Genomic DNA, 50,653 nt, shown 5'->3' on the forward strand with positions numbered 1-50,653 from the left:
GACAACTGCGTTAGAAGAGGGTATAAAGAGCACAACTTGTCATTCCAGTTCTGACAGATTTTAATAAACTGTGAGCTTTCACAGGCGCAGTTTCAGCAGCAGAAGAGGTGACACACAGGCTACACGCAGCCAACTACGACTCATTTTCTTGCTTCTTGTCCACAACTGATGGCTGCCGATGTAACCTCTTCTCAAGGCAAAGCTACCACTTTCCCGCAGTAACACACGCTACAAGGAAGTGGGGCACCGTGAGAGACGCAAAGTATCCCCACATCCACGACGAAGTAAGTCCTCGGAGCTGCTCCCCGAGTTGCAGAGACAGCCCAGCCCCTCAGGCATGGCCGCTGCAGGCGCCGTGATGGGGAAGGCTCCCTGGAGGCCTGAAGGGGCTGACCCAGAGCCGGACCCAGAGGAAGCCCCGCGGCTCCGAGGCCCGGGCCGGGCAGAAAGCAGGCCAGGGGAGCCCAGCTCCGGGCGTAGGGGGCTGGGCAGACCCGCCGGCCAGCGGCAGGTAACCGTGAGACGAGATCGTCCCGTCAGGGCCCGGGCTGTTACCGGGAGACCCTCCGGGAATGAAGGAGGGAGGGTCGTTGATGCTCTGCGCATGCGCCCCGGAGCCCGCCAGCACCTTCGGCGCCTGCGCGGTGCCTGGAGCGCGGAGCGGTGGAGCCGCGGCGGCGGGCGAGGCGGTAGGGGTGAGGGGGCGCATGCGCCCTGGCGGCTTCTGAGGCGGGGAGGAGGCGCAGGGAGGAGGGGTGGCGGCTTCCCCCCATTTAGCGGTGAGGGAGCGGGCGCGGCGCTTTCGGCTGCCAGCGCGGGAGAAGCCGGGCGGCCGCAGGGGACTGTCGGAGGGGGGTGGGGGGAGCCACTGTAGCTGCGGCCACCGCTCCCTGCTCCTCCTCCTCTGCGAAGCGCCCTCCACCCCGCCCTCTCCCCGCCCGGGACCGAGTCTGGTGGCCACAAAATGGCGGATGGGGAGCTGAACGTGGACAGCCTCATCACTCGGCTGCTGGAAGGTGAGCGAGGCGCCGGGCGGCCCCGCCTGCCTGCCGCCCCACGGGCACACCGCGGAGGGCGAGAGGGCGCCGTCGCCGCCCCGCGGGAGCCGGGGCTGCTGGCGGGGTGGGGGGGGAAGCGGGCGGGGCGGGCTCGTCCCGCGCTGCGGCCGGGAGAGCGCGGGGCTGCGCGTCCCCCCGCCTCGTCGGGCCCGGGGTGGCGGCTGGGAAGGGGCTCGGCGCGTCTCGGCGGTGTCCCGAGCGGCGGGCCCGGCCCTGCGGAGCCCCCCGGGGGGAGGAGGGGCGCGTTTAAGCGTCCTGTCCGCCCTGGTGTGCGCGGGGATCCGTCCTCCCTGTCTCGGTGAAGTGTCTGCCTTCCTTAAAAAAACAAAACAAAACAAAAAAAAAAAAAACCCACCCAAAACCAAACCAAAAACCCCGCTTTCCTTCTTCCCTCTTCCACCCCGCCGCAACTGCCTGGCTGAGGGGCGAGCTGGAGAAGCCTCGCTAGCTGAGCTATGGGCGGCCTTATCCCTTCCTCCGGTTGGGTTAGTCGCAGTCTTCCGTGTTTAAAATTATGTGTCCAAGCTGCGTTAGGTATGGAGTTGTATGTGCGTGAGCGTCAGTGGAAGCAGAGGGATTTAGTGAGCTGACATTCCTCTGCCTGCCTACGGGGCAGTCTCCAAAAGTGGCTCTTGTGGATGGCTAATAAAAGCGATGAGGGGTTTTGTGTGTATTAAATAATGAGCCTTTCCTTTAAGGGGGAAACATACTTACTCCCTGCTTTTGGAGAAGCTGAGGAATTATTGTTAGCGTTTTCTTTTTATTTCAGTTGTGTCTTGAATGTTCAGTCTTCTTAGGCCTCTTCTCCCATTAATCTTTCATTCCACATTCGGCAAATACCTGGTAGGCTGAAGATGAGAGTACGTGCATGGGTATGCGCTGTTAGCTTATTTGGTTGCTGTACTCGTTGGATAGCTGGATCACTTTGCAGAAGGCTTATAGAAGGGGATTTATGGAGTATGTACAGTTCTGGTAGTGAAACGAGTTTTGTTAAATCTGAAGGTTTTGTTCAGCTGAGTTACTACAAAGCAGAGTTTTTAGGGCTTTGAGGACTTTTTTAGTAGCGTCTATCTGCTCTTTTTAGAGGTGAAAATTATGAACAATAAAATCAATACTTTAAAATATATAAATACTTTGGGCAATTGTGCTTATGTTTGTGGTTTAAGGTATGCAGTATAGTACGGTGTGGAGAAACCTGCGGGTATCATCAGTCGTACTTTGTCTTTGATCACTAATACAGATAAACCTCCCTTTTTCTGGGTGTTGAAACCCAGATTACTAGGTAGGTTTTTAAGACAAACCAAACAGTAACCTAGTAAACATAGACTTCATAGTGCAGATTTTTTTGGGACGTATATGGGTGGCAATGGGTTTTTTGAGAGACACTTAAAAAAAAGTATTCGAAAGGTACTTTTTGCTCATCAGTGTAGTTACCTAAATATAGATTGCTTTAAGAGGAGGGGATTCTGCCTTGTTTTGGTATGCAACTTGTTGGATTGTTCTGCTTCCTATTGTCTTAAATACTACTTTGCTTATCTTTTTTTTTAAGTAAGACTTTTAAAATACGTGTTCTGTACCTTTTACGTACACCATAAATACTTGTGTTGCAACTTCCTAGCTTTTTGGGTTATGATTGGGTGCCTTGTGTCCAAGCAACCTAATCTGTGCTTTGTATTCCATAGCAGTTTAATCGTTAGGGATATGTACATGCAACTTCTGAACCAAGCTTTGCTTATAATTTTTCATCTCTATTTCTCAGTCTGTTTCTCCCTCTGAGCAGAGATTAGGAAGATTCATCAGGGAAGAGGGGTGGTTTTTCTCTGCTTGTCATCTACTGACAGTAGGAGTGCCTTGTACAACACCTTGTATCTGAAAAGAAATAGATTCTTGCAGGTTTTATTTAAAAAAAAAAACAAAACCAAACTATTAAAAGAATGCATTGTGTATGAATTATTTTTGCTTCCATTTTTTAACATCTTTTATTTGTCATAGTGCTAGCATATAATATTTTGAGCTGAGGTTCGAATAATAGTGTTTCACAATGAAGCTTTGTGTTTTGTACAATTGGCAGCTCACATTCTGGAGCTGATGCTGTTGCTTAGCTGACCTGTTCTGGTAAAGGGAGTGTGAATCCCTCTGTACTCTGCTTGCGCAGAAAAAATTTCTATTGACTCTTATCTCTGGAGCAATTAATTAGTTTAAAGCAAGTTTTTTGGCTCCATTACTCACACTTCAGCTTTAACTTAAAGGGTAAGGAAACGAGGCTTTTGAGCTGTAAAAATGCACATTGAAATAACAAAAAGACACTTCAGTGAAATGTTGTGCGGTACATATTTAGTCCTTTTGGCTACTTTAAGTGAAATTGATGGGTTTAAATTTGAAAAGCATCTACAATTGTCTCTTAGTGGCTGTTGCGCATAAATTTTAAAGGGTAGCAGATAGATATCAAAAGCCATGGCAACAGGAAACTTCCCTACTGTGGTTGGGTTGCTGGTTGGTGACACCTGTTTTAGGCTGTGATGTTAGCTGTCATGAGTTCTTGCTCTTACTTTAATTAGGTTACTCTGTTTTTGTCTGTGTTGTTCAAGACTACGTACCTTTTGGGTTATAGGACACATTAACTTGCCTTTTGATTGGAATTACCTACTTGAGTTGTCATACCCTCCATGTGCTGTGGTTGTGGGGTGTTTTTTTCTGGTTTTCTGAGATGTCGGTATGAGATGGCTTGTACCTGGGCCGCTTGGGACAATTCTTCAAGAGCATCTTCCCAACCCTCAACATCCGTGCATGCATCCTTATCTTGAATGTGTACTTATTTTAGAGATCTTTTGAGTGCTGAAAGCCAGATCAATGCTTGAGTTAAATTTGGGATAGTTTTAGAAAGACTCAGCTGAACCATAGTGTAATGCACGGTGATAAGTTTTCTAGGGCATTAGCTTTTATTTTCCATGTTCTTTTGCATATACCAACTTCTAATCCTCTTTATTCCTGGGTTAAGTGGTGAATAATGGTAAGAGCTGGTTTTGATTTACTTTCTCTTGCGATGTGTCCAGTACTTGGCTGCTAGTTAGTGATACCTTATAAATAACTTCTGTTTGGAGGAAAGTAAAACTAAAGTGTGTGCTGTGTGAATCAAGTCTGAACGCAGCAATGCTTCCTCTTATTTCTTCTACCTCCAGACTTAAATTCCTCTTTCTTTACTAGAAGAGTAAGGGAGATGCTAGTGCTCTTGAATATGTACCTGACTGATCTTAGAGATACTTTGAGCTTTATTGTAAGGTATTTGATAAAGAAATACCTTATAAGTGAATTTGCAAAGGTTTACAGGTCATGTAAACATGATAGCTTTGCTAAAACACTTTTGGACTGATAGGCAACCATCAAAGCAAATAGTATGTGACTGTGAAAGTGAGTAAGCCAAATTAGTCTTAACCTGTTTCCTCCTTGCACTGGTATTCAGAATTCTACTTATGGGTCAGGCTTGGCTGTGCTATGGTACGCAAAAAGATGATCAACTCATTTTTGCTTCAACGTGCGGACTTTTTTGTGTTGGGTTTTTTCTTCCTACCTTCCCAGCTATGCCATCTGGTGGATAGATTTTCCCAGTCCATTCTAGCTGTGGACAGCACAGGAGTATGCACGCACATGAGACTGTCACGAGTACAGCAGATGTGGAATACAGAATCCTAGAACAGTTTGGGTTGGCAGACACCTTTAAAGGCCATCTAGTCCAACCCCCCTGCAGTGAGCAGGGACATCTTTAGCTGGATTAGGTTGCTCAGAGCCCCGTCCAACCTGACCTTGAATGTTTCTGGGGATGGGGCATCTACCACCTCTCTGGGCGGCCTGTGCCAGTGTTTCATCACCCTCATAGTAAAAAAAAAAAAAAAGTCCTCCTTATATCTAGTCTGAATCTATCCTCTTTTAATTCAAAACCATTACTCCTTGTCCTATGGCAACAGACCCTGCTAAAAAGTCTGTCCCCACCTTTCTCATAGCCCCCCTTTAAGTACTGAAAGGCTGCAATAAGGTCTCCCCAGAGCCTTCTCCAGGGTGAACGGAGGTTTTCTTCTTGATTTCCACAGCTGAAATTCTGCTTACGTGTGTATTGTGGCCCGTGTAAGCACACCGTGTATGTCTCTGGAGTAAATGCCTTGAAATTTGCAAAAATGCTGAGCTAAATGGATACACCAGGCTTACATTTAAGCCAAGCTCTAAGCTAATTTAAACTTTGCTGTGTGGAAAAGCTACCTCTATACCAAAGCAAGGTTGCTGGAATAGGTATGACCTTACTTGTAAAGTGTGCTGTGGATGGTGTTAGAGACTGCCATATTTCTGTCTGGGTGTTGGGCTGCCTGCTTCTGTATGTCTCTTAAAATTTCTGGATATAAGGCAGCCCAGCTGGACTGCACTCTCTGCACTTTTGAATATATAGGTATCTGTCATGGTAAAGGCTAAAGAGTTTTTACTATATGGAAGAGAGGATGTACTTGGGGAAACCCAGGCATATAGTAGCCTTAGGTACAAGCTGGATTTCTGTGAAGAGTGTTTATTTTTATATAGCTGGACAAAAAAATTTACCTTGTCTAGGCAAGACCTCTTGCTTGCCTAATTCTAGCAAACCTATTTAAAATTAACAGTTTAAATTAATTTGATGGAGCTCTATGTGAATCTGCTCAAAAACAAAATTATTTTTGGTGAGGTTAGGAGGGCTACTGGTTCTGATACTACTGATCCACCAAGAAAGCTGGGAGATACTTGTCCAAGAAGAGAATTGTCAAACTTCCAGTAGATGTGGAGAACAGTTATTGCTTCAATGCTCAGCTCACAGTGTGATTTTTGATTGCCTTAATAAAAACTGGTTGCGTAGTGTTCTTACTGTGTCATGTCTTCTAAGAAAGCTGCAACCTTCATTTTCTTCTGATTTCAAAGGTCTTGCAGGTTGTGGTAAAGATAGAAGTTTGAATATTATACAGTTTTTCAAATGGAAGTTTAGTTTTCAATGCTTATGAAATAATTGAGATTTTCCTTATTAGTTTTAGTCCTACAGAGCTACTAGACTAACGTATTATGACCAATAATGTATTTCTTGTTTGGTTAGTGTCCTAACTGATTTATGTATCCAGCCAGCCTGGTGGTGGGGTATGATGCAGTAGTGGTGCTGGTGGTTCCACAGGCTCCGTACCTGATACTGAAAAAGAGGCAGTTAGAGAGAAGAAAAATAGACCTCAATGATCTGTTGCAGAGCAATACAAACCATGGAGGTGAACCTTGAATAAACTAGGGTTATTACCTGGTTTGGTGTGAAGTCACTGAATAATCTGCTATTAGAAAAATGAACAAGGAGAACTTAATAAGGAGTTTCTTGCAAAGGGTGTATTTTTGAAATAGTCTTTAGAGAGAAAGAAAATAGTTTCTAGGAGGGTAGGTATTGTGTTAAACAGGGAGAAGGGATAGAAAGAAGAATGACGTTTGTTTCTGCGTTTGCACAGCAGTGCAGCTATCGGCCAGTTCATCTTTAGCTTTATAAGTGCATGACGAATGGGATAGGTGGCTTGAGAAATTGTGCTCAAGGCCAAGAACCCAGTGTCAGGCAATGTGTGCTGGTGTTCCTTTGTTCTGTCTGGCTGTTTTGCCACTTGGAGGCTACATGATTCAGTAACTGTTTCGTTTAGGTATTCTGCAGCACAGTTTTCACTCGAGTCATTCAGTGTCTTGCTCACCGTACAGCTAAATCATAGTATAAAAGGAGAAAAACACTTTTTATTTAACGTCAATAAGAAGACTTTTAATACTTGACAGTTGCAATTAAATGCTCATTAGTGACAACCAAACGTAGGTACGTAACATTTTTAAAAGGGAAAAACGAAACCGCAATATATGGTTTAGCACTGTGAAGTCAAGCATACTGTGTTTGTCTGTTAGCAGGGTCAGGTGCTGTACTCAGGGGGTGTGTGTAGAGGGGAGCCTACTCTTAGCTACAACCTGGGGTGCCTCTGCTGCGACATGTATCTGGTTCATAATTTGGGCATAGAAATGAACCTGGCTACTGACACCTTACTCTTGTGTGATTTGTCTTAGTACGTAGGCTCGGTCATCTTAGTTTCACAGCACCATCTTCTGTGTATTTTGTGGCTTTTTTTTAATACCAAGCTTGATACAAAGCTTTTGTGTGTGTATCCCACATAACTGTATTAGTTAATTGCCTGAGAAATTGAGGAGGTGCAAAAGTTGTGTTAAACCCTAGCTTTTTGCATTACAATTTAAGTTGGTACTTCTCAGGAGTTGTAAAGTAACTTTGTAATTTGCCTCTGCCTTCTTTGAATTTTAGGAATTTCATTAGCACTGCTTTAGAGGAAAAGAAAGTCAAACTTTGAGAAACAAGCTGAAATTCTTTGTTTCATGAGATTTTTAGGCTAGGTTAGCCTTCCAAGTGATCTAGAACAGGAATTGCTATCGCTTTGTATAATACAGTGTAGTGAGAGGCTTCTAATGTATGCTTTGCTAGTTGCATGCATTTTAGGTTCAAGTGTAGTTAAGCAAACAGTAAATATAGACCAATAACAAACATTAGGGTTACACATTTTGCTTACAGAATGGAGTAACTGATAGGATCTTGTCCTTCAGCCTTGTATTCAGCCATTCTTGGAACAGTGCATGATGCAGAATGACCGAGACCATCGGTCAGTTTATGGAACCTCTGTGTAAGGAAGCAGGTGATCTGTGAAAAGCAAATAGAATGAGTGAAGGTTGGTCTAGGGACACTTGTGTGTTTTCATGGGCTTATTTGGGTGTCCCCTGAAGCACCTTTACATTCTAGATTCTAATGAAGCTCCTTCTCCTTGAGCGTTAATTCTGCTGGCTAGTATGTATTTTAAGAATGTAAATTCAAGTTTGGGTAGAACACCACCATTGTTTGGTTATTTTCCTGGTTGGGAAGGAAAGGCTTGGACAGTCTCTTACTCTTCAGTGATTTTCTGTTTGCTGTTGAGTTAAGTCCTGCTAAAACAAGTTCACAAGCAATCACTGTGTTCTTTGGCAAAATATGTAATACCAAGGGTATCAGTGAAGGCAAATTCATTAAGATTTTAAGATTACTTGGATATAAAAGCACAGTTCTTCAGGAAAAAGCTCCCTAGAAGGCTGATTCTTTTCATAGGAAGTCTGGGCGCTGTACCCTAGGAAATGTACAAGGGCTTTGCTGCTTACACCATGCAGAGGAGCGGTATATTCGGCAATATGCTTCTTACAGAATTGAGCCGAGCTCTGGCAGGGCTTCATTTCTATTACAGTGGTCCACCCGTGCAACACACGAGTGGAAGCCATTCTGAGCTTATTTCTGTTACAGCAATTCTGAAACTTTGAAAACTTGTGTTGCTGCCTTAACTCTCAGTGTTTTGCTGCAAGATAGGGAGTGGCTGCTTCTGGATGACAGCTGAACGATTTAAGTAACAGAACATATTTTGAGGGCGTAGAAGTTTTGCTTTCCAAAATGAAAGACGCTTTTAAAATCCAGTGTAGGATTCCTGACTTAAAACCATGAAAATATAGAAGTTGGATTTAAAAAAATGCTGAGAGCAGATAACTTCAGAACATGTTTCCAAAATCAGTGAAAGGACTGGTTTTTGGTATTTTTTTTCCAAGTCCTAGGTAATGCCACCTTTGGCTTTCATACCCATGCTGCTTCTACTGTTGAGAGGCTGTTCAGGATTCATCACATACTCCAAAGTACTTTGAAGTACAAGAAGTAAACAGTTAATGTCATAGTTGTTAATTGCCAATCGTTACATGTCCCACAGAATGTCAGGGGGGTGTAAGCTTGTGGGAATTGCTTGTGCCATTTGTAAAATTGCATGCTTGTAGTCTTGTGTTGTAGTTTGGGGTTCGGGTTTTTTTTTTTAGATATACTGTGGCAAAATAGATCTGTAAAGCCATAATTTCAGAAATAAGCTTGGCTGGAGCTACTGTGAAAAGCAGAACCAGCTGGTTATTCCTTCCCCAGCTCAGGTTCACAGTGGATGTATTCTCCAGCTTAGGGAACTATCTGGATTACATTTTTGTTTTGTGGTGTCTTTGCACTAGAAAGAAAAGCTCAATTCACTGATGCAGTTGACTATGTGGCCACATAAATGCATATGCCTGCAAAATAAGGAGAGTGCAGGGAAAGGAGGAGGCCGCTTCTTCGCAATAAGCCCAGTTTTTGATGAGACTTAGGAGAGGTCTGTCTGGGTTTTAATGTTGCGCTGAAACCGTGAGTGTTCTGTCCAGTGAACAGGACACGTGTGGTACTGTAGAGCACAGTGTAAGTGCTTAGGACAGCTGTGTGCACCACAGCTGACTTAGTAATTGAAGGCACTTGTGTCTGTGATGCCACAAAATGAGCAGCTTAGTTATTTAGAATGAGAGGCACACCAGAAACAGTGAGGCAGAATAGGTTAGATCTATTTTCTGCAGTTCATGAAAGAACGGGGCAAAAAATGATACTCTTGACCCACTTTCCTTAGTGTTACTGATTTTGTTCCTCTCTAGTATTCCTTCCATAATCTGCTACTCTGGCATGAATTTGGAGAGATCAAAAAAAAAAAAATTGCTGAAGTTTTTCTTTCTTGCCACTGTGCAACTCATGTTTTGGATTACTAATTGCAGTTAGTAAACTTGCTAAGGTTGCTTATCAAAAGTTGTGTAGATGCAGAGACCATTTTAATATTGATTAAAGCAGCTTTTGGAGTGCTATAGGATCTGTGGTGTTAAAATAATAGCCTGACAGTACAATGCATACAGTGGCTTTTAATTCTCTTTACTCCCTGCTCTATCACTCTTCTTTAAGCTCCTTGCAGCAGAGGCTTGTTCTGGCATAGCACTACACGTGGGATTGTGTATTACGACGGGAATTGTCCCCACCAACGACTTTTATGTAAATCGAAGCTGGTTTACAGCATCTGTGTCTTAGACTAAAGAGAATTAATTTACGTCTACTGTTGAGATGCTGTTTTTGCTCTGGGTAAATGACAGCCATTAACCAAATGATGGTTTTCCCAATGCTGTTAAAGGCTTTTTGTGAGCTACAGATTTTACGATGCATGCAACTATGACTTGCATGTTTTAAGAATGATTAGCTATAGTAGTTCCTAAATGAGTCTGAAAAACATCACTTATGGTCTTGATCTCATTCTTATAACTTCCTCTTAAATTTGTTCTCAGGGACTTGGCTTTTGAAAAACTAAACGTGGTGAGAGATGATCTCTTGTTTACAATCCATACAGTGCTCAGCTGAGTCAAGGAAACTTGAACAAAATTCTAGTTGCAGTGTAAGCTGGTGAAAGATGTGCTTAGTCTTGCTTGTGTGTTGTACCACAGCAGTGGCACAGCTGTTCAGGATGACTGTCTGGCAAACTTTTCAGTGCCTTTGTGAATCCAGTGAAGTGCTGAGGCATCCAGGGTCATAGTAGCTTCTGATTTTTTCAATATGTAGTGCCCTTGTTGATGATCAGGGGACTGTGGGAGAAAATTCTTTTCTCTTAACTATGTTACTGATGATTGTTTCTCATGAAGCCCCAGGTTTTGTATTTCTTCAAATGTGATGGAGCTTACATGTTTGCGTGGAGCTGCTGACTTGAGGTGGAGGGTGCCTTTGCAAAGGTGCGGCGGCCCAGATTTGTACCCTTCCCAAGGACTGGAAGTAACTGCAATCATTAGGTGTGCTTTGTCTCCTCTTCTGAGTGGCATACTTGCCATAGTTGTAGAAACTTATCTGGAGAGTCTGAAGTGTGGTAATAAGTCACTGACCTGTTTGTTGGTTTGTCTGTTAAGGACTTGCAACATCTAAGGCTCTGCTATAAGAAGTAAAGAACTAACATCAAGAACACTGGGTGCACCGACTATGGCAGGTAGTTAATTTTGAAGTTAGGAGCTGCATGTTCACTGTGTCTTCCAGTGCAAAACTCCAGCAGGATTTAAAGCCTCAGTCCTGTAAAGCACTTGTTCCAAGTTTAAACCTCTGTGTGAGTTTTCAAAGGGAGCTAAAGACTGGTGTTCTAAGAAATATTGATCGGATCAAAGTTATTCTTCTAAGTATTATGAGTGCCCTCCTTGAACTACTGCCTCAATTTTGGACTCTGTGCTTGGTCTGGTGCTACTTACAGTAACATTAATGTGTGCGTGGTGGGCTTTCCTGGGTTTGAGTTCCAAAACTAGAGTGGATGTGAAAAGTATGCAGTTACGGCACCTCTTGGTTTTAATCTACATGAAATTGCTTAATTCTGGTGTTGCAAAACATTATGAAAGTAGTTAAATGCAGAGGAGAGTTTAGTTAGTTATCAAAACAGGTTAAAAGAATGCACAGTTTGTAGAGGAAAAATGGGACTGAAAAACTGGTTGTGCTGTCTGTTTCTTTGGTGTGACCTTGATGTTATAAGCCATGGGTTTAAAATACAACAATTATTTCAATAAAATAATAGCCATTGTAATATTAAGACTCTGCTCTTTCAGGTGGGAGCTTTCTTAGGTATAGTGACAGTTTATTGTGCCTATGAAAGTGAATTTCTGGTCTCTGAAAGGGATCATGATAAACAACTGGAATGCAAGCCTTTGAAAAGGTGGAGATTATTGGAGCATTTTGGTGCCTCCAGAATTAGATAGTCCTGTGCAAAGCTGTCGAGCCTCAGATACTTTTTTTTTTTTTGCTAATAATCCCCATGGGGCCAAAGATGTATCTATAAGTGCATCACTTAATAGGCGTTTGAGATGTGATGAAATGGAAGCCTGTAGGCATTTACTGTTTTCTAGTCACCTTGATTGTGTCTAATGTCTGCCTTGGCATTCTTTTAATATGTAAGGCAACATATGAAGAAAAAAGTGTTGTGAAAAAGCTGTTTGCTTTCTCAAGTATAGTTGAAATCTTAATTAGTAAAAGGAATGTGATTTACCATATGGCAAATAATCACCTGGTACTGATTCAGTTTCACTGAAAAGTCCTGTATGCCACTGCCTTGGTTTTGTGGGATTTTAATGAGCAAAGTCTTTCTGGTGTATCCTCGCTGCAGATAGAGTAGCCCTCCTGCTACTTTGGTGCTCAAGCTGTCTGTCCCAGGGCCTAGTTTCACATCTCTTCCCTGCTTGAGAAAACTGCCTTCATTTCTGCCTTTTCACATGTTCCTGTGGCAGCTTCCTAACCTCAGTTTCACAACGGTGTCTGGTGTTGATAAAAAAAAAATAATCATAGCACAGTGTTAGAATGGTCAGACCTGTGGTTTGCACTGGGAGGTGTTGGAATGGTCGGACGTGCGGTTGCACCGGGAGGAGTAGCCAGAGGAGAGCTTTCTGAGCTTAACGCTTTGCACTGTAGTACAAGGTGACCTAGGACAAACTGTTTCCTCTCGCATCCTTTTTTTCCCCATTGCACAATGTAGGTAATAGTACTGATCTCCTGTAAAGTATATTTTCTAGGAGCTAAGCAGAAATAAAAGGAAAAGGGAGGTTATGCTAATTTAAAAAAATAATAGTTGCAAGCTTACTCTTCTGTTTTGGAGAGGGGAGGCAGGCAAGCCAGGAACTTTGTGTCTGAAGAACAAGTTTTTGCTATTCTGTTTGCAAATCTATCTTACTAGACTCCCTGAAGTTGCTGCTAAAATTTTTACTAAGTAATGTCTTACTATCTTTGCATTTGGAAGCATTGGGGTTTGAACTGCTGAAGTTTCATACCACCTTCTTGTGTGTGTACTACTGTGGTTTAATACTGATTCCATCTGAAGCAGAAGGCAGAACAGGGTGTTCGCCTGTTGTGGACACTGATCCATTCTGGCTTATTAGTTTGAACTCTGAAGTTTGGTTTATGCTGAGAAGAAAGGCTGAACTGGATCAGCCACAATGCAGACACATTTGTTCTATTTTGCTGCCTCATTAAAGACACATTAAAACCCTCTGACAGAGGAATCATACAGATATTTATGGAAAGAAGCAGCTGCAGATAAACTTCCCAGAGGATGTTGGTTGGAGTGCAGTGACACGTGAATGCTTTTGAAAACTTAGTGCTAAATATGGGTCTGAGTACCTGACTTACTGGAATTCAATTCCTAGGAATTCAATTTCAGTTTAATTAGAATGCCTTTGTTTGGAGGTAAAGGTTCCAGTAACTCAAGAGCCATTACATATGAATGAAGGTTTCATCAAACTTTCATAGTTTTTAGTGGGATGTTCCTAATATGGTAGTTTCAGCTGCCGAAAGTGTAAATGTGCCTGTGGCTTTTCTTTGTATTTAGCTGGTCCTGTTGAACTCAACAGTCCTGAAGAAGTTTATTTTATGCTAATGTGAATGTGTTTTCAGGATCTCGATTATTGGGATTTTTTTTGCCTCTTGTGAATACTCTAGCAAAATGGGATTGTTAATTTAAACACTTGAAGCTGTTTATTCAAATGTGGATGAAAGCAAGGCTTAAATTGTTCTTTTCTGAGAACCTGATTTAACAGGAATGCATACAGACCTTTAAACACAGGTTACCCCACTACCGGAGATTAATTTTAGAATTAGTTGAAATACATAATTCCAGCACATTTGGTAGATACGTTGGAGTGCGCTGCTGGCTTTTTGTCAAATACAGGTTTCAAATACAGCTCACTTGGCTATTGCTGTGTATCTGTGTGATAGTTACCGTCAATTGTTTAACGTCTCATTTCAGTACGAGGATGTCGTCCTGGGAAGATCGTTCAGATGACCGAAGCAGAAGTTCGGGGCTTGTGCATAAAATCACGAGAAATATTTCTTAGCCAGCCTATTCTCCTGGAACTAGAGGCACCTCTGAAAATTTGTGGTACGTCAACTTCATGTGTATGTGCTTTATGTAGATGTTTTAATCTAGCTGCATGCTAGGTGTGTTGGAAGGATAATGAGATAGGCAAGTGACCTTGACTCGGGTGATACGGATTAGAGTGAGGTCTTCACAATCTTAAATGTAATTTTCAATTTAGATTGGATTAAGTCGAGAAAAGGCAGCTAACAGTTGGTAGATTGCTGATGCTCTCAGTACTCTCTAGGAGCAAGTTCCGTTGGCAATAAGACCTGCTTGTGCCCTAGTCTCGTGCAAATTTTGCAACCTGTCCCTTGTACTTCCCTAGGGACTGTTTGCACAGAGCTCCTGCTACTCCTTTGATCGCTATTTCTGAAAGCAGTTAGCTGCTTTAAAAAAAAAAGGCAAATGTTTAGTGTTTTAGTTGCTCTCTTCAAAGCACAAGCAAAACAAAGATCTTTGCATGTTGTGAAATGGAACACTTCAAAAATAGCGTTGAAGAAAGTGTTGTTAGCCTTTCAATTGAAAAAGTGAAACTGGATGCAGACTTAAATTAGGCTTAGTTACCATGTAATAAATTACTTGAGCTTTACAGCAAGTTTTAGCAAACATTATTACTGTCAAGTATGGATAAAACTAAAATGTGTGTGATGATTGCCTCTCTAAGCCTTTATAAGATGCTAGACCTCTTCAAAGGTACCCTGTTGTTAATAGGTAGGCAAGCTTGTAAAAAATGTTACGGAAGTATTGTAAATACTGGCTTGTAGTCATCCTTGAAGTTGCTAACAGCAGACACACTCTTAGAAAGTGTAAAGTTTCTTGAATTAGGCTTCTTAAGTGTCACAGTATTAAAATTGAAGCAGTCTTTGAATTTATTATTATCAACATGCTCAAAGATAGATTAGCTTCTTTCTAGGCTTTCTTCTGGCAGACCTGATGCAGCAATGTTTCTTATGTTAAGAGAGGATATCACCAATTTAAAACCAAAAACAAAACAAGAAAACAAACCCCAAACTGCTAATGGCAAAATAATTTTTAAATTACTAATTTCTTGGTAGGGTGGGGAGAAAAAACCAGACCAGCTTCCCTAATGGCATAAAGTTGAAGGTAAAATCCAGCTTTACCACGTTCTGTTTATGCTATACTGAAAAGACTACAGTAGTCTCATGTTCAGAGATAAAGAAAAAATGAAAACTGAAATTAAATACTTAGATTGTACATAAGTCAAGGTCTGCAAAGTATAATTAGCCTCTTTCAAAGTTAGTTTCTCATTTGCTTAAATCGAGACAGTTGAAAGAACTGTTAGGTGCACAATAATAGGGTAGCAAATGCACGGTTAAGGCAGGCATTTGTTATTTTTAAATTGGATTCCAAACACAGTGATAGCACCAGGAAGTGTCAGGTGCATCTACATTTAATGTTAGAGCAGTTGTCAAAGATGTGTTTAGATAAAAGTGAGAGAAAGATGATCGTGTTCACCAAAAGCAAAATATGCAGCTGTGCTGCTTTGAACTACTGTTTTAGTGTGTTCAGGCGATGCCTGGGGAACCATTATAGAATTGTCTTGTCTTGTAATCAAGTCAGTTCAAAATAAGCTTTTACATCTTGAATGGCTGTGTTTTAATGTAAGATGAAAGATATTCTTATGTAAACGTCCATTTTAAAATAGGTGCAGTTTTCACTGCCAGGCTTTGTATCTGGTAGACTTCAATTCAGCTTGTGCCCATAGGAAGCTGTATTTTAAAATGCCAAGTGCGTTGAGTGGACTGGTAAATGCTTGGTCCCTTTACGAAATTGTTTCTATCAGATGTTCCTTTACACTTAAGTGCTTTGGTCCCTCATGTGTAACTGAAAATAGTTACACACCTAATAAAGACAATTGTACTACTCTTTCTGTGGTACGTTTACTTGGTAGTTAATTCTGGTGGGCACAAAGTCTGGGGAGCGTATTGACAGTGTAGTTCTGGAGTACTAGCTCAGCATAGCAATGACTTGTTGAGGAATCTTTCTTTGGGTGTGACCTGGAGATTTCTAAATATCAAGTAGAATAGGAATCGTTCTTGTTGCAACATATATGAAAATTATGTTAGCCAGTCAAACTTCAGCTTGTGTCTGGAGTTGGGTAGTGGATAGTGGCCTGTTACTGGAAGAAAGTTGGGGAGTGATTCCTCTCCCTGAGTTAGAAATAGTTATAGAAGAATGCTGCCTAAAGGAGGAAGTATTGCATTTCTCATGGGAAGAGCAAAGAGGACTATAGCTATATACTGTTCTTACCTATATGCTTTCAGAGTTGAACTGGACAGCATACAGGTTTTCTTTAAGACTATGGAAAACGTTGTGGAGATGTGTGTGTTGGGATTTTTGCCTTTTTAAGGCCATAGTAGCTAGCCCTCTGCAGGACAACAGCTGTAATGAGCAAAGTCATGATTTCGCCACTGAAGAAGCAGCAAAAGTGAAAACGCATTTATGGAATGCTTAGTGCAAGGGAGCAGGAGGTACTAAATTTAAACAGCATACAGCTTGTACTGAAGGCTTCTTGCATAGCTTGTCTGCATTCAGTGACTTTGTTAATGAATTCTACAGTCGGCTGGAAATACCTCGTGTGTATTCTACAGGTTACTGCAGAGCAGCTTTGGTATCTTCTTCGACCTTATGGGCAGCTCCGAGACAGCTTTGGCTAGTCTGATATGATAACACTGTGGTGTAACTGCAACACAGAGCTGTTTCATGGAAAGCCTGCTTAATTTTAAAGCTTGGCAGGATGACAAATAGCATGACAGTTATTTTTCCTAAGATATACTTGCAAGTTTGAATATCTTGTAAGGGATGTCAGTCTTTGACTCTCTGTGCTGTTTTTATACGAATAATTGCATCAAAGGAGGAGTTACCTTAAATGCTTTGAGATGGGGATCTCAGTACAGCAATGTTATGGGAGGACAAGCAGTTGACCTTTGAAGTAAGCATTCCCTGCCAGCACAATGTTCAGTTTCTCTCCAGTCTGTCTAGATTCTTTACTGATCTGTTTTTGCAGTAAATAATGTGACTTAATTTTTTTCTTAATACTTTGGCTTCCTCGCCACATAACTGTTCAATTAGGGGTTGTCTTTCTGACATTGCTTTTCATTTGAACAAAGTAGATATTGGTTAGAAAGCTGATGCTTAATTGTGAAGACTTCTGTAGCTTTTGGTTTTCAGATTGGCTTCATAACTGACATAGCATACGATGGGTTATTTATATTTAGCGAGTGCTTCAGTTTGTAATATTAACATGGTTCTCACCTATCTGATAGCTATTGCCTGTCTGGTTTTAGAGGAAATATTAATGCTTTTTTTAAGATCAATTAATAAAAAGCGATTAGCTGACTTAAGTTCTTGATTTGTGTACTCTTTATATTGTGCACTAATCCTTGGTATACGTTTTCTTATTCAGGTGATATTCATGGTCAGTATACAGATTTGCTTCGATTATTTGAATATGGAGGATTCCCACCAGAAGCTAATTATCTTTTCCTTGGAGATTATGTAGACAGAGGCAAACAGTCTCTGGAAACAATTTGCCTATTACTGGCATATAAAATCAAGTACCCGGAAAACTTCTTTCTCTTAAGAGGAAATCATGAGTGTGCTAGCATCAATCGGATCTATGGATTCTATGATGAATGTAAGCAGAACCTATTTCTTTTTAAAGACTGTAACAGAGTGATACTATGTTCTGGAGACACTTCTAGTAGTGACTTGTACTGCAAGGATTTCAACATTCTGTGAACCTGCTTTGAAACTTTCTAAAAGTACATTTCAAAACAAGGTTAAAGTCACTCTAGAGAATTATCATTTGCTCTTCTGCTGTCCTTGAAAGGCTGTTGCAGGAGATGGAAACCTAAGCCCTGGGAGGACAGTTTGCTAACGTTTTGGGTCAGGTTGTGATATGTATTCAGGTTGGCTTTAAGAAAACAGCCTTCTCTTGCTAATGTCACACACTGTTCTTGTAGGCAAGCGGAGATTTAACATTAAGCTGTGGAAGACCTTCACAGACTGTTTTAACTGTCTGCCTATTGCAGCCATTGTGGATGAGAAGATCTTCTGCTGTCATGGAGGTAAGCTGATGACTGCTTTTAAAGGCTGTGTCTAAACTGATCTTTGGATTACTGCTCTACCAAATTCAGTGTGGGTGTGCATACCTGATATTTAGCTGGAGATGTTAAACCTTGCGTTGTCTGTAAAGGTCACTGTTAGTGCCTTTTGCTTTCCTGTGCACCTGGCAGCAGACAGATGTCATTCTTGCCTCATACACATGGCCCTCTGTGCCTGAGGGGCAAGTGCATCTGTAAGTATTCCGCTGAGTATGTCCCTCTGAAGGATACTGAATGCTGGAATGCTTGCCTGATTCACCTCATGACTTGTTACCATCTATCACTGCAGCCTTAGCTAACATTGGCATCCCTAGCAGTGAAGTGAAAGAATAACTTTCACAGGTAACCCCAGCTCTGTAGTTGTGACCTCTTTAGCTGGTTTCATAAGATGTTGGTGGAAGGGACCTCTGAGGCCGCGTGGTCAAGGCTGCTGCTTGAGGACAGACATTTGGTAACACTAGAGCAGGTCAGCCATGGCTTGCTCTGACTCCATCATACTTCTGTTATTGGGAAATCTGTGTCCTGTGGGCACCTATCCCAGTGCTGTCCCGTTGTTGTAGTGAAAAAAAGTGTTTGGTATTGATCTGCCCAAGGCTTGTGACTTGTCTGAATATTGGAACTTAACTTGGATGCTCTTCTATGTAGAAGAGGATTCCCTGTGTTTTTACAGGCAATGATGCTTACAGGTTTTCAGGATCTTGCAGAGTCAAACAATTGACAACATTTTCAAGTTACTTGTAGTAAGTCATCCTGCCTTTTTGCAGCTGTTTTTGAGACTACCTCCATTAATAAGCAACTTGATGCCTTGCACTGAGTGACCCAGAGATGGTCTGGCTATCTCACCTGTGTTAGTGAGATAATTAGAGATCAGTGGAAGTGAGAGCACTGCAGAAACCTCTAGTTTGACCAAACAGCTCCATTTGGAATTGGAAATCAGAAAATTCCTGAGCATACTCTTCCAGACTTTATGAGGTTGTATTGATGGCTGCCATCCTGCCTTTAGTAATTACAAGTATCTCTGCAAGGGCTTTGTCTGTATGGAATGTGCTGTAAAAATGATCCTCGCTCTTCTTGCACCTTGTACTGAAAGCTTCTGCCTTCAGTGCCTGCTAGTATAAGCTATCAGAGTCTTATGCATAATATGCTCGGAGGCATTGCCGTGGCTCTGTAAATACAGAGTTAATGCAATGATAGACAGTTGAGTCTGCCAGTCTCTAGGTAGAATTGACATGTTAGAGAAAGTACTTGTTTGCTGACAGGTCATCTTTTCATCTTGTTCTCTATCAGTGTGGTGTGATATCTTTTCTTTTTTAAGAACTGGTACCTATTTTATGAACTAGATTTCATAATTAATTTTAAAAATGTGAGATACAAAAATCACTTCTCACTGAGGTAGCTAATTATCAGTGGCTGAAACCGTGCAATCCATTTGTTTCCAAAGAAGCTGCGAAGGAATTATTCTTTTACTATCATTACACTTTTTTTGAATTTTGTTTTGTTTGGGAAACAGTAGAGAATGAATGATGACAAAATACTGTGGTGTTTCAGGCCAACAAGCTTAGGTGGGTGGTAGAAGGTAATCAGGGAAGCTTAGCAGGTAGAGTAGAATGCTGTGTCCTGCGGCAAGACTTAGTGTTGTGTGTATATGCACTTGAGACCTGGGTTAGGAGCAAGAAGCTTAGAAAGCTATTTTTCAAGAAAAAAAAAATTAAGTTTTGTTATATATGTATTGGGGGGATTAACCTCTTGTTTAATCAAGTAGGAAAACTTTTTTGTGCGTAGTGTACTTTAAGGATGCTCTTATGAAAAGCGATATTTACTTTATTGAATGCTAACTGTCCCTTGAACTTGTACAGGCTTCGTCTGTAACTGAAAATAACTCACTCACAACTGATCTGCAGCTGTGAAATAAAAGTGAAAAGATTACTAAATGTGCTGTGTGCTCCGAATAAATGAGTGTAGACATTCAGCACGTAAATAAGTTTTGCCCTTTGTTCGCTCTTCTCCAATCCTATCCAAACTGCATTCCAGATCTCATGAAGTCATGGACTGTCAACGCCTTTTCATGATGTTACTACTATAATAAACACTGAGGCAGCAACACAAAACCATTCAACTCTGCTGGAGGTTGAAGCTAGCATGTAGATATAAGGTAGGTGCCTTTTTTACTATATTGCGCATTTTTGCATAGTTTATTTTAAAAATATTGTCCTCTGGGATATATAATAAAACTTTGCAAAACCGCATAACATAGTAAAACAAAGGCACCTAACTTACCCCAGTAGGCTATCTACAATAGCTTAAAATCCTGGGCTTTTCTGGGCATCTGGGCATTTTGAGTTCTCTGTCTCACAGTATAAATCAAACCTCTCTTGCCATCCCTGTCTCCAAATGTTCATGCTGCTGAAAGGATCTTTCATGGTATTCTTCCCATCATGTCCTCCTCTCTTCTCTGTCTTTCCACATTGCTCATACAAGTCATATTTTGCCCTTTTCTTAAGGCTGTCCAGACTTTCCTCTCGACTTTCTTCTGACTTTGCTCTTTATCTCGCTTCATTACAGCTTATTCCATAACCGTTCCCAACTTCTCCCCTTTGCTCTGCTTTGTATTCTATACAGTATTGTCCTCTTTTCTGTGACACCACACTCCAATTCTAATCTTTAGAGACCTTATGTGGTTGCTTTCAAGTTTCTGTAAGTGAAGTCTATGTTGTAGTGTCATGTTGGTCTTAGCACATTGAATTTAAGCTCTGAGATGGCAGTCATGTTTGTGTAGTAGAATACTGGATTTATATAGTATTTTCAAGCTCTAGAATTCTGTTTTTCCTGCAACATTAATGATAAATGTATGTTGAAGGTAAAGTCTGTTTGATAATCTTATGTAATGTCCAGAGACCTGATCTGATAAGCTTCCTGGACACTATAAAAATAAGTAACCATCGCTCTTTATCAATTTCACCTGACCGGGGAGTGGTTGAGATTTAGAGCCTGGATTTGATGAGTCTGCCAGGAGTAATGACAACTCATTTTCTGTTTCCCTTAGGGCAGGGGTGCTCTTACGCTTCAAGGAGATAGTATACTGAAAGATACTTTTCCTGTGCTTAGCTGTTATTGTGTGACAAGACAACTTAATTCAATCGTGTACTTCCCAGTTTTCTTTCAGTACACAGTAGGTTGCAACAATCACTGTGGTGGCAGCAGCTTGACAGTGAGCTCAAGTAGCCTGTGTTTGCATTGTGTTGTACATGATCAGCATGAAATGAAGGACAACTTTGGTCTGTAGATCTGACTTTGAGACATTAGCTATTTTGTTTTGTGCAGGCATAGTTAAGACGATATTTGGGACAAGACCACTTCTTGGGTGGTTACAAAGAGGTCTGCAAACATGCAGGCAGTTTTGTGGGCTTTTGCTGTTTTACGGTGGTGTAAAATAGCACCAAAATTAACAGCTGCAGGGTTGAGACCTGGTTTGTAATAACGTACTTTCTTTTAAAGAACAACGTTTGGGGTGCAGCCTGCAATGCTGAGAGCTGTAACCTCGTAGAAGGTCACAGACTGGTTGTTCTTTTTTCACTGAAATTGTCCATTACTATCTTGGGGTGTGGTGCTTGGTAGAATCAGAGTAAATCCACATACCTTTGTGCTAGTGTAATCTGCATGCAAGTGGTTCTGAGGAAGGGGGAAGTGGTAATTTGGTCAAAGTTTAAAAGCTGATTATCTACTTGAATTTCTATTACTATCCCTCTATTGTCATGTAAGTAGAATGGACTAAAACTCCTTTGACACGCTATTTAATGTAAGATTCCTGCCATCCTTCACAAACTCAAGGTAATATTGTGAAGACAGCTTTATCAAGCTGATGAGGATAGAAGGCTTTTATCATGAGACTGCTTCAACAAAAATAATCTAAAATCTTAATACTTGAAGAAAAGTTCCTCAAGTCTTTGTCAAATGCATTGTAGTCATTGTTCCTGTAACATGTACGTTGCCACTGTGCAAACTTACGTCAACTGAAATCATTCTATGCGGTGACTCCTTTCCAGTGACAGATTTTCTTTTATCATGTTCAAAGTTCTGGACTGAGTCAAATGGATATGGCTTGCTGATGTGAAACACGTTTCTTCACAAATGAGGTCTCTGTGCTCTATTTCCAAATTTGCACCTTTCTCAATTAGGTGATCTTGGCCTAAGTCGTTTAAGTCACCTTAGGACCCTTATTTAAGGACATGTTAGGATGCTAGAGCATCTAGTAGGCTCCCTTTCACACCTGCATGCCTCAAGTAGAAAAGCTCTGGAGGGTGTACTTAAACTGTTCAAAGGGTGGCTTTGAAATCCCATGCTTTGGCTGTAATTAGGTGTTGATATGGCAAAACTATACAAAATGAGCTGTGTCTTTGTGATAAATGAGGTTTTGAGTAATCAAGGTCCTGGGATTTTATCAATGACCGAGCGGCTGAGCTCAAGTAGCTGACCCGCTCTGTGCTCCTTATGAATACTAGGCTGTCCAACTGCAATACATGTACAGCACTCGGTGACTGCTGCTCGGCTGCTGTGTGGTAAAATAGTGAAATACGGATAAGTGACTTGTGATTGCAGTCACACCTGCAGGCTCCTTTGGCCTGTGGTCTTTTAAAGCTGGGTAGGGGGTTTTCCTTTAGCTTTTACAAAGTAAGGGTGTTGTAAAGAAGGTATTCTGCACCCAGTTTAATTGTTAGATAGTGGGAATGCTGGCCTTCACTGGTTCTCTCTAGTCAGCTGTTTAAGAGAACGTACTTAATTCTAGAGTTCTGCGCTGTGTGGCTAAAAGGATGGTGGGAAAGCTATTAAAACCCCTGTCTAATTTCACTTGCCTTATTCTCTGTTCAGATACTTAATTGTCTTATAGCAAACTGTCTTTTCTTTATATTACAGTGGAAACAATGGATGCTGTATGACTTTGAACCTCTAGTTGTGTATTCTCTGGAACCCTTTTTACAGGTAAAATGTGTAGATAAGTCACTTGTTTTCTTGTACTTACAGGACTGTCTCCAGATCTCCAGTCAATGGAGCAGATACGGAGAATTATGAGACCTACAGATGTTCCTGACACAGGTTAGTGACGTGAAATTTACTGTAAATAGGTTTTAATGATTAAACAGTACAATTTTTGTACAGGCAATGCAGTGACTTAGCACAACCTCTGTTCACAGTACAGTATCCCTAGACGTCTGTGTAGGGCATGAGTCTTGTTCCTCTTGATGGCCAAGTTACCTGGTATGCTAGAGGCTGTTGCCCATCTTGTTACTGCTTGTCATAATACGAGTAGGATATGTTATCCAACTTTGGATAAATTATCCACAGGTTTGCCTTGAAACAAACTTAGAAATCTAATGAAAGATCAAGTGAAACTAAACAGCTGGTTCTTTTTTCTTGCCTTGGTTAGGCACACCTAAACCTTTTAGTCTACCAAAGAACATAAGTGTTTAAAGCTTCATGAGTATTATTTGAAGTATTTGGGCTTCTATTTGGCGGCATGTGTCCTTCCTCTTTAAATTTGTGAAGTATAGCTCCCACTGCACTGCAGTTGGGATTTCAATTGCTTGTATCAATGTGCTAGTCCTGAAATGTTCTTCTACTAATATATTAATACCTTGTATATAGATATTGGATGAAAATTGCCAGTGCTTTCTCTGCAGTATTCTGAGTGGATTCATCATCTTTCCTCAGTGTCCCGTTTATTCCAAATTTTGTTACCAGTGGATTGAAAAGACTGTCAAGCAGTACAATAGGGTATCTTTTAAAGTGTTGATTTCCACAGTGGTCTGAAATTAACTTTCAGAGGAGATACCACATCTAAACCTTTTTTGAAACACAAATTGCAGTTACAGCTACACCTTGGAATAAAAGAATTCTACTTCCTGTAATGTTCCTCAGTGCTGATGCATAGGAGTAATTCAGGGACTAATACTAATATATCTACTGTCCCTGAAACAACAACATTTCTGTGCAAGCTGGTATATACGCACTTCATGCTGCAAAGCATTACTAGACTGGTGAATGAGTGTTTCTGTAGTATAAATTACTACATTGTTCTTCCATTTGTGCTACTTATTCACTCAATGCATAACCAAATAAATGTCAGTACAAACAAGTCAATCTTTACATTTATCAGAGCTCTCAGAAAAGGTAGTTCTATTCAACAGGCTGATAGTACTGCTTCAGCCACCCCCACTTCAGGAATGCCCTTGCAGAATGTACTGGTTTCCATGGACACTCCACTGAAATTGTATGTATTCTTAGGAACTCCTAAAAATAAGTATAGAAAGTTAAAAAAAAGCTTTTGATCTACAGAGTGGTTTGCAGTCTTAGTTTTGCTTTCAGAAGCAGCAGCCGGATGTTTAGCAGCAGAGATAAAATGAAATGTCCCATCAGAGGCACGTGTGCCTATGGTACAGACACACAGAAGGCCTTGGCCTTTTGGACCTACTTAAGGCAAGCAGTACAACAGAAGGAAGTAAATCTTGTGGAAAAACTTAAAAATAAACTGAAGTGGTCTCAAATCCTGAAAAGCTATGCCTTTGTGGAGGGATTTCATTTGATGAATATTTATGTTGGTACAGAAATTCTTGGTGGTTGTTCCTGTGGCTTGTGCTGAGGAGATTAGATCGTTTTGATCGTTTCTTCTAGCCTGATGAAAAAAAGCCTTTTCAACCTCCACTGCGAATTAAAGGCCTCGTATTTTGGTGGCATTTTTATGGTGGTTTGGAAGCTTTTTGCTCAAATCTGATTCTGTGTTCCAACTTAAATTGCTTGCCTTTGGTAAGAGTTAAAGTAATTTGCATTTTGTGAGGCCAAGGTATAAACTATGGGTTTCGGTCAGCATTGCAAACCATTTGCTTATTAGGAAACTGTAATTCTCTTTTCTGTAATCTCTAATGTCTCGTATCAGCTGTGTTATGGTGTGCTCCTGGTCAGCCAAGCTATTGCAGTGGTAGATGTTGCATGTTAAAGTATAAATGTACTTGGGCAGCCTGGTTTAGTTTAGACAAGCGTGTTGCAGGGTTCTGTTACACCACTGCTAAAGATTATAGAAGAGATTTGCGTATTGCTGTGTATAACTCTAGAGATTGTTTTATTTTGGGGAGAGAATAGAAGAGGAAGTGCTTCCTAAGCAGGTGAGGCAAGCAGCTTCTGTCACTTGTTGGAAATTCATTGTAAGAAACCGTTAGGAATTGCAGTGCAACTATTCTGTTTTGAAAAACTTGTTACTCAATTTAGAACTAAATTTCAGTAAGGTAACTTTGTCATATGCTATCTGTATTCAGTAGTTTGTTTCTAGGTAGATATTTTATCTAAAATGCCCTTGTACTTGCTCTATTCTTTGTCTTCTACAAGCAAATGAAGTCTTAGCCTCTGCTAGAGAGGAACTGTGACTGGTACCAAAGACCATTTGATAGCTGGATGTAAATGCAAAATGGTGTAGTTGCACAGTAGGTTTCAGACATTAGTTTTGCTTGATTACAACTTGAAGGGTCTGTTCTTTAAGAAATAGTCTTCAATATTTTGTTTAGTGCATAACCAGACATAATTGTAAATCAAACTTCTGCGTGCCAGATAAACGAGCCTGGCATCTCTTCGGAATGTGAAACAGTGCTCTTAAGTATCACAGGTAAAGAAAGTACAATTTCATGGAAAACTATGAAATATATGTTGAATGCTTTTTGGTTTGTGCTGTATCGAGTTGTCCTGGGTCTTTCTCATGTGAAAATGCTTTGGAAGGTCTGTGTAAAATGGCATTGCAGTTGTCCTAGAGAAATTTTTTTGGTACCCAGTTCTAACTCCAAAGTTAGCTGACCTTTGGTTGGCAGCAGAAAAAAAGATCTTGACCAGTGCTAAAACACCAGAGAGGTTTATTGTTCTGATTTGGATTCCAGACTGTTTGGCGTGAGGCTTTTTGAAAAGTCAGTGGTAGTCCAAGCAAACTGAAAGTGCTACCTGCCACAATATATCAGAATTCTGCCATGTTAAATTTTGGTTTAGGCATGTAAGGTTCTTCATGTATGGTAAGAAAGGTAAGAATCCAAGCTGTTCCATGTTCATAAACTTGTGGTACAAGTTTATTTGCTGTATTTATGGCTGGCCTTGCATAGGATTTTAAAATTTACTGCAGCTTTCAAGCTAGGCTTTCTTGGTGAGCTGTGAAATTGATGGTTGCCTTTTAAAACGCACCCACTGCAGTATTTTTAAACTCCTCAAATGCTCACTGTAAACATGCTGAACATTAGAATTAAATATTAGTTCAGGGAACTAGTTGGCTCTGACTTGTTTCATCCCAGGGTACTGTCAGTGGTGAGGGGGGGAAAGAATCTCCAGACTTATGCAGACTGTACCTTTTGTCTGAGCCGCAGTTTAAGTATTGCTGAATTTGTTGCTAAGGCTTATTTTCTTTAGGAGAGCTGCTTTGGTAATTACAATAACTGTTTTACATTACAGAAAGATAACCTCCTAAGACTAGCATCTTTACTTATATTATCTTTCAAAGGCTTGCTGTGTGACCTGCTGTGGTCTGATCCAGACAAAGATGTGCAAGGTTGGGGTGAAAATGATCGTGGGGTCTCTTTCACTTTCGGTGCTGATGTGGTCAGTAAATTTCTGAATCGTCACGATCTGGATTTGATCTGTCGAGCTCACCAGGTATGAATTATGCTGCTATTGCTCTTAAAGCCTCTCCTTCTAGACTTTGTGCCTCTTTGCCACTGCTTATCAGTAGGAGATGTTTGAAACTTACTTTGCGTTGTGTTCCTTTTAGGAAAAAAAGGGACTATAAGGCTGTGTTGTCCTCTTGGCTCATACTGAACACAGTATCTAATGTCAGTGAAATACATAACACTAGATTTCCCCACTGATCTCTTGTGTTGTCTGCTTACTGTTAGACTGCACATGAACATCAGAGGAAAAGTGTCTAGATTTAAAGTGGCAAAGTGATGTGAATTGAAGATTTACACTGAAGTTTCAGAGTTCTTCCCTTTCAGAAGTAATCAGCTCTGGTAGTTGTGGCTTACACTATTTCTGCTTCACTTTATGGCAGTGTTAAATGCATTTTGAATGTTTCTGCAAACAAGTCTGTATATAAAAGCTTTCACTGTTGCCTTCATTTTGGTTCAGTTATTTAGAGTGCTTCAGCATAGATTGATAGGCTTACTGAAAGGCGCAGAAAGTGAGGTTATTTTTGGCATCGTCAATCTCTAAGTACACCTTTTTTTGTGTTTTTTATTAAGTTACTTTAAGCAAGTGTCCTAGTTAGGCGGACATCAAGTTTCAATTTCCTCTATAAGGTTTCATTATTTAGTCATTTTGAAAAGCTCTCTCTTGCTGTGAAACAAAAATAGGCTTTTTATTCTGTGTCACTGTTAGGCTTGGGTATACTTAAATATTTCTCCTTGCAGTTTTAGTGCTAAAACATTAGAGAACATTAGTTGGTCTGTGGAATGGGTGTTAAGATTCTTTTAACTGTATTCACATAATCACTTCTTTATAAAAGAAGTATAACATCTTCTAAAAGACCATGGTGATTGGACCAAGGTGAGCAGTTGGTGCACTAGTTTCACGACATTATAATGTGAGGCTTCTATTTTGGGGAAGTGGAAACGTCCTTAGCTGATGCATCATAGTACTTGCACTATTTTAAAGGTGAATTATGCTCTTAGAGAAAATATGGTGGAATCACTTTGCATTTAGAGCATCAAAACTATATAAAAGCCTACACTTGAAGTTTGTGTCAACACCAGTGTAAGTGAAACTTAATGGCTACAGTTGCAATGAAGATGGTATCCAGACCTTGTGTGCTCTGAACTAATAGGGCAAACATCCCACATTCTGTGTATAAACCATAAAATGCTAGGAATCCTTAAACTGGCAGTGAATAGTCGGACTTCAAATATAAAAACATTGAACAAACTGATGCATATCTAACACTGGAAGCGTCAGACAGCTTAAGCTACCTGATTTGGCATTCGGTGTCCAGATAAAACATGACTGAACCTGTCCTGTCTGAAAGCCAAGACATAAAATACCTTCTTGATGAGTTTGTGTAATTTCCTTAGTATAAGTCTTGTTTGCCTCGAGACTGGCTTTTTTCTTCAGAATTTTTGTGTGACCCGTATTGATTTCTCTGGTATTGACAGGTGGTTGAAGATGGATATGAATTCTTTGCTAAACGGCAGTTGGTCACCCTATTCTCAGCTCCAAATTATTGTGGAGAGTTTGACAATGCAGGGGGCATGATGAGTGTGGATGAAACTCTGATGTGTTCCTTTCAGGTATGATATATTTGTCCATCAAGTATTGCATTAGGTATTGGGCTGTATGGACTTACTTAGTTCACTTCTTGACATGCTTATGGTTAGTCCAGGGTAATATACTTGAGCTACAGAAAGGGCTGCCCAGCAGGCTGGGGTTTGTGGACAATTAGAACTGCAAACCAGCTGCTCTCCAGAGAACTGCGTGGGATTTGCTGTTTTCCAAACTCTTCCATATTAAGTTATTCCCTCTAGTCAGAGGGTCATTTCCTTGTTTAATTGGATGTTTCTTTTTAGTCATACCTAGTGATCAGAGTACCTAATTGTTCAGACTAATAGACGATTGGGACCCTTTTAGTGTGCTCCTGATGGGCAGCAGGATGACCATGAGCCAGCAATGTGCCCTCATGGCCAAGAAGGCCAGTGGCATCCTGGGGTGTGTTAGAAGGGATGTGGTCAGTAGGGTCGATAGAGGTTCTCCTCCCCCTCTGCTCTGCCCTGGTGAGACCCCATCTGGAATAGTGTGCCGAGTTCTGGGCCCCTCAGGTCAAGAAGGACGAGGAACTGCTGGAAAGAGTCCAGCGCAGAGCCACAAAGGTGATGAAGGGGGTGGAACATCTCCCTTACGATGAAAGGCTGAGGGAGCTGGGTCTCTTGAGCTTGGAGGAGACTGAGGGGTGACCTCAATAATGTTTACAAATACATAAAGGGCGAGTGTCAGGAGGATGGAGCCGGGCTCTTCTCGGTGATGGCCGATGACAGGACAAGGGGCAACGGGTACAAGCTGGAGCACAGGAGGTTCCACATGAACATAAGGAAAAACTTTTTCCCTGTGAGGGTGACAGAGCCCTGGAACAGGCTGCCCAGAGAGGTTGTGGAGTCTCCTTCTCTGGAGACATTCAAAACCCGCCTGGACGCGTTCCTGTGTGACCCAGTCTAGGTGGTCCTGCTCTGGCAGGGGGGTTGGACTGGATGATCTTTCGAGGTCCCTTCAACCCCCTAACATTCTGTGATTCTGTGGTTACTCTGATCAGATTTTAATCCCTACTCAGTCCTGGATGTGTTTTCAGCCCCTTTTCTTTCCCCTTCCCACCCCAACATAGCGATAGAATTAGAAGGATTTGGAATTAGTATTATTGTTGTATGTAGGATTAAAAAATTTGTAGGATTGTGATGTAATTCTCCCCTGCCCTCACCCTTCTTGTTCCTGCTGAATGAGATTTCATGTTGGCTTAACAGTATTTGAAATGTTCTTGGTTGTCACTGACTCAAAAGAACTTCTTTATTTTCTCTAAGATATTGAAACCATCTGAAAAGAAAGCCAAGTACCAGTATGGTGGACTGAATTCTGGGCGTCCAGTCACTCCACCTCGCACAGCTAATCCACCGAAGAAGAGGTGAAGAAAGGAATAATGTAGAAACACCATCAGATCTGTCAAGGACAAAACTCCATATTACAGTATATAATAGGTGTGCACTGTAAAACCATCCAGCCATTTGACACCCTTTATGATGTCACACGTTTAACTTAAAGAGACGGGTAAAGGATCTTTATTAATTTTTTCTAGTAGAAAGATGTGCGACACTGTATTGTAACAAGTATAGCTCCAAGTTCTAATATCCAGCATAGAGTTAAAAAAAAAATATTAGGAAAAAACTATTGCAACTACATATTCACATTTACCACGGTTTTTAAAGTTGACCAACATCCCAGTTAAAACTTGATGTAATAGTTAAACCAGATGAGAGCATGATGTTCCATTTGTGTAATGTGGTCTTACTGTTGCTTGATTGCTTTTACTTTGGTTATTTTGTAGCTAGAATGATGCAAATATGGTATCTAGTCTTATTTCCCGGCTCTCTCTTTGAAATTGAAGTAAGGAAGGGGCTTTTTAGAACAGCCATTGATCTCTTATCCTCCCCCTAGCCCCCTGTTGTTCATAAATGCCGCCCAAATGTGTGCCCAATTATAATGCAAAATTTATAGGACGGTAGTGGTTAAAAGGCAAACTTAAGTCCAAAAGGCCCAGACTGGACAGCGTGACAGCCAATGTAAATTGAGACAGAGAAACCTGTCTTGACTTTTTAACTTCAACTGCCACTCAAGGAATTTGTGCACTACACTATTTTAAATTATTGACGTTACCCTGTGCTATGGCACTTCATTTAACTTAGGACAAAAATGGTATTGCCTATTAGTTGGTAACTTGATTATGTGGTACCTTGGCTTTAGTTTTATTAGCATGAAACACCTTTTGGCATGCTTAGCTTCCAGGTAATTCCCTACCTGCATCAAAATTCATCTTACATAGTTCCACAGAACATGAAGATCCTTGTTTGCTAAGCCTTTGAAAGCTGATGTTCTTTTTCATAAGTGGGTGTGTTTAAATGGATGTTCATCGACAGACAGGAGGCTAGCTGACGAGTGGTGAGCTGAACATGCTATGGGAATGTCCAACATGGTCCAACGTGATTATAAGGCTTATGTCACTAAAGATTCTATCCTTTGGATTTTCATGATCAAATTTCATATACTATTGTATAAACTTCTGCTTTGTAGTGTACTATAGTAGCAATAATTTCTGTACATGATCAAGAGTTATGCAGTATTTCTTTTCAGTTCTCTCCTTTCTTAGAGTTAAAATTGGCACATGGCAGGATACAGAGAAGATACAAAACTTACAATAGGATAAATGAAAGGCACAGATTTGTGATGCTTTAGGTTGCAATACTTATTGGATATAACTACAAAAGCTTTTATTGAATATTGTAAAATTTGTAAGATTCTTTGGGGGAAGGTTTCAGATTTATACCATTCTAAATGTGCATCAGTAGATGTAAAACTCTTGACTTCAGTATTGTCTTTGAAAATGTTAAATTGAAGACTCTGGTAACTTACATTTTATGAACTGGCACATTATATAATGCAAGAGATATATTGATTTCTGACACAGTGAGCAAGTTCTTTAAAATGGATTTAAGTCTCTTTTCTAATTCCATTTTGTTTTAAATGCATATTTTAAATGTAGGTTTTTTCATTTAGTAAAAGTTGTCTAATTCATTTGAATGAAGTCTGACTGGTTATTTTAATGTACCTTACTGTTACTCCAGAAGTATGGAGTTTGTTGGTTTTAAACAAAAAAAAACAAAACAAAACCAAAAAACCCCAAACCAAACAAGATGCCACAAAAACCATACAGCATGTACATGTTATTGATTTATATTGAAATGATCTGTGGTTTTGAACAGTGGTTTAATTTACCCCACCTTGAAGCAAGCACCAGAGTTTCAATACATAAAATAGAATGTAGATTTCTTCTGATACTGCTCAAAGACACTTGTTCTTGAAAGTCAGTGACGAGAGCTGTGTCAGTGAGAGTAGCTTCAGGTTGTGACAAGGTAATTGATGAAATCTGTTCTGTAAGCCTTGACAGGGTAACTTCCTGCTCTTAAGTCATTGCTTACTTCAGGTTTAGTTGTAGAAGTTTTGGGAACGCTGGGTTTTACCAAGTGCCAGCCTCTATTGTAAGAAGCATTGTGTTACCAAACATCTGGATTAACACTTTTCCATTTTTTCCTTAGTTTCTGGAACAATGTCTTCTGTATCATGAAATGTCCAGGTGTAAAGCTGTATGTTATGTGAGTACCTGACATGCTCGCTTGTATTCCAGATGCTATGTCAAAAGGAAAATAAAGTCTCCAGGCCTTCTTATGTGTCCTAAAGAAATAGGAAATCCTTAGTTTATTTTACGGCACTAGGGAGCTGGATCTGGTGGTGGTATTCTGAAGAATTGCTATTTTTGTATAGCAGCAATCACTTGCAAAGGATTTGAGTGCTGTTTTGACTTCTGGGGAGTTGGGACATCTGCTAACATCCCTCATCATCCTGTATTGCAGAAAAAAAAAATACATGATTCAATAAACTTACCCCTACGGGTGTGTTTTATATTCCATACTAAATGCAAGTCAGGAGCATCAGATGCGTAACAGAACTCACCATACTGCTTCAGTTTAAGTTTACAATGTTAGTGTAGATCTTTAGGATTTTTACTATTGTCTGTTCTGGAAAAGGTAGAAAATGAACACGAATCCAATTATGCTCAGATAAAACTAACTCTTTCGTGCATGGAAATTTCTAGCGGTCTAATTGCTAATAAAGTTTTTTCCACATAAACATCTTGTCCATACAAGGCTAAAATGCTGCTAAATAGCACGGTGTTGGTGCGCTGGGAAGTAACAGGAGGATTCTCAAACAAGCTGTTGTGGTGTATAAAATGTTACACCATTTGAGGGATATTTTTGTGTGTTCTCCCCCCCACCCCCTTTTATCTGACAGTAATACCCATTCCTGATTTCATAGTAGAGTACAGCATGGCACATAACCTCTTGTCTTGTTCCTTTGAGGTTGATAGGCATTTTGTCACTTCCAAAGACTAGAGAAATACCTGCTTTAATGTAATTTAAAATACCGCTGATCGGAGTGCTGCTTTGGTCTCTTTTGTGTTGATTGATACGAGATTCTTGTTTTACATCACTTGTTTTTTTGTGTGCTTCATAGTGGTCAGTGTTTTCTATGCACAGAATATTCGTAATTGTTTGCTGCTTTAAAGGAGGGAAAAAAAACCACAACAGTGTTTCGTATAGTTGTGGTTATTGTCCTGCTCCTAATAGCTTGAACACTGTCTGTTTGGGTAGAGTTGTTTGTGCTGCTCTGGTATCTTTCAAAAAAATGCTGACTTCCTGAAAACACTGTAACAGGGGGCTGTGTTGGGTGTGCTACGTTTGGACACATAGAAACACTTGTGGCCGCTGAAGTCCGAGTTGATCTCTTTGCTTCTATCTCTAGTGTGAGAACTGGCAGGGTACTGCTGCTAGGTGTCACCAAGCTTCACGATCCCGTAGCGAGGACAGTTTGCATTTGTACTGTGCCGTCAGAGAGGAGCGAATAGGTATGAGTGACACAGCTTGTAGCATCGCTGTGTGCTTCGCTGGGAAACTCCAGTGGAAATTCTTCAGATCTGTGGAAGGAAGTTGCTTTTATTGTTTATAGCCTACATCCCTGTTTTAAGGTTGCTTGAAGATGGAAGTCCTCTCTGCTGTGTTTCTGCCAAAACCATGATAGGAGTTGATGAGCAGCAAGGTATCTTTTGGTGAAGAAGCATTCCTGTCCGAGGTATCTTTTGATAAGTCCAAGAGGATACTGCCATCCTACCATGGAAGCTGTCAGATTAAATTACTGGAGCTGCACGTGGTTAGTTTGGGGTTGGCAAACACATTTTTTGCTCTGTAGTGATGGAAATATAAAAGACCCTACTGCTGTCAAATATGGTTGAACCAAAGGTGACCTGAGAGTAACTTTGTTCTGTACAGCTGGAATTTTCAGACTATGTAGATGACAAACACAAATATCCCATGCTTGGCCTTTGGTGTAAAGCTCAAAGGTGTAACAGAAAAGGGTACCTGCTTTGTAGAGGCGTATGTAGGTAATAGTTGTAAAAACGTAGCCTTTAACAGGGTGTTCAGTTTCTTCCTGGCAAACTGTCAATATTCTATCCATGGCTGGTGTTTCTGGAACTTTCCTTTCTGTCAGGCTTGTTGGAGATGAAGACACTGTATACAAACCTGACAGGTAACATTACAGCTTAGCAAAGAGCAGAGGCAAAGTGATACTGTCAATATTGTGTTGCTTTTGGACTTGTTTGAGTTGTAACTTGATTCATGATTAGCATCCTTCTGCTTTGTAGTGTACATGAGGATAAATGTGAATGTTTGGCTTCAAAGGAGCTGGTGAAAACGCAAAGGTGAGAGAATGTGTCCTTATGCTGGAGCAGAGATGCCTACAGCGTGGTGAGAAGTCTCTGAGTCCACATGGGCTAATGATACATTTTAAAGAGCAGTATTGGGTTTTTAAATACAAAACAGTTGTGATGAAGCTCATGCACATGGTTGTTCTTGTCAATAAAAAGGAACTTGGTGAATCTGTGGATCAATACTAGGCTTGGGATATTTAGGCTTAGTCCTGGGTATTTTTTTTCTCTGCTGTCATCTGTTTGCTTCTGCTAATTAGCAGTAGCAGCTGTCAAGCTTGCTCTCCGTGCAGGTGTATACTCTTTTCTCCTGGCTCGTACGTTGATTTTGATTGCTTTGTTCCAAAGGTTGATCAAGGTTTTGGTGACAGCATCTAACCAGGTGGCTGCATGCAACTCATGGGCTTGTAACCAGGCTTCCTTCTCACTGCATGTATCGGATGGTCAAAGCTGAAGGAACCTCAGGCCACGTTGGACTGAACACTGGAAAGCCATGTGACAGTAAGTCAGCCTTGGGACAGTAAATAAGTTACCGAGTTAAGACACAAGTTTGGGTACTTTTGTGTTGTTACAGGTTTTGCCAGGTTCTTGTCTTCCATGGATTTCTGGAACCGGTGGTGCCTGAGCATCTTCCTTGCAGATACCTCAAGTTGTTGGGAAACCAGCAAAGCTGTCTGGTTACTTGTTCTGTATCTTAGTGTGCCATGTTAAAATAAATAATAATGATCTTTAATAATGTTAATTGGTAATAAGGACAAAATTTCGTTCTGTTTCCCTGTGTCCTGTTTGAAATCATATTAATCTCTGCACCTGTTTGTCCCAAGAAATGAGAATTTAAGAACATAATTCAAAATAACCGTTGGCCCCAAGCCCTTGCCAATGCACAGTTACAGTAATCTTTCCAAGGAAATCCCTTGTTGCTGCCCGAAACAGTCCAAACAGTTGGAGCTTTAAACAGTGCGTGTGCACTGCATGTGGCCGAGCACAGCCCCTTCCTGGGCTCTGCTGCGTCGGGTAACAGACTCCCCAGCCCCAGCTTCTGTTCAGCCTGCTGCACTCAGAAGAAAGCAGGTCAGAAAGCAGGTGCTAACAAGATCCAGCTGCTAATAAAGATAACTTATAATAAAGCTATTCTGTATCTCCAGGTGGCAATGTAAGCTTCATGTTGAAGGTGAGAAAATCTTGCAGGCAGAGCTCTAGAAACAAGCACCGCTTGGAAAATCCTCTTGAAATAGGATAGGCATGCCCAGAAGGTATGTTTCAGTGTTTGGACTTAATCTGAGTTACTGTTAAGTGGAGGAAGTAAAGCAAATAGGCACGATTACAGTTTTTCTACTCTCTTACACATAGAATTATATTTCCAGAGAGCACAATAGTGAAATTACCGATTTTTTCCCCTTCGGTAAGGAGTTCTGCCTGCTCGTGTTGCTTTAAAGGTTTGAATCTTCGGGGTGCACAAGAGAATGCTGTCGATGGATCCAATTAATTATTGAAAAGGCTTAGCCAGAAAAAAGCGTTATCTTGTGGACAAAGTGGTGCAGCTCATGACGTGAAGCAGAGGAGCACATAACATCGATGAATGCAGAGGACAGCCTTGGCGAGTAAATATATTGCAATGTAGTGGTTTTCTCCATCGCTTTGAAGTCCCAACAACATACCGTAATGTGAAAAGTTACAAGTATTGCACCCTGTTCCTGCTGGCTGTACCCAAGCAGCATTTCTGTAGTGCCTCGTACGAGTCCCTCACTGTATTGTCGAATTTCTGGGCATGTATAAATCAGTAGTTTTCCACTAGCTACCTCAGAATATTTTACATTTACATTTCAGGTTGCTATTCCTGAGTGGCGTCTTGCACCTGCCACAAAGATAGAACTGTGAAATGCGGGGAGAGGGAATGTGTTATGAGAGTTACATTTTAGTGGACACCTTAATTGCATCTAGTTTCCAGGAAGCTGGTTTAAGAGAACGAGCTGTAAGACTTAAGGCCCCGTTCTGCTGAAGCAGCGATGGAGAACAAACACCTTATTTACTTCTTTCCTGCTCAAGGCTTTTACCTAAAGGTACAACCACAAACAACTGACTTGCTAGTCTTGGAGGCTTTTGCCTTGTTTTTACTACTAGAGTAAGACGACATATTCTTTTCCTTGACTGTCTTATTTATGCTAATGCTATACAAGAATTTAACAAAGCTACTTAATGAAGAAGACCCGATCCTGTTCACAGTAATTTTCTTCGTTACACTTGTTCTAGCATGCAGATGCCATCTAGTGGTCGAAGGCCAGCGGATGAAAAGCTGTTACTGCAGAACTGGCATTTTATTGCGTGTTTATTCTGTGCTTGTCTGATGTGGAAACCTTATCTCTTGATCGGTACTGAAATAGAACCGTAGCACATGGCTTCATGATAACTCTGATCTTGCTGCACTGGAACCAGACTTACCTCAGTTAGATGTGCAGATTTTTTTCCTTTGAATTTAGCGGGCTTTGTGAGGTCTCTTAAAATTATCTGAGGATTCTGAAAGTGAAAAAGAAACCAGAGCTGCTATGAAAAGCACAGAGAAGTTAGGCTTTGTCTTAGGCAAAGGTTTCCATGTTTCTTCCCCACTCTGGAATCTTCCCAAGTCTAACCAAGTAAGGTGGGATTCTTTGTGTAAATCTCCAGTGACTGAAGGAGGACTGGTGGAAAATATGTAAGAAAAAGTATGTTTAGGTCTGTATAAACCAATAGAGCTACATAGGAAGAAAAAATGAATTGGTTCCGACTTAGGTGTGGAGAGCTAATTGGGAGATGCTATCAGACATGGGCTGGTATTAAATTTCAATGCCTTATCTACCCAAATATTACATAATATGTGTTGCTTTTAATTAAGCAGTTCTTCCTCTGCTCCACCCATGGGTTTGGTATCACAGGCATACACTCTTGAAAAGAGATTTGTAGAGTTTAGACCTGATTTGAGGGGATCACTTGATACTTAGCCAGGTACCCCTAGTTGTCTACAATGAGTTGGAGTGAATCCTGCTGGTGCAGTCGACGTGCCTGAGGGATGGGATGCCATCCAGTGGGACGTGGACAGGCTGGAGAGGTGGGCCGAGGTGAACCTCATGAGGTTCAACAAAGCCAAATGCAGGGTCCTGCCCCAGGGCTGGAGCAACTGCCAGTATCAATAAGGCTGGGAGAAGCCATGCTAGAGAGCAGCCCTGTGGAAAAAGACTTGGGGCAACTGGTGCCTGAAAAGCTGGACATGAGCCACCAGTGCACAACTGCAGCCCAGAAGGCCAACCGCACCCTGGGCTGCATCAAAAGCAGTGTGGCCAGCAGGTCGAGGGAGAGGATTCTCCGCCTCCACTCTGCCCTGGTGAGGCCACACCTGGAGCACTGCATCCAGCTCTGGAGCCCCCAGCACAAGAAGGATGTCGACCTGTTGGAGTATGTCCAGAGGAGGGCCACAAAAACGGTCGAGGGCTGGAGCACCTCCCCTGTGAAGACAGGCTGAGAGAGTTGGGTTTGGTTCAGCCTGGAGAAGAAAAGGCTCCAGGAGGACCTTATAGCAACCTTCCAGTACCTGAAAGCGGCTTATAAGAAGGCAGGGGAAGAACTGTTCACAAGGGTTTGTAGCGGTTGGACGAGGGGTAATGGTTTTAAGCTAGAAAAAGGTAGATTTAGGTTGGACATCAGGAAAAAGTTCTTTAATATGAGGGTGGTGGATGACTGGAACAGTTTGCCCAGAGAGGTAGTGGAAGCCCCATCCCTGGAGACATTCAAGATCAGGCTTGATGGAGCTCTGGCAACCTGACCTAGTTAGAGATGGCCCTGCTTATTGTAGGGGGTTGGACTGGATGACCTTTAGAGGTCCCTTCCAGCCCAGTATGTTCTATGATTGTCCTTGTACTGGTTTGGATTGCAGAGCTTGCGCTGTTGTATGCAAATTAGATCTTTTGGTTTAGTTTCGTGCAAAAGAAATTTGTTCTGTGTGTGCCCACGGTGTCAACAATCCAAACTACTGTGTGGGCCATGCCACTGTGAAGCCCCCCAGCAAAGATGGGTGACACGTGGGTGCAATGATAGAATGAAATCAAAGTGTGAAGGGCCTATGTGATGCTCGAGTGCTTCCCATGCTGTGTAAAGTCAAACTGGCATCTGCACTTCTGACACTCTGTCAGGAGTCACACTGAAGTCTTACTCTGCTGTTCCACAATCTACCCAACATTTTCTTCGGTATCCTTTTCATTCTTTCTCTCATACTTTCTGTTGCTCTGATTTTTTTTTTTTATCGTCTCTCTTTTCTGACTGCTTTTCTACCCAATGGTGACAAGGTCTCTGTGGCTTCCCAGGTGTTCTGGTACGGTGGCACCTTAGGCTGCAAGGAAATACTAATTTTCAGTCTGTCATGAGAGGGCTGAAATGTGTACAGTTCAAGGAGGTGGAAGGAAGCTTCTTGAAGGCCGGGGCAACAAGCAGATTTTGAGCTGTCACAGTATGTGTCGTTACTACAATGATACTGCAGAGATTTCTTGGGAAGTGTACAACCTCCTGTGCTTGTAGCAACTGAGATTCAGCCCCGGTCAACGTACTGCTTTCCTGTACGTGGTGTTAGGGTGGAGCGGGAGGACAGGCATGCGAGGCTTCAGGCCTGACCTGGGCAGGGGTCCAAGGGTGTGCAGAGGCAGCGAGTCGCTAGTCTGAGTAGAAGGGCTGGTTTAGGCCTTTAAAGGCAATTCCGTATGGCTGGGAGCTGTAGGGGAAATCTACCGTGAAAAAATTTTGTCTCAAAGTGCTGATTTCCTGCCCTGTGAGGTCTGTCCAAAGAACTAAGCAAACTGCATACAAGGATAACGTGCTGTAACCGTCCTCAGCTTTGGGGCAATACAGCCTCTTCCCCTCCATAAATGCTGGAGGGTGTGAGCTAATGAGGCCACACACAGCCCTGTGAACAGTAGCGATGACAAATACTGGTTGAGGTGTCCGTGTACTTGGAATGGAAGGCGCTTACCTGCTGACATTGCAGTTAAAGTTTTTTCCTCTCAGTCTTCCAGGCCTGAAAGGTTTCGTGGCTGCCCTTCCTCAGTCAGGCCCTGGGAGCAGCAGCATTGAAGTTTGCCTTAGAGGAGATGCCTCATCCCACTGTGTGGTCACTTCAGGATCAGAGGGTGAGATGTCAGGTACAGAGCTGCTGTTTCAGTAGGCAGCCTGCAGCCGTGGATTGGTTGTGGGCCAAGTGCCCCCAGGGTGGCAGCAGAAAAGGGATGTGTTGTCCTGCTTGCTGGCATGAGTTTGTTCCAAATCTATAGCAGTCTGGTGGGAGGTAGACAAGCTTGTATCACAAGAATTTCAGGTGGTTGGTTACTAAGGGGAGGCCATGGTGGAAGGTGTGCGGTTCACAGCTGCGGTCTAAGGCAAAAGTGAGAAGGGAATAGAGACGGAAGAGCTTGGAGACTGCGATGGTCAGAGTTACCTAGAACTCGTAGCAGGCCTGACGGCAGTTCTTGGGCAGCCTGAATGCCACAGGTATTAAAGCTCAGGAGCAGGAGACTCTGGGAAGGTGGTGGAAGACCAATATCTTCAAGAGGTGTTTGATTTCTCTCCAGAGTTCCCATATCATGCTCTTTGGTGGTGAATCATGGGCCAGCTGCAGGAAGGAAGGAAGGTGAAGGTCAGCTTGATTATTCTAGCAGCTTTCATACAGCTGTGGTCATGAGATACACTTTCCACTCAGGTAGGTGAGCATGAGGTAATGTGGCATGGAAGCAGACTCTATACAGAGTGCTTACTGGTCCTCTAGCCTTCCTCAAGACTGGGGGTGTGATACTTGCCCCTTTGGCTAGGCCACATTGTTAAGTTTGAGCTATTAGTCCCTAGTGATCCATGTTGAACCGCTAGGAGAAGTTTGTATTGGCCCACTCATTCCTATCTCTTTCCCTGTCCCTGAAGTTCTAGGCCCCCCCTGGCTCCCTGTCTCTGCTCATCCACATAGGAATTATGGGCCACTTCTCAGGGAATATGATTTGGACACTTGCTGAGCCATCCCAGTTCAACTCGGGTGTTCTGACCACTCAGATTTTTGGGTTTCCACCTCCAATTAACCTGACTTCCTCACTTGTGGCTTCCTAGGGTACAGACTGAGCCCCATGTGTGAAGCTGGAAGGGTGTGATAACTGAAAAGCGTGCTTCAGCAAGGACTGGGCTCAGAATAAATGGATGCCTTCAGCCTCCTGCTGAATTACTGGCTCGAACATCTGCATGGGATGAGTAGCATGTATCAGTTTTGCTTATAAAATACACGTTCAGCTCTTATAGCAGCAACTGGTAGTTGAGAAAAAGTAATAGCTTATACCCTCAGGGCCCTGTGATGTTGACCTGAGGCTATGAAGCAGGCTGGGAGGACATGGAGAATCAATGAAGCTTGTGGCCAACTTGTGGAGATGGGATTGAGCATACCTCGTTGGGCACCTCTTGGAATCATGCGAGAGCTTGGCTATGTCATACTTATACTTGTCGGGTATGAGTTTGTTCCCATCCAGTGCTGCATATTCTTCTTTTAGTTGGTAAAAGAGAAATCTTAATGGCGCCGCGTGTTTTTGCACTCGAATGAACTGCTGTTTCTCCCTGTTAAAATAAATGAAATTCAGTGCTGGGTGAAGTTCGTGTCTGAGTTAGCAAAGTGGCCAGGAGGCGGCGTCAGTGCACCACAAATGAGCCTTTGAGCCTCAAAGTGGCATTTAAAGGATGCAAGTTCGCTGTGAACATTTTTTTTCAGTGCCTGCTTAGTCGCCCATGTCCGTACAAATATGCCTTGCTATGTAGGTGAAGTGCAGTATTTTTATGTAACTTATCTAAATCAAGAACTAATTATTTGCAGGCAGTTGTGGTAAGATACTTTGTAGGGTGATTGAACGGGGTAATTTTTGTACGCAATTATTCAAACTGCATTTGTGTGGTTACCAATTTATGCACATAGGGGTTTTTTTTTGACATGTCACTAGTTTTAGTGAAGAAAGCTTGGGTGGCTGAAGTTTATAACATTAATGCTGTATGAACAAGAAATGTTTGCTCTATGCTGCAAATACGGTGCATTCCTATCCCCCTTTCATAAAGTAGTCTATAATCCACAAGTATCCAAGCAATAAATCTGCCTCAGTCTTTTAAGGTAGATTAGTATGATGGCAGAAAACAAAAATATCAAAGGACTTTTGACAATAGAGTTCTTGTGAGAACTGAAGATGTGAGAGTTCCTGACACAGGCCTGCAGTCAGGGTTAGATTCCTACTTAAAGACAGTAATTATGTGTCCTGTGTACAATACTGGGGCTGCTGGCTGCCATTTCCTCATCAAGGGTTCTGGGGTTTTTTTTGCTTGGAACTCTTCCAAAACTTTGGCTCTTCCTCAGTCTTTGTTTTATCTTGATTTCTTTTTTGTCTTCCTTCATTTTAACCTTTTCAAAGAATGAACAATGAGGAGAAAAAAAAAAAAAAAACGTTCTCCACCCATGTCAGACACACTTTGTTCTTGTGTTTTTGCTGACCCGCAGATAACACTTCTAAGCAGAAGAAAACACTGTGACCCCTCCTTCGTAATGGTGTGTCTATTGATAGGAGCACTGACCTACTGCAGGGTTAATGTGCAATGTTCTAATTGCCCTAGATTGCTGGCTGCTCATCTTCCATCCCTGATTGCTACGAGACACTAACCTCTTCTGTTTGTACTTTGATCTGATGCCTGCCATTCTTCGAATCAGTTCAACAGAGGAAGCAGCAGTATCATTGTGAGACAAGAAAAGAATCATGATCCATGCTCAGCTTTATTACTAGCACATACCAGAGGATGACCTGTGCTATGCTGGGATGATTGTTTGGTATGCTGCAATGATCCTGCATGATAGATGATTTCTACAAAGATTGGGGATGAAAGCATCTGTCTGCATTCTTCTCGTTGGAGCCATTTGCTCGTATCCTGTGGCGGCTCAGAGCTGTGGAAGGTCCTATGTCCCAATACCAACCCCAGAGGAGCATCAGTCATCACTGCTCCCCACTCATTTATCAAGTCATTGACCACAACTCTTTGAGTGCGACCATCGAACCTATTCCTGATCCCCTGAGTGGTCCATCCATCAAATCCAGTCTCTTCAATTTAGAGACAAGGATGTCGTGTATGACAGTGTCAAACGCTTTGCACAAGTCCAGGTAGACGACAGCAGTTGCTGTTCCCTTATCCACCAGTGCTGTAAGCCCATCATAGAAGGCCACCAGATTTGTCAGCCATGATTTGCCCTTGGTGAAGCCATGTTGGCTGAGATCAATCATCTCCTTAATTTCTGTGTGCCCTAGCATAGTTTCTAGGAATATCCACTCCATGATCTTGCTGGACATAGAGTTAAGACTTGACTGGCCTGTAGTTCCACGGATCTTCCTTTTTTCCCTTTTTAGATGTGAGGGTTGTGTTTCCCCTTTTCCGGTTGGTGGGAACTTTGCTGGACTGCCACAGCTTCTTAAATATGGTGGATAGTGGCTTAGCCACTTCATCTGCAAGTTCCCTCAGGACCAAAAGATGCATCTCATCAGGTCCCATGGACTTGTGCACCTTCAGGTTCCTTAGATGGTCTCGAACCTAATCTTCTCCTACAGTGGGCAGTTCTTCATTCTCCCAGTCCCTGTCTTTGCCTTCTGCAACTTGGGCAGTGTGGCTGGAGCACTTGCTGATGAAGACTGAGGCAAAAAAAGTCGCTGAGTATCCCAGCCTTCTCTATATCCAGGGTAACCAGGTCTTCTGTCTCCTTCTGGAGAGGGCCCGCATTATCTCTAGTCTTCCTTTTGTCACTGATGTACCTATAGAAGTTTTTCTTGTTACCTTTCATGTCCATGGCAAGATTTAATTCTATCAGGTTTAATTCTGTCAACTTACAAGAGAAACTTACAAGCTTTAATTTACAGATTTAATTTATCAACTTAAAAGAGAAACAAGAACTTCAAAGTGGGGAGCTCTGGAATGATACACATGCTTCTCTGAAATAGGCATCTGAGCCTACTGCTAGCTATTACTGGAAACCACTCAAAGCTCCTCTCTGAAATAACATTTGAAAGTCAATTGTTTTTATGAATGTCCCTATAGGAAAAACAAAAGTTGTGTGCTGCAGTTGAGGCTTACCTCTTGTTTCAGTGAGACTTTCTTTGCAAGAAAATTGTCCACATATGACTTCAGCCAGCTTTAGTATTTCCATTCTGGGAGTACTCAGCATTGTAGGCCTGGTGGGAAATAAGCTGCTTGTGTAGTTCCTTACCCACTTATGGGGTCTTTTTTTTTTGGTTTTATGTATCCACTTTCTCCAGCCTGAATATCTGCCTTTATTTCTATTACCTCTGCTCCAGCTTTATTAGTTTGCGGCTTCTGCCGACATCCCTTCTTACAGGGAGGTGTGTGTACGTGTGTATATATATGTTTTCAGATGTATCTTCTGACTCCTTTCTTTGGAGTGGAAAATCAGGGTGGCCCGTTTGAGAGTTGGTCACCCCTGAATCCCACGAGACACCCAAGCTCATAAAAAACAAAGTTAAAAGAAGCAGTTTAGTTGCAGTAGCGTAAGGCAAAGGTAATTTCCCCTGCTGAGGTGTTTGCATGCTCTGTGCTGCTTTAGCAAGTGTTTTGCTGGTATCCAGGCTACCTGTTTTACAGCTGCTCAGCTGGAGGTGGTTATGGTTGGTAATGCTGTTTTATAAACAGTACAACTTGATGGGAACAACCCCAAGAACAAATACATCTTTGGAATGTGTGATGCTGCTGGCCAAAAGAGTAGACACAAAGTGGCCTTTCATACAAAGACCGAGAGATACGCCTTTACTCAAATTTGAGCTGCAATAATTTAGGAAAATAGTATACAGAAGTTTCTGTTGCTGCCTAAAAGTAATTGTTCAGTTGAGTTCTGTAATCTGTAGCAAAGATATTGATAGAATTTATATCAGGTCTTTCTCCATTCTCTACCAAGAAACACTTAATCTGGCAAAATGCCACTTATTAACAACTAGTATTTCCCAATAACTCAGTGTCCTTCAGAAACGGTCACTTGTACAAGAATGTCTGGAAACAGAAAAAACAAGGCTGTTTTCAGTGGCGGGTCACCTGTATATCAAACCCTCTTCTCTTCCTCCTACGGGGATAGCTCTGAAGAACTATGGACGTGCTGCAGGGAGAACAGAGGACTGAGCCGCCAGCCTGAACACCTAAGCAGTTCATCTATGTACGCTGAACCTTGCACAGTACTAAACCTCCTTGACTTCCTCCTCCAAAGAGTTGAACCTCTAAGGCATTGCCACCTCATGCTTCTATTGTAACAGTTCGCACCATATTTATGATTTGGGGTAATGCAAGACTTGGGGGGTTTTTTAAGAACCCTGAACTGTGATAGATTAGAATATTAGCTGCAGTCATGCACCATCTGTTGTTGCCTCTTGGGCATACAAGCATGGTCCTGAATATCCTGTGTCAATATCCCATGTATGATAGGTAGAGGGATTTAACTATTTGTTGACAAAGCACTAGTGTATTGTTTTTATTTTAAGCAAGTGCTATCTTGCATTAGAAGGTCATTTCCCTGTATCATGTGCTACTTTAACTCAAACCATTACTGTTGTAGCAGATTTGTAATTTGTCAGGCGTATTAAATGTTCATTGATTTCAAATTCATAAATCTTTCACGTAATTACAGAATATAGCTGTATCCACAACCAATATATTTCTGTAGTTACTGACTTTGTTTAAATGCTGTTTCACTAATAAACCCAAATGTTGGCCGATAAAAAGCGAGGGGCTTATGTTGATCCCTGTAATTACTTTTTAACTGGATGGAATGTACATGTCCAGCTCATTTCAGAAGCCCCAGGCACAGCAGTCTTGCAGTTACAAGGAATCAGTCTCACTTCCGTGAAAAGGAATGGCAGTAAATATAAGTTGTGAACTCTTCTTGATCCCTACCACACAGCAAGTGTACAGATGAAGGGACATGGGAAGCTTTGAAAAAGTAGCTAAATAGAAATGAATGCTGCACAAAGTGCCCTGGGCATTGAAAAATGCTCATTTTCAAAGTTAACCATTCCCAGCTTGAAGCTTTCAGTGCTGTCATGGTCATATTTTGAGGCAGGCCAGCCTAGTGAGTCAGCTTTCTGGCTGGAGTCCTGCATGGACCGTTAACAAGTAGTATCCAAAACAACAGGAGGGCAAAGGTTCCTTCTCACACTGTCCAAAAGCCATCTATTTGAGCTCAAGGTTTATCTACTACTGCATGGAATCAACCTTTTATTGAACATAAAAGTCTCATTTGAAGCTTGTCTGATGATTAAGATCTGCAAACTGTCTTTTGTTGGATCCCAACAAAAAGCCTGTCAGGTCATGTATTAATTGAAGCATAACAACGTTTTTTCTCATGGATGGTGGCGAAAAAGGAACAATATAAAGGACTACAGTTGCTTGTTTGGAAGGAAACTAAAAGATAGGATCTAGATTCCTTTCTTTTGGCTTGTGCTTTATCACTGGGATTTCTGAAAGCAGCTGGAACTTGTGCCGAAGAGAAACAGGGTCTAGCTGGCTTCAGCTGAGATATGTGTTGCACTGCCCGTGCCAGCTGAGCCCTCTATCCCAGAAGAAGAGTTCCGCCCCGTGGGAGGACACACAGTGGTAGTGCCTGCTGTCCTCCTCCCGGCTCTGCCAGAGCAAAACCCAGCTCTTGGTGGGAGTCCAGCAGATGATGCCCAGAACCTTTGCGCTCTTATTGCCCCGGCAACAGCATCTTCCTTTCTGAGCTGCTTCTCTGCCACGGGTACCGTTGCATACCCCGGGGCTGCAGCTCCCTCTGCTCTTCCCACCTTTCTGTCTAGATTTACACAGTTGCAAACCAGCCGTGGGTTAGGCATAACCTTGGTAGTGAAAAAGTCAGTGTCCTCTTCATATGTTCACCTCCCGTTGATTTTGGTGAGAAGGCATAACCTTACTAGTTGGTTCCTGTGATAGATATCCCTAGTACACAGTAAGTCTCTTCAGATCAAGCACTCGCCTCAGCCTCTTTCTGTTGTCTTAGATATTTTGTCAAGAATTCACAAAAGAATGTAGCAAGTCCAGAAAACAGAAATCCTCTGCCCTCTCACGCTTGGTATAACTTTTTGTGCAAGACCTTTCTTCTGCAGTGTGGCAAGGGTACATACAGATGTTGTCTGTAAATGGCTTTTTGGCAGGGGTGGGAGTGTGTCAAGGTTTGTACTAAAAATTTAGTAGTGCAGCAGCTGTATGATGGTGCTCATTCTCTGGCCCTCTCTAGTTTACTCACATGGACATGTGAGTCTTGCAAGACTAATAAATGCATCCAGAATGAAGGTGCATAATGTGACCTGTGCAACCTGTTTAGTCATAAATTGCCCTTAAGTTGCAACTTCGGTGAAGCCGGTGCCCAACAGCTCCTCTCGTTGTAGCCATCCTGTTCTGCACCTAGCGGCTGTGCAAGATGAGTTCTTGGAAAGTTGCCCCAGAGCCTACTCCTGTATTTATGGGGGAAAAAAAAAAGTGGCCTGGAAACCTCAGCAACGTGAAGTTTCATCTAGGTTTATCTCGAGGCTGTTACTAAGGAAGAGAACTGCCTTACAAGAGAGCAGCCAGCTGCCTTTGAAGGGAAAGTGGCTTTGGACAGGTGATATGCCACAGAGCTGACCTCGTAGATCTGAGCTAGCGGAAGTAGAAACCGCACTTGGTGACCGTGCACGTGGTGTTCAGTAAACCTCTGCTGACCTGGGAAGAGCAGTCTCTGCCTCCTTACCGCTCGGTAAAGTGGCTTGGTAACAGCTGAGATGAGCTGCTCTCATCCCCAGGGACTGTGTTAGTTGCTGGAACCTGTGTAAGGTGTGTGAGGAAGAGGAAGGTTATGCCCATGGGGGCCTTGCCCGAACACAGCCTTTAAAAATTGAAGTCTCACTCAACCGGGCAGCTGGCTACTCTCTTGTGAGACTGCTCTCTAAGGAAAAGGAAGAAGCCTTAAGGTAAACCTGACTATCTTCAAGTTGCTGAGCTGTCCCGGGGAGATACCTCCTCATGCTGAAGGTGAAATAAGGTGATGCTGCTTCTTTCCTCCTTATGATGCTTCCAGCAGAGAGCAGATCTGCTTCATAGGCCTTTCACTCATCACGATTTTGGGATTTTGTAATTGTTGTTGAAGTACTGTAGCCTCTTCCACGTAGGGACTTCGCTTTCGCTGAGTCTGCAGGCAGTAGTAACTATCGGTTGTTAAGATGAATTTGTTTAATCAATCAGGCTCGCTTGTGGGAGGGAGGGAACAGGCCTTTCCTTCCACTTGGGTAATCAACTTCTGTGAAATAATTTGTATGCCAAGAGGAATAGTATGTAATTTAAAATTTGAAATGTTTTCCTGTATATGTATTCTTTTCTGGTGGGTAAAATAGATGTTACAAAAGAGGAGGCTTTGTGCAAATGTAAATTAATTGGAGATGAAAGCGAAACCAGAATACGTCTTGCTCATGTTAGGGTTCAGTTTGATTTTGGATTATCTTTTGGTAGTTGCACTATTGAAAAACAGTGTACAGCAGTAGTAGAAATTAGCCTTTCAGATCAATTTATACACCTGAAGAATATGATTTAATAAAGTAGAAGGAAGCTTTTACATGGATTAGCAGTCCTTAATCCTTTTAAACACTGGTTCAGTGGAGCACCTAAGTGTGTACTTAGAGTTAAGCACAGTAGTAGCTCCGTTTCAGTCATTAGGACTATTTGCTTACTGAACTTTACAGAAGTGTTTAAGCACTTATTCAGATCAGGATCATAAAAGGGAGTCTTTGACATGGCGGCAAAGTACATTAATGCCAGCTCTAATCTTTCCTCAACTGTTTCATTTCTTTATCTCATTCATGCATGCTTTCTCCAGTCAGTAGCTTGACCATGTACCTGTCTGATCCTTCCTTGAGAAGCTTTCTGGTCCCTTAGGGTTTAGCAGAGAAGTGTTTTGTTCACCCATCTCTTCTTCTTAAAAATAAATAAATAAATGGGTTTTTTTCCTAGCGTTCTTTGACCTCAACAAAATCCCATGGTTGCACTTGGAAGCAGAATGTAGCTTTTGACCTACTGCTTCATCCTCCGTTTTGCCATTGGTTTTAAGTTCACGTAGATACTGTGACAGAGGGATGGTAGGCTCTTCCATCTTGTGTACCACTAGTAAAGAATTGACATCCAACAGGAATCGGACATTCTCCAAAGCTTAGGACACCTATGTCCTATAAACAAGTGTCACCAGCCCTTTCCAATATAATCTATATATTATTGGTCTCACGAACGTTCCTGCAGTTGCCTGCAGGCTCTGTTCCCAGGATTTCCTGTAACTCAAGTGCCTCATTAGTTACAGTTTGTCCTTTGCATGGAAGTTGAATGCAGCCTTCAAAAAAAAACCAAGTGAACGCCTCGGGCCATTTGAGAGCTGTCCTTGTGTCCTCCTTTCTCTGAAGGTATAGCAGCTCATGCAGGAAACTTGATCCAAAGTTCAGGGAGGGTGGTAGAAAGGCCAGGAATCTTGTTAGACTTACAGGAGGGTGCAGGTATGTGCAGGTGTGGATTTATCTGTGGGTCCGTACCTTGCCCATGCAGTGTCCATGTGTTGCAGCCTTAACCATAGAATTCTACTCCCTCTTAAATATAGCTGCTTGCTGAGGTATCGAAAAGACGTCAAGAATGAAATTACAAGCAGGAATATACGTTGGTGTCCCAAACTGTTCACGGAAGAGGCTTTCAAATCTGCTAAAGTGATTTGAATGTCCAATTCTTCCTTCTCAGGGGAAGTGCTCTTATACTCAAATGGCATTGAGAATCTTAGCCCCCGTTTATATTCACGTGTATGTGTGACTTACACAGGCAGTCTTTCACACATGCATGTTGCCAAGCTAAAGCTGCCATATTACAGTCGTGGTGTCTGTTTTATTTCAGAAGGAAAAAAACCCCACCACTGAATAGCTGCATCTTGTTTACTGCTGCTAAATATATCTTGTTTTCTATAGGAAGTGATTTTGTTTGCATGAACAGTAGAGGCAAGAGAAGACACACAATGTGTCTTAGCCAGCTCCAGTAAATTTAGTCTTGTTGGTGTTTGAGTAGTAAAGGGAAAGGACAGAGAAAAATGAATGGAAGAAAATGTTATTCAGGTTTTGCTATATAAGCCTGTAGCTCTGTAAAAGTCTGCGGAAGTTACAAAGCTTTAAAGGAACATGAACTACTGGGGAAAATTATGGAGGGAATTCTCTCTGTAGGGATGAACTTGCAAATAGACATCAGTATTACCCAGTGACGGGCATCCTTCCCTATCTATAACCTAGGTGACATTGCTGTCTTATTTTAAGATGATGAATTGGATCTTTTTTTTTTCCTTTTTAAATGTGTATAGTAATATCTTTTGTCTGGACAACCTAACACCTATGTTGCTAGGAAAGTTTGGTATTTTTTTGGTGCAGCAGTGATTGTGCAATGCAAAAGATGCTCCGGGCAACTTCACTGGGGCATTTTGTTAGGGAGACCTACCTGGAATTTGGCATAGTCTGGGTCAACATCTGGTAAGTCCTAAGGTAGAAGAAAAAACCAAAAGAGGGTATAGTCAGGGCTGTGAGGGTCTATCCATTGGAACTGCAAACTATGGGCACATAATAATCGAAAATACATAGCCTCACAAGCAAAAATGAAGTGATCAGCCTATGGTCTGTTTTCTGTGTGTCTACAAGAAGCGTGTATCCTCTTCAAGAACTAAAAGAAGCAGCGAGAAATCAAAGATTATTGTTTCTAGCTGTCTTGTTCGGCTTACCACAGTTTTAATCTAGTCTGAATATAATGCCCAGGGTGCAGATGAAGCTGTCTTGCTTGGGATTTCCTTCTCAGAAGTTTCATAAACACGTTACAGCAGAGGGCAGTAGGAACCTACCTCTGTGTACAGTTGTTTTGTATTTCAAGCATGCAAGTACGTTTTTCTCCCCTCTCTTCTGCCCTGTTATAATGATATTCCAGGGCCAGATAAAGCTTATAGAGGGGAGCTGCCACCACTGTTGTCACTGCACTTGTCACAGCGAATGCAACGTCTATGTTTGTAGATCCAGTTCTAGTCAGTGAACTCGATTCTCTAGATTTGATGCATGCTGCAAAGAATTCAGGCCCAAGCTGATGGCAGAAACTGTCATTTTTATCTCCATTCAGAATGCTGTAACAGTTGGTAGAAGGGAAATGATGTGACAAACTAGTGAGCTCATCCTCGGGCATGTTTTCCTGCTGGTTGCTGAAATATCTTGATCTTCTCCTGGAAGGCTGTTTCTTAATTTCCCAGTATAGTACCTAGGGTCCAAAACCCAGAGACTTTAAAAGCGCATGCATTTAGGGAAGGAAAAAGCCAACGCTGCAAAGCAGCTTCAGCTGGGAACCTGTCAGATCCATACAGCACGGTGATGTCAACAGTGCCAGGATTACCTCCCCTCTGCGCAGCTCATCTCTTCAGTCTTCGCTTGCCCTCAGCATCTCCTGCCAGTGCTCGGGAGCCACTGCAGTTCACGGGGGTTTGGTTGCCATTGCCTATTCCCAGTCCAAGTCAGCGTT

At 41.9% G+C, this 50,653-nt stretch overlaps 1 protein-coding gene across 1 annotated transcript; it reads left to right on the plus strand.

Annotated features, from left to right (window-relative positions):
• Positions 1–842: 842 nt before the first annotated feature.
• Positions 843–31,955, plus strand: PPP1CB (protein phosphatase 1 catalytic subunit beta). Its single transcript, XM_086461850.1, has 8 exons — positions 843–1,016; positions 13,733–13,864; positions 17,271–17,501; positions 17,830–17,934; positions 22,990–23,061; positions 26,492–26,643; positions 28,134–28,268; positions 29,544–31,955. The coding sequence occupies exons 1-8, from the start codon at positions 965–967 to the stop codon at positions 29,646–29,648; spliced, it is 984 nt and encodes a 327-aa protein (XP_086317976.1). The 5' UTR covers positions 843–964; the 3' UTR covers positions 29,649–31,955.
• Positions 31,956–50,653: the final 18,698 nt, after the last annotated feature.

Source organism: Leptosomus discolor, chromosome 2, assembly GCF_034619465.1.
Source record: "Leptosomus discolor isolate bLepDis1 chromosome 2, bLepDis1.hap2, whole genome shotgun sequence".
Classification (NCBI taxonomy): Eukaryota; Metazoa; Chordata; class Aves; order Leptosomiformes; family Leptosomidae; genus Leptosomus; species Leptosomus discolor.

Excerpts from the sequence above, each read along its gene's own strand:
- PPP1CB (XM_086461850.1), top strand. The coding sequence starts at position 965 with ATGGCGGATGGGGAGCTGAACGTGGACAGCCTCATCACTCGGCTGCTG. Across the intron at positions 17,935-22,989 it reads GATCTTCTGCTGTCATGGAG|GACTGTCTCCAGATCTCCAG; the intron begins GTAAGCTGATGA and ends TTGTACTTACAG. Across the intron at positions 23,062-26,491 it reads TACAGATGTTCCTGACACAG|GCTTGCTGTGTGACCTGCTG; the intron begins GTTAGTGACGTG and ends TATCTTTCAAAG.